The sequence below is a fragment of the Trifolium pratense genome, linkage group LG4 (genome assembly GCF_020283565.1).
Source record: "Trifolium pratense cultivar HEN17-A07 linkage group LG4, ARS_RC_1.1, whole genome shotgun sequence".
NCBI lineage: Eukaryota > Viridiplantae > Streptophyta > Magnoliopsida > Fabales > Fabaceae > Trifolium > Trifolium pratense.
The window spans coordinates 24,658,641-24,724,699 of NC_060062.1; the positions used below are offsets into that span (position 1 = coordinate 24,658,641).

The 66,059-nt window shown below is 35.0% G+C and overlaps 6 protein-coding genes, 1 long non-coding RNA gene, 2 other non-coding genes and 1 pseudogene across 9 annotated transcripts; 6 read left to right on the forward strand and 4 right to left on the reverse strand.

The window, feature by feature from the left end:
- Nucleotides 1-877: 877 nt before the first annotated feature.
- LOC123881714 lies at nt 878-2,574 on the reverse strand. Its single transcript, XR_006799571.1, has 4 exons — nt 2,318-2,574; nt 1,333-1,461; nt 1,155-1,250; nt 878-1,066 (listed from the first exon to the last, which is right to left on the reverse strand). It is a non-coding gene; the product is annotated as an uncharacterized LOC123881714 (long non-coding RNA).
- A 2,452-nt stretch (nt 2,575-5,026) lies between these two features.
- On the reverse strand, nt 5,027-5,098 carry TRNAE-UUC. The gene has a single exon. It is a non-coding gene; the product is annotated as a tRNA-Glu (tRNA).
- A 2,544-nt stretch (nt 5,099-7,642) lies between these two features.
- Nucleotides 7,643-8,904, forward strand: LOC123922339 (pectinesterase 4-like). Its single transcript, XM_045975065.1, has 2 exons — nt 7,643-8,072; nt 8,204-8,904. The coding sequence occupies exons 1-2, from the start codon at nt 7,643-7,645 to the stop codon at nt 8,902-8,904; spliced, it is 1,131 nt and encodes a 376-aa protein (XP_045831021.1).
- Nucleotides 8,905-11,317: 2,413 nt separating this feature from the next.
- LOC123922340 lies at nt 11,318-11,851 on the forward strand. The gene has a single exon (XM_045975066.1). It carries the CDS (start codon nt 11,318-11,320, stop codon nt 11,849-11,851), a length of 534 nt encoding a protein of 177 aa, XP_045831022.1.
- A 7,406-nt stretch (nt 11,852-19,257) lies between these two features.
- LOC123922341 lies at nt 19,258-19,785 on the forward strand. The gene has a single exon (XM_045975067.1). It carries the CDS (start codon nt 19,258-19,260, stop codon nt 19,783-19,785), a length of 528 nt encoding a protein of 175 aa, XP_045831023.1.
- A 1,574-nt stretch (nt 19,786-21,359) lies between these two features.
- LOC123922342 lies at nt 21,360-21,893 on the forward strand. Its single transcript, XM_045975068.1, has one exon. The coding sequence runs from the start codon at nt 21,360-21,362 to the stop codon at nt 21,891-21,893; it is 534 nt and encodes a 177-aa protein (XP_045831024.1).
- Nucleotides 21,894-33,249: 11,356 nt separating this feature from the next.
- On the forward strand, nt 33,250-33,723 carry LOC123922344. Its single transcript, XM_045975069.1, has one exon. The coding sequence runs from the start codon at nt 33,250-33,252 to the stop codon at nt 33,721-33,723; it is 474 nt and encodes a 157-aa protein (XP_045831025.1).
- Nucleotides 33,724-37,687: 3,964 nt separating this feature from the next.
- Nucleotides 37,688-50,240, reverse strand: LOC123922345 (annotated as a pseudogene).
- A 1,124-nt stretch (nt 50,241-51,364) lies between these two features.
- LOC123922348 lies at nt 51,365-53,071 on the reverse strand. Its single transcript, XM_045975073.1, has one exon. It carries the CDS (start codon nt 53,069-53,071, stop codon nt 51,365-51,367), a length of 1,707 nt encoding a protein of 568 aa, XP_045831029.1.
- A 10,712-nt stretch (nt 53,072-63,783) lies between these two features.
- Nucleotides 63,784-63,917, forward strand: LOC123882542. The gene has a single exon (XR_006799867.1). It is a non-coding gene; the product is annotated as a small nucleolar RNA Z247 (small nucleolar RNA).
- The last annotated feature ends 2,142 nt before the right edge of the window (nt 63,918-66,059 follow it).

The following is a 66,059-nucleotide window of genomic DNA, read 5'->3' on the forward strand; positions in this document are numbered from 1 at the left end:
TGATCGTTCTAATTTGTTTTGTTGTTATTTTTGTTACTATAGATTGCTCTGTTTTGTTTCTATTTTTAAGCAGATAATTTTTTTTTTTTGTATTTATGTTATATTTTTTTCTTGTATTTTATCTTATATTCTTTCTATATAAATTCTTTCTTAGAAACAAAAGAGGAATAATCTATCCATAATTTTTTTTTGTATTTATCTTATATCTTATATTCTTTTTTTTAGATGATATGCTTAAAAATAGGAACAAATAGATAGAAACAAAATAGAACATTTTATCCATAAAAATAGGAAAAATTTTATAGAAAGTTTAGTTAATAAAAAAAATTATAGAATAAAAAAAATACTCTATAAAAAAATGTAAACAATATTTTTCATCAAAAAGAGAAAAGAAACATAAACAATTTTTTTTATAAACAAAAAATAAAAGTCAATAGACCCGTGTGAAAGCACGGATATTTAAACTAGTTTTTTAATAAGGATAAATTAGTAAATTTAGTTGTAATCGATATTAATATATTAGTAATAGATGTACAAATAAAATTGTATATTTAAATTAGAGATTTTGTTTTTCCTTTGTTGTTTTTGTTCTCTTATTATTTTTAGTTAAACTAACATTGATATACTTTCTCAAAAAAAAAAATTAACTAACATTGATATATATATATATTTATTTTTTCGAGCTATAACATTGATATTTCTTTTTTTTGACTATTAACATTGATATTTTTATGTACCAAAAAAAAACATTGATATTTTTTTTTTACTCAATAACAATGATATTTTTTGTTTTTGTATTCAATAACATTGATATTTTAGAATCAATATATAACGTATAAAAACAAGCATTCAATGATCAAATTAATCCTAACAAGCATTCAATCAGCAAATTAATTGTAATTATTATTTAATAAATTTGGTATTTGAAATTTGAATGTCAAAATAGGAGCCACAATAACATTGACAGAGTAAAAAACAGCTTGAAATGCATGTAACAATATGATTTCACTTTCTATAACTTGCGACGATTTGCCGAACGCTCCACCTCCTCCAACGCAGACGTAAACTGTTTTAAATATAGGAAAGTAATCAGAATGAAAAATCAACAAATCAAATACAAATAATAAGTTGAACGTAACAATTATAATACCCACCGAGGTATATCTAGGTGCACTTTGTGTTCCCGCATGTAGAACGGTGTTAGAATGTGACGGGTGAATGCCTCCCGGAGAGAATTGTGCAAAAAAGTGCTGTTTTAAATAGAAGAAAATAATCAGAATAAAAATTAACAAATTAAACACAAACAATAAGTTGAACAATTATAATACCCACCGGTGCATAACTAGGTGCACTTTGAACAATTTATATGCTCCTGATGATCAGGTGTACCCTTGTGAAATATATAAATATCAAATGTGTACTACTTGGCCAAATTGTAAATATTTTAGTATTGTATATACCCTGCAAAAACTTGTGATCAGTTGTTGTGTGTGGATTATTGTCATTTTGGTTCAAAACAAACACCTCTATCAAGTCCCCTACAATATACAGTACTAGTAGAACCTTTGGATTTTGTCTTAGATCTAAGGACTGTATAGTCGACGCAACATGTACAGTACACTGATGCATGAGATCCAATTGGGAGAGTGCGGGTTCTTCACCCAAAAACAAAAGAGAGGGTTAAAGGACACAAGCAGAGAATAATGACAAACAGCATCAGATTCCAATTACAATGATTTATATTAGATTTATCAGATTCCAATTACAATAATACTCAAAATCAACCACCAAAAACTATCTAATTCCAACCCACAGAGCAACACAGAGGCCTAAGCGTGTGAGTGTGTGAGTGTTTTTCAACCATAAGTATCTCTCAAACTCAACAAAATTAATCTCTCCCTTCCTTCTCATGAAATGCTCTTATAGATCAATCAAATAACCAAACCAACCATAACATCAAATCATCACTTATCACTTATATATATATACCAACCATAACATAACCCATTAAATATATTACTCATCACTTATATCTATAACAGATCACAAATGCTATGAAAAGTATCACAGCACCTAACAATCACAAATTCCCCAATTTATAACATATCAAAAACCTTAACATTGATTTAATAACACAAATCAATTATTTATAGTTTCAATTGCATTATCAATCAATCAATTAAATATAATTAGATTCAGATGAAAAAACTCCAAATTATTAAGAAACCCTAACTATCGTGCTTCAAAAACAACAAAGAGAAAAGCCAGAGAAGAGAGGGAGAGGGAGAGAGAGAGAGAGAGAGAGAGAGAGAGCTACGTGTTATTGTTCAGTCGGAGAAGAGAAAAGCGTCGCACACGTGAAGAGTTGATCTCACCAGAACAACGACGGCGAGCGTGACTGTCGAAGAGGGAAAACAGAGGAAGAACAAAAAATACGGGTAAATGCAGAAGAAGGACCAAAATCTTTTTTTAGCGGTTTCCCAGAAATCTTTATGATTAATGCAGAAGAAGGACCAAAATCTAAATTAATAGAATATAACACTTAAATTATAATTAATTTAAAAATAAAAGTAGCTAAAATTACTTTGTGGTAAAAAATTAATTATATTTAATTTAAATACATGTGGTTGAATTTAATTGGTGACACCTCATGCCACATCAGCATAGGGCATATGCCCTCAATTTATGTGAGGGTAGAGAAGTAGATTTACTGATGATAATTAATGATATATAGTAATATTCAAAAAGAAGGATGTAAACATTATTAATGTAAACATTCTTAGAAAATTTCCATGTGATCATGCAGCTACCTAGCTAGCTAGCTTAGTATACGTTCACAAGGATGTAATATTAATCCTCAAATCTCATATAATCTTATACATTATCATTTACAAGTTGAGACTCTCCCAAATCTCATATAATCCTATAAAATTCATTCTCTTCATTTAAACTTTACAAGCAACAAAGACTCAGGAATTTTCTCTTCTTCTTTTTCTTCTTCAGGTAATACTTTTTCAGTTAATTACACTTTAATACATTAGGAGTGAAGGCATAAAAGTAAGGGTATAAGCCATACAATTTTATTTTTTAAGACCGTAAGAAATTAATTAGTGTCATGCATTTAAAATATTAATTTTATTTTAATTTAGTTTTTGAAAATATTTCTCTTTAATGGTAAACTAAACATTTTTAAAATTAAATAATTTGTACAGTATAAAAGTAATCATTGAATTTTCACGTTCTAGTTTTTATTCTCTTGTTAATTTAGTTTTCGAAATACTTCTATTTCATACATGTGATATTACTGTATTAGAATTTTATAGTATTTTGTAGATTGTTGCTCTAAATATCAAAATGAATTAAAAAGCACAATACTATTGTGAATAAGAATTAGAAATAAATTAATTTAACTCCCCATATTGATGTTACCTATGACATTACCGTGGATAATACTATCACTTCATGATCATAGATTAATTTTGCATGTAGTTTTAAGTTTGCTCCATTACACACAACACTCACAAATTTTTGCACACTAAATAAGATCCTATATATACCCGTGTCTGTGTGTATAACCTTAGGTGAATTAGAGGTTTAGTGATAACCTTTTTGGACGTACATCCTCTTCGGTTATGGTATAAAATCTCATCTAGAATGTGATTTTTTTGTGAATGTCCATATTTTGGATGTACATCGTATTTATGGTTCATTTCGAATGAGTAATTAACTCTAGAGACAAAAAAAAAAAAAAAAAAACGAAATTGTAGAGAACAAATCACAATGGAGCATATAAATCTTTAATATATAGAATTTCTCCGATTATATTCAAGACCACACAATGGAACATAACTTATCTCTTAATTTCTCTACATCATTTGCAATGCTAATTAATTAATCCTTTTGTTTTCAAACTTGTAAAACATGACAACACATTTTCTTTTCTTCTTGTTACAAACTTGTAAAAATTAATCCTTTTGTTTTCAAAGTTATAAAAATTATTGGGACCAAATTGAGAACCATATAGACTCTTAATTCTTCATTGCTGCAAGAGAATATTGAGCAAAAATAGGATATATTTCATCCTCTCTTTGCTAATTCCATATATCATTGCTGCATAATAATTAATGAGAAATCATGACAAAAAATAATTAATGAGAATATTCCATAAAATACTATTAATGTTAGGGTCTTATGATTAAAAACCCAAAATGGATTAATTACTACAATTAGTTAATGACTAGCTACAAAGACAAAAGGGATTGTAGTACTAGCATGTTTTATTATCTTAAAATTAAAAAAACCCTCACCAGAAGTTACCTCCAAATTATACTCGTTAAGTACATACCCATTAAATAAACAGATGGATATAATACTTGTTGCACCCATAGTCTCCTAAGTAGCTAGCATAGCTATCAAAATATTTTTTTAGAGAAAAAACAAAATGTAATGAAAAAAATTCTTGTAGTGTGGGAAGAGTTTAGAGTGAGAGATAAAAACGGGAATTTTGAAAATTTTATTTGAACAAAGGTATGTAATATTTATTTCTCTACTCCTTAAAAAAAAAAAAAGGAGAAATCGGGCCAAAAAGTTACTTTTTTTTAAAGAACAAAATGTTAATGCAAATAATTTTTCGATAAGGTTTTTATAAGAACTTTTAAAAACACTTGTAACACTTATGAGTGGAGCTCTATACTCAGGCTCTACAAGTAAAGTTTAAGATTAGTTAGAGATTGTATAGTACATGTTAGTCATTTTAGATGTATATCCTTTTGGTTAGGATAAATTATCTCATCTAAAATATAGATTTTTTTTTTAGGTATTGTCAATTTTAATAGTTTACATGTTGTTGGCAATATTTCAAATGGGAATCTGTCTAACTCTAGGAATTTGTTTAGGATTAACTATAGAGCTAATCATATATTGTAATATATTTAAAATTAATATATGTTTTATTTTTTCTTTCTAAAATGTTTAACATTTTTTAATTAAAAAACACATTTTGAATAATAATTCCAATTAAAAATAATTCCATTGCCGGGAATCGAACCCGGGTCTCCTGGGTGAAAGCCAGATATCCTAACCGCTGGACGACAATGGATTCTTACAACATATTAATATTATAATTTATTTAATTTTTGTAAATTTAGATGTTTTATACATTTCATTATTATAAAAAATTTATGGATACTGATATTTTCTTTTAAATGAAGATTCATTTTAGTTTTTAAGTCAAATTTGAAGACTTAATTTAGCCCCTAAAACAAATAAATTAAAATAACTTAGTCCCTCTATATATTTTAGGTCCTTAATAATAATAATCAAAAAATAACAATTAATTCCTGACAAAAAATAAAATAATACAATTATGCATGTTTTCATCCACATAAGAACCAATAATGTATAAGTAAAATAGAGAAAAAGTTACAAAATGGAATATTGAAGATTGTAAGATAAAAATCATATGGAATGTGCAGACCAATTGTTAGGTAAAACTTAAATTTAGCAAACAATTTGAAGCAAACAATAAAATTTTTCTCCTAGGGCCATAGTAAGGACACATCATATAGATAGATTTTTTATCAATTGCATTTATATTATATAATTACAACTATTTCTGAAACTTAGAAAAAAATCTACAACCAACGACAAATAAAACTCTACAACAGCATAATGCAACATGTTAGTATACAAGCAGAAAAAGAAACTTTTAGGCCAAACAAGAGACTAACTTTTACAAATCACAAATGCATATCACAAAAACAAGAGACTATGATGATGTTCCCTTCGAAAACCAGCCAACCACCGATCATCAATCCCTTCGAAAACCAGCCAACCACCAAATAAACAATGCTAGGAATACATACATGGTAAATGCAACTAAGATTGCAGAAATTAAATAAATTTTTATCCGTCATAAAGATGATTACTTAAAAGTTTTTATAAGGTTGAAGTTGTTAGTAGAGAAGTTAAATGATGGAGTTATAGATAAAAGTTGATTTAACGATCATAAGTTGAAAGTTGAAAGTTGAGTTAAATGATCGATTTTAGCTTATACAGATCATAAGTTTTTAAGAACTATTTTCCACCGATCGATTGTTTGGAATATAGTTTCATCACATACTACAATTCAACAAAATCTAAAACTGCAGCAACAGAAACAAGTTGCAAGTTTTCACCTCTGGTTTTGACTGAAGTTGAAAGGTTTCCTTAAGATCCAAGTCATGAGAATGTGAAAGCTTCTGCATTCTCTTATTAATAATTAACAACAAACTACTCAAATATGGGAAACTTTAGATAATATGAAAGCTTCTTCATCACATAATATGTGCACAAATGCATAGCAAAACCTGTTAGGCTCAATATGAGTTCAAAACTAACAGTGAAAATATTAGTCATCACAATCTAAAATAACAAGAGTATCACATAGGCTTATATACACACATGTTTATCCTTGTGAACCTCTAACTAGAAACTAACTAATCTCTAACTGCAGTCAGTTATAACCAACTAATGCCAGCTAACTTGTGTCACAAGAAACTGACTTATTGTCTATGGAATGGAAGGTTCCTTAACAAATAGCCATTTATCCAATGTCAAAATTGAAAACAGATGTCTACTGCATAGTTCAAAACAGATCATTCACATTGCACCTCATGGACCAAAATGAAAACAAATCATTCACATTCACAATGTAGTTCATGGATCAAAATGAAAGCCTAGATCTACTGCATAGTTCAAAACTATCAACAAATATTGACGACTAAGAGAACAAAATGACATTAACACAATAATAAAAATAACGAATACATATAGAACAACCATGAAACCAACACAATAGGAAAAATTAAAATGTGTAACATTGAGAGCTAGGTTGAGCACATACTTATAACCATATATAACATATAATTAGCATCACATAATCTAAAGAATATACAGTTAACACATACCTCATTCAGTACTGAATGCATCTGATTAACAAATTTAGTTTAAGAATTCAGAATTTCCTGCATAATTCATCCAAACGCATCCAACTTCATCCTCCATGCATCTCCTACACAGGTTGCAGATGAGATGTATAGTAATTATATAATTATACCATGGCCTTATAGTTAATCTATCAAATGAAAACATAAAACAATGAATTTGCAAACTTTGTGAAAGAAGTTGCAAACAGGCCTCAAATCCTGGGATTAACAGCACAAAACAAAGAACATATAGATCCCAAGGACAAACGAACACCTAAAAACCAAAGTGAACAGATAATAAATCCAACTACTAAGAACCATATAGCAATTAAAGAATACTCAGGCACCACAATCCCACTTTTTTCCTGACAAATTCATAAGAGCCTAAAACTGAAGCTTAAATCAAAAGACCACAAAGACACCATAATCTATTGACTCCTTGTGACAATAAAATGAATAATCCACTTGAGCTTTATACATAAACTGATATCTATATTTCTTGACAAGCCAATCATCAATTCCTTCGGAAACAAGCCAACCACCGAATAACTAATGCTTCAAAAAACCAGAATCAAATAAACACTAGACTTAAATAAAAATGTTGTAAACTTAACAAAAAAGGCATCAAACATTTTAAATCAAGCTGCTTAATTTGTTTCCCTATAAAATTTTGTAGGATGGAATCCTTGAATGCACGATGCTTCTATATTCAAGTTTTAATTTCTACCATTGCCACCTTTCTCTTAGTGGCTAGTGCCAGGGTGAATCATCACATTGTTGATCGTGATGGATACCCTTCATGGTTATCTACCAGTGATCGGATAGTAGTATCTCAGCTTCAGAGTGGAGGTATGCAACCAAATGCCATTGTGGCTAATGATGGCAGTGGCCAATATACCACGGTCACTGACGGCATCAACTCATACCCTACGAATTTCCAAGGTACATACATTATCTACGTTAAGGCCGGAATCTACCAAGAGTATGTGACCGTTGATCAGAGCAAACATAACATTCTCTTGTATGGCGATGGACCTACCAAAACCATAATCACCGGAAACAAGAACAAGAACCAAGGACTCTCAATGCCGGAAACTGCCACATTCAGTAAGTTAACTGTTAATCCCTCTTTTATTCCTCTGCTTTCCCTTATATTAATAGAGAAGAGAGACACAAATATTATTGGATAGTTATATCTTGAATTACTGTTTTAATTTTTGATTAAAATGTGCATGCAGCCACCTTTGCTGAAAATTTCACCGCCAAGTACATTAAAATTGAGAATACAGCGGATGCAACAGGTGAGCAAGCGGTAGCTATACGAGTTGTAGGTGATCGATCAGCGTTTTATAATTGTGCCTTTCGCAGTCATCAAGATACATTGTTTGTGGACAATGGCCGTCAGTTCTACCGTGACTGTGAGATTTCCGGAACGATTGACTTCATATATGGTCGTTCTAGTACTTTAATACAGAACTCTCAGATTTTGGTGAGAAAGCCCCTTGAAGGACAAAGCAATGTTGTGGTGGCTGATGGCACTTCTGCATACAGCAGGTTCACAACTGGTATAGTCTTGCAAAACTGCTCTATATTGCCAGATAATGAGTTCAAGCCTTATCTGCACACCACAAAAACTTACTTAGCAAGACCATGGGGTCAATTTTCAACCGCAGTTTTCCTTGAAAACTATATTGCTGATTTTATTCAAATGGATGGATATCTGATTTGGAGTAAAGATCAACCAAACATTGAAAACCCTTACTTTGCTGAGTTTGGCAACACTGGACCTGGTGCCAATGCCACAGCAAGAGTTAGTTGGGCTAAAGGTCTAATCAGCAAGAAGGCGGCTTCTATATTCACAGCGGAACAGTTCATTCATGCTAGAACTTGGTTGCCCGCCACCGGCATTCCCTATGATCATGGATTGAAATCAACTTAACTGTTAGGCATATGTTTTTCATTTGAAGAAACTATTAGACATATATATTTCAGTTGTAATGTTTTTCATAATTATCACAAATGCAGTTGCAGTTGTAGATTATGTCTATTAATCGAATTCTTAGTTATCAAATAAAGAAATTATTACTCACATTAATAATCTGTCTCTCTCTCTCCCCCTCTCTCTCTCTCACATTAATTTTATGCTTCTGAATTCTGATGGTTTGTGTTTCATGTTTTGGAATTGTATGGGCTTGTTATCAGATATGCATCTCAAATTCTGGCCTATTCTATTATAAGTTTGGTTTATAATTTGGTACAAATTTGGAATGTAAATGTGGTTAAGTGTTTCATTTTTATGTTTGTTCTGTTTCTGTTCCAGCTACTATGAAGGTTGGACTGTTATTTCCAACAACTTATAATTGCAGGTTCAGGTTGCTACCACATAGTTCGAAGTGAAACGAATACTGAATTGAATTTGATGTTAGATTGTTAGGTATTTATTTATTTATTTATTTTTTGGTGGAGTTAGGTAGTTATTTTAGTTACACACTTTTGTTATGTATTGAAAATATAATTATTTCCCCCTCGTCTTTGTTAATTAATTGAATTAAAGCACTAAGTAAGCTAAAATATTACAGTCACTAAAAAAACTGTAACTTGCTGATTGAATATTACTTGGCTTGCAAGATAACTGACTAGTTAGTGTATTTTAGCTTCTTTGCATTAAGTTAGTGTATTTCAGCTCTTGTATAAGTAGCATACACCAGACATTGTAATCTCGCAGATTTGTGAATGAAACTTGCTAGCTCTTTGGCTTCTGTGCTCATTTTTCTAGTTACTGCGCCTATTTTCTGGTTTTTCTTTGTGTCGCGCCCATTTTCTGTGATCACCAGTGGAGTTTCATCTCTACATTTCACATGAAGGAAAACTTTCAGAAGATGTTCCAAATGACTGAGTGGTTGCTGGACTCATTGGTTGTCAATCAAGGGTACATCACTTTATTGTTGTAATGATTTTTCTTTCAAAATCACACGGTTCAAATAAATTATTCATTGTAGTATTCAATCAAATAGGTAAAGACGACTTTATAAATTTACACTATACAAATTATTCATCGTAGTGTTCTGGTAAGGCTTTTTTTTTTCCGGTTTGTTAATTTTACCGGAACATTTTTCAAAAGTGTTCCGGTGAGAAATTTTCCAGTTTGCAAAAATTTTCAGAATTTTCATCGCTTTTACCGGAACTCTTATAACAAGTGTTCCAATTTATATTTTATTCAGAACCTATTATAATTGGTCACCGGAACATCTTGAAAATGTGTTCCGGTATAGGAAAAATTGCAGAATTTTTTTTGTTGTTACTGGAACCTCCCAAAGTGACATTCCACATGATATTGAAAATTGCTATGTTGGCCCGAAATTAATTAAGTTTGGAACGTGGGATCCGAAATTAATTAATTTTCTGAATTTTAGTGATTGTATTGGTTGATATAGGAATGAGAAACTAACAAATTTGTGATGGGAAAGAATCTGTTTATTCCTTTAGGCAAATGCTAAATATATTACAAGCTAATCACCAAACCTAAAATATTGCTGTCATGCTTATCATTTACAACAGAAAAGGAAACAATATATATAATGCTAGCTGTCTTGTTTGAGAAGAATCCCAAAATATTGGGTCTCTTAATTAAGTGATAATCTGTTGCCAGCTCATCGCATATAATCATTAAGGATAAAAATAAAAGGAATTAAATGGAAAAGCTAACAGAAAGTGTGAAGGTGGTGGTGGAAGATATTGATCAATGAAAACTAAATAATCAGAAGCGATATGAAGAGAAAAAATATTTGGGATAGAATTGAATTAGCAGCTTCTAAGAATCAGATTATCAATCCTCTAAGATGCATATGTCTCCAACTGAACACTGCAAACATTAGCTTCTGTAACTGGTGTTTCAATGCAGATTTTCACCTATATTGCACAGTTTCGGAACGCAAGCTCCGAAGTTTACCGTTTTCGGAATTTACGTTAATATTAGCCAAAGATGTTGAAATTAATTCACCTACTAGACATAAGGAAAACTGATAATTATGCATTAAACACTTTGATATATTTGCCTAATATGTGCAGAATAATATCTCTATAATGGTATTTATGATACGGTGAGTCAACGCATGTTATTAATGATAGTTTTTTTTTTTTTACACTTCGGATTATATGATCCGAATTTAACTTTTTTTAATTTTTTTTAATTTTTTTTTATATTTAGGAACTTACGTTATATGATAGTTTTATGGTACTTTATAAAGCCTGGGAAATAACCTTGTTTGATATAAACACAAAAAAAAACTATATAAAGCCGTTACGGAGTAAACTCAAACAAAATCAGTAATCGAGGCAAAACAAATTATACAATGCTTCGTTTCTCCAGTCTTATGGTGGTCTTTCTTTTTTGTGTTGTGCCCTCATATGCTGTGAAAGTTGTGGAAGCTGATGCCATTTGTAAGAATGTCACCACCAATCCTTCATTTTGTTTAACTCTTCTCAAATCAAAGCATGGTGCAGATCTCGTTACCCTTGCTCAATACACTATTGATGTGGCACGTATTAACGTGACCAACATTGTCAATCTAATCAAAAAACTAATTCCTCAAACTGGTAATGACCGCGAGGCAAAAAATTATTATGAGAATTGTTTGAGTTCATTTGGGTCAAATGGCGGGGCTCTTAGTACACTTGTGAGAGGTGAACAATATTTGAAGAATGGTGACTACGTTGGGTTTGGAGTGAAAGTCAGTGGTCTCTTTGCTGAGTATCTATCCTGTGTTGAAACAGATTCACCAACTGACCCTCCTTATCCTGATAAATCTTTGCTCCCAAAATATGCCGGAGTTTTTCATGATGTTGTTGAAATTATGAATGTTATATCACTTTATTTAACAGAATAGATGCTTAGTTTTGAACTTTGTGTTTCTTGGATAATGTTGCAATAAAATGGTTCAATTTTGACATTAATATATTTTTACCCATAATTGAATTTCATTTTATTTCATATTCACAATAAATACAAACTAAACTGCATAATCAGCATTTTTTATTGTGCATTTCACGGTCATATCAATATACATTGTATGTAGACAAAGTACTGTTCTACCGCAACTGTGAGATTTCCGGAACCATTGACTTCATATATGGTCGTTCTAGTACTTTAATACAGAACTCTCATATTTTGGTGAGAAAAGCCCCTTGAAGGACAAAGCAATGTTGTGGTGGCTGATGGCACTTCTGCATACAGCAGGTTCAGAACTGGTGTAGTCCTGCAAAACTGCTCTATAATGCCAGATAATGAGTTCAAGCCTTATCTGCACACCACAAAAACTTACTTAGCAAGACCATGGGATCGATTCTCAACGGCAGTTTTCCTTGAAAACTATATTGCTGATTTTATTCAAAGGGATGGATATCTGATTTGGAAGAAAGATCGACCAAACATTGAAACCCTTACTTTGCTGAGTTTGGCATCACTGGATCTGGTGCCAATGCTACAGCAAGAATTAGTTGGGCTAAAGGTCTAATCAGCAAGAAGGCGTGCGGCTTCTATATTCACAGCGGAACGGTTCATTCATGCTAGAACTTGGTTGCCCGCCACCGGCATTCCCTATGATCATGGCTTGACATCTACTTAACTGTTAGGCATATATTTTTTATTTTAGGAAACTATTAGACATATATTTCAGTTGTAATGTTTTAACTATTATCACAAATGGTAGTTGAAGTTTTAGATAATGTGTATTAATCGAATCCTTAGCTATCAAATAAATAAATTATTACTCGTAGTTACGATGAATAATCTCTCTGTCTCTCTCACACATTAATTTTATGCTTCTGAATTCTGATGGTTTATGTTTCATGTTTTGGAATTGTATGGGCTTGTTATCCTGATGTGCACCTCAGATTCTGGCCTATTCTTTTATAAGGTTGGTTTATAATTTAGTACAAATTTGGAATGTAAATGTGGTTAACTGCTAAAATTTTATGTTTGTTCTATTCCAGGTACTATGATGGTTGGGCTGTTTATTTCCAACAAGTTATAATTGCAGGTTCAAGTTGCTACCTCATAGTTGTAAGTTAAATGAATATTGAATTTGATGTTAGGTATTTATTTGAGTTACACACTTTTTTTATGCATAGATTCAGGCCATGTATAGAAAATATAATTCTCCATGACTAAGCTATGGTGAACATAATAATATCTGACATTGGTTAAGGTTCATACTGCTTCATGACTAAGCTATTTTATTTTAATAAATCATGAATTAGATGTGAACTTTTGTAATGGTTATGATTTTTTAGAATTTTATGAGTTAATTTTATTGATTTGCAAGTTGTGATTGATAAAAAGTGCTCACAGTTTATGCTGTGCAGGGCCACTTGCTTGACGCTTGACAGGTTCTCCCTTATGTCGCACTCAGTCTCTTGTGAGGTATAGTTTTCAATTTCAATTGTTAATTTCAGATTCTAACTTCTCTTGTTTTTAGTTCACTTATCACTTGTTAATTTCCTATCTTGTTAAATATCAAAGCAAATGCCCTACTGCTCCTACCTGTCCTGTGGCAATACTTGGTGGTTTTCCCTTCTGTGATCATCAATGGAGTTTCATCTCTACATTTCACATGAGGGAAAACTTTCATAACAATGTTCCATACCCTGTCAATTTAAGAGCAGTTGTTGGACTTGGTGGTTGGCTTCCAGCATAATGCTCACTGATGCAAGTAAGTTAAGATACACTCGATCGACATGTTACAAGTCAAAAAAATTAATTAATTTTTTCTAATTATATTCTATAATTAACAAATTTTTTGTTGGTAGATAGACGAATTGACTAGTCATTATAAACTCATACACATAAAATGAAGGGAATGTAGTTCGAACACACCCTTATTAATGTGGTTATTTGTTTTGAGTCAAATAATAACAATAACTAGTATAACTGACCCGTGCAATGCACGGGTTAATTTTCATTGAAAAATATTAAAATATTAATAATAATATTTTGTGATTTATTAATTAACAAAATTTATTTGATATATTCAATGTAATTTATCTAAATATGAAAAATGATACAGATTTTAGAGATTTTAAAGGGGAAGGGCGGAATGGTCTGACGAAGAGTGAAACTCATCCACTCTTCGTTTCCGATCGACGTGTTATTTTCTCCCTTGTAGCCATCTTCACTGGTCTTTACTACAATGCAAGGATCTCATGAACATAACAAATTGAATAAATAAATTCTATATTATTTTTCAGATGAAGATCAACCTCCCCGTGACCATATTTTTAAATGATTCTCTTGTTTAGAAAATAAAATTGAGAAGAGTGTTAATAACATTTTCTTAATATATTCTATATATAGTGGTGAGACTCACATGAGTGTCACTCACTTAAAGAGCGAGCTGAGTAATTGAAAGTGTTAAAAAAAATAGTGTTTCTGGCCTTCTTTATTCATAAACATGTTCATGGTTTTTTTGTCAAGTAACAGATATGGAAACTTTGTACTATATAATAGTAAACACTACAAATAATGTGGATCTACACATATTTTTTTGAACATCAAAAGAAAGAATTCTATAAATTGCAGAAAAAAGCACTAAATTATTTCTTTCTTTTTCTGTTTTCACAGCCAGTTTAATTTGATTCGGGGTTAATTATGGTATCAAGTGATTTATTTGATTGATATACAACATATGAATATTCAAATGCATTTTGACATGTATTAACATCTAATGTATTACAATAATTACTATAATACACTTAAGCATATTCCCTATTTTTATTGCACTAATATTATATGAAATTTGAATTTTAATAGAATGATCTTATTCATAGAAAGTTTAAATATGGTCAATGCATAAATAAGTCATTAAATAAATATAATTGTTAAAAAGTTATTAGAGTAAAGACATAATTTCTTCTGATATAAAAAAAAAGACACAATTCCTTCAATAAAGGATTCAATTTAGTCATCATGAAAAGGTTAAACCATCTTTTTAGTCTATGTCAAGGTTTTAAATTGTGGTTGCGGTTGTTGCGAATGCGGTCATTACGGTCGCTGCAACGCGCAATGCGGCTATTGCGGCGTGAAATCATTTTGACATTTCACAAGCTATATAAAATGAAACTACTATGTAACTATATTATTTATTCATCATTGCATAGTCTTAGTTTATTCCATAAACACTAATTTGAATGTGCTTAAAATACACGGTTGAGAGATGGTTAAAAGTAAGATTTTTCATTAGATTTAACACAAATTATGATTTAAAGGTCATAAATTTTATTTTTTTGTGAGAAAATTTGAACCAACATCGTCGAAAATGTCTGATGCGACTTCTGATGCGGTTGTGGTGCGGTTACGATGCGGCTGTACACGTGAATATTGTGTTGTAATTTTTGTCTCTAACATGCAAAGATCACAAATATTTGCAAGAATCATGAATCTGCAATATACAACGAAAACAATTATAATCAACAAAAAAATTACAATCAACAAAACAAAATTATCTATATTAAGGACATATGCATTGTAAATAGTCTAATCTGCGTAGAAAATAAATTCATAAATAAGTGCTCAATAAATTCATAAATAAGTGCTCATAGTATTTTATTGGTCATAGAGATGTATAAAAACAGTAGTACAAAAATAAGCCAACAATGAAGCAGATGAAAATGAAATATACTACTCACACAAAATAGACGAATAGAGAAACAGAGTACCTTTAAATGTTAGCTGAAACAAAAAAAAAAAGTGTACAAAAATGGTTAGAGTAGAACAATATAAACGTGAAAATAAGTAAGTGAACAGAAAAAAAAAAAGTGTGCTATACCTTTTAAAAAAAATGGAAGAAAAACAAAATGTGATAAATAATGGTGAAACAAAGTAAACAAAGAAATCTGGTTGAGTAAACAAAATGAATTAATGTGGTTATTTGTTTTGAGTCAAATAATAACAATAATAATAGCAGTAAATAATCCAAATCGTTATTATGATACTTAATTAGCCAATTTGAATTCTTGACCAAAAACCAAAAAATTAGTCAATTTGAATTTATTGCATTCAAATTTCAAAAACACCGTGTATTCAAACATTGGGTTGGGTGTAAAATAGTGGGAAAGAGAAAGATGTAGAAAATAATAAGTGAATACTGTTGTGTGTTATTCCTCAGCTCAAGGTTGGTTTAAATAGGAAGAGTACAAACATAAAAGGAAATAATAGATAAGCTTAAAATCTTCTAGAAATAACAAACTAGGAAACTAAATATTTTCCAACACCCTCCCTCAAGTTGGTGCATAGATATCTATCATGCCCAACTTGCCGATCAAATGCTCAAAGGTGGGTCTTGCTAAGCTTTTGATCAAGATATCTGCAGTTTGCTGACTCGAAGTTACAAAAGGTAGACATATGATTCCGGCATCTAACTTCTCTTTTATGAAATGTCGGTCGATCTCAATATGCTTGGTTCTGTCATGTTGAACTGGGTTATGAGTTATGCTAATAGCGGCTTTACTGTCAGAGTATAATTTCAATGGAAGCTCAATTTTCATCTTAAGCTCTTCTAGGACTCTGTGGATCCATGATCCTTCACAAATACCTTGAGCCATAGCTCTAAACTCAGCTTCTGCACTACTTCTTGCTACAACTCCTTGTTTCTTGCTCCTCCATGTCACAAGATTACCCCAAACATAGGTACAATATCCGGAGGTTGATCTTCTGTCAGTGACTGAACCTGCCCAATCAGCATCGGTAAATATAGACACATTTCTTTCACTTGTCTTCTTAAAAAATAATCCCTTTCCCGGATTTGCTTTCAAATATCGCAGTATCCTATAGACTGCCTCAAGATGTTCCTCAAAAGGAGAATGCATAAACTGACTTACTACACTAACCGAGAAAGCAATGTCAGGTCTAGTGTGTGACAAATAAATCAGTTTCCCAACCAATCTCTGGTACCTTCCAGTATCAACAGGAACACTACCTTCTTCCCAAAGTTTTGCATTAGGATCCATTGGAGTATCTGCTGGTCGACATCCACTCATTCCTGTTTCTTTCAATAAATCTAGAATGTATTTTTGCTGGGAAACTACAATACCATCTTTTGATCGAGCAACCTCCATACCAAGAAAATATCTCATGGATCCCAAGTCCTTGATTTCAAAGTCTAATGCTAATTTCTCTTTTACTCTTGCCATTTCAACTATATCATCTCTAGTAAGGACGATATCATCAACATAAACAATTAGGACAACAATTTTTCCATCTTGGGAGAACTTTGTGAACAAGGTGTGCTCAGCTTGTCCTTGAATGTACCCTTGTTTCTTCATGGAATAAGTGAACTTTTCAAACCAAGCTCTAGGAGACTGCTTTAATCCATACAAAGACTTATTTAGTTTGCATACATTTGATCTAAACTTGTCTTCAAAGCCAGGAGGAATGTCCATATATACTTCTTCTTCTAAATCACCATTGAGAAAAACATTCTTAACATCCAACTGATGTAGGGGCCAATCTAAGTTAGCAGCAAGAGACAAGAGAATTCTGACAGTGTTCAATTTTGCAACAGGAGCAAAAGTCTCTGAGTAGTCTATACCATAGGTTTGAGTAAAACCCTTAGCCACCAATCGAGCCTTGTACCTTTCGATTGACCCATCTGAATTATACTTCACAGTAAACACCCATTTGCATCCAACCGTCTTCTTGCCATCCGGTAGTGTCATAACACTCCAGGTTTTGTTCTTTTCAAGAGCTTTCATCTCCTCAAGTACAGCTTCCCTTCACTTTGGAACTTCTAGAGCAACCTGTACATTTTTTGGAATCTCTACACTAGACAATTTTGAGGTAAAGGCAGAAAAAGACGAAGACAAATTTGAATATGATATAAAATTGGACAATGGGTATTTAGTGCAAGATCTAACAGGTTTTCTAACAGCCACAGGATCATCGATATCAGGATACAAAATACGACTCTCAGAAACAGAGATAGACTTACCTTTTGTTTTTTTAGGAAGTTGATCATCCCCCGGTTCAGATTCATGACAGTGTTGAGATGTGGACTCATCACTTTCTTTGTGATTCTTTCTCACAAAAACCTTTCCTTTCCAAGTCTTGTTTCCTGCTTCAAACCTATTATCTTTATATGACTCATTATTTTGTGGCATTTCAATTAGATCATCATTATCATTGTTTTCAAGATTCTCATTGTTTTCTTCATGAGAAAATGTAGGCTCGGATTCACCAAGCTCACTACTCATAACAGGAGTAGGATTAGATAAAGAATCATGGCCATTTTTCGTTGGTGCAGAAGTATAAGTCTTAGAACTTTGTGATACCGGCAAAGATAAATTATTAAAAAAACTCATGTCCTCAGTTTGAAACGAGTTAAAAAAACTCATGTCCTCAGTTTGAGACGAATCTTCATTTAAATTTCCCCCTGAAGATGCGTGTCAAAAAAAGGTTTGTTTTCAAAGAATGTAACATCCATGGTGACAAACATTTTCTGGATTTTTGGATCAAAACATTTATATCCCTTATGGGTTGGAGAATACCCAACAAAAACACATTTTATAGCACGCGGTTCGAGTTTGCTAATATTCTTATGTTCATGAACAAATGCAGTGCAACCAAAGATTTTTAAGGTCAAATCGTTTGAAACACGATCATTAGGAAAACATTCTTTGAAAATATGAATTGAAGTTTTAAAATTAAGAACTTTGGAGGGCACTCTGTTAATTAAGTATGCAGCAGTTAAAACTGCTTCACCCCACAAATAATTTGGTACTTTACTTGCGAAAAGTAAAGCTCTAGCCACCTCCCACAAATAAGTATGCAGTACTTGTGAACAGTATGCACGTAATGAACAGCGCCGCCGGTGAACAGTACCACGTAATGAACAGTGTGTTTGAACAGTACCGCCGATGAACAGTATCAGCGAATGAACAGTGCGCATAAACAGTATCACGGTGAACAGTGCCGCACACAAAATCAGTTGTCGTGGTCAGATTGTAAACACGACGGCGGCTAGGGTTTTGCGGAAGCGAGACCCCCAAAATCGGGAGCTCTCGATACCATGTAGAAAATAATAAGTGAATATTGTTGTGTGTTATTCCTCAGCTCAAGGCTGGTTTAAATAGGAAGAGTACAAACATAAAAGGAAATAATAGATAAGCTTAGAATCTTCTAGAAATAACAAACTAGGAAACTAAATATTTTCCAACAAAAGACATCAATTTTTTTTTTCTTTTTTGGTCAAGATTATATTTTAGATACATTGAATAACTAAGGAAAAATAAACTATACAATATGATTCGTTTCTCGGTGGTTTTTCTTTTATGTGTTGTGTCCTCCTATGCTATAAAAGTTGTGGACGTTGACACCATTTGTAAGAATGTCAATGATAACCCTCCATTTTGTTTGAATCTTCTCAAATCAAAGAATGGTACAGATCTTGTTACCCTTGCTCAATACACAATTACCGTGGCACGTATTGACTTGACAACCACAGTCAATGTAATCAACAAACTAATTTCTCAAAGTGGCAGTGATCTCAAAGCAAAAGACCATTACGAGTATTGTTTGAGTTTATTTGGAACGGGAGGTGGTGGTGCTCTTAGTTTGCTCGGAGATGGCGAACAACATTTGAAGAATGGAGACTACGATTCGTTTAATGTGCAAGTAAATAGTATCATAGCTGATTATTCAGAATGTATTAAGGGAAGGACACCGGGTGTCCCACCTTACGATGATAAATCTGTACTTCCAAAATATGCTGAAGTTGTTCATGATGTTGTTGATATTTTGTCTGCTATAGCACTTTTTTTGGTAGATTAGATGCTTTCAGAGTTTAGTTTTGAACTTTGTGTTTCTTGAATAATGTTGCAATAAATCAGTCAATTTTTACATAATAAATGAGTTTAGTATTGCTCGCTCCAATGGTCGGTAGGATTCATAAAAATTTGTTGTATGTTTTAAGTCTTTATTTTTGCCATTTTTAATCGTTAGATTAATTATGATTTAAGTTGGCGCATCTTTATTTTACCAAGAAAATTTGTGATCCATTTTAGATCTGGGCAATGTTGATTTTTGTAATTCAAACTGTCTTTAGTCGCTTGGCAAGAAGATCTTGGCTTAGCGAGACCCAATCATGCTTTCTAGCTTAGCGAACTTATCTGTTTTCAGTTTTGTTTTTGACAGTTATAGGAGTTAATTAGTTTGTTGTGTTACAGCTGTTAATTTTATGTTAGTATGTTAGAGAGGTTAAGAGTTTGTTAGCTGACTTGTCTTGTCACACAATAGTTAAATGAATGATTTTTTAGATTTTGATGAGTTAATTTTTGTTGATTTGCCTTTTGTGATTGATAAGAAGTACTCACAGTTTATGCTGTGCAGGGCCACTTGCTTGACGCTTTGACAGATTCTCCCTTTGGTCGCACTCAGTCTCTTGTGAGGTATAGTTTTCAATTTCAATTGTTAATTTCAGATTCTAACTTAGTTCACTTATTACTTGATAATTATCTTTTTCTTATCTTGTTAAACTTCCCTGCACTACATGATGTACTATAATATAAGATCATATATCAGAGTATAAGATCAGTTACTTGGCTTGCAAGATAACTGACTAGTTAGTGTATTTTAGCTTCTTTGCATTATAAGTAGCATACACCATAAATACATTAATTTCAGTTACAACTAATAGCTTCTTTCAATTAGTTATCTGTTATGTTTCAGCTCTTGTATAAGTAGCATACACCATACATTGTAATGTCTCAGATTTGTGAATGAAACTTTCTCGCTCTTTGGCTTTTGTGCTCATTTTTCTAGTTACTGCGCCTATTTTCTGGTTTTACTATGTGTTGCGCCCATTTTCTGTGATCATCAATGGAGTTTCATCTCTACATTTCAGATGAGGGAAAACTTTCATAAGATGTTCCAAATGACTGAGTGGTGGCTGGACTCATTGGTTGTCAACCTTCGCCATGTCATCAATTAAGTTTCAATTGCGTCCGGTAACAGATTTGACTAAAATCGATCAAGCCCGTTAGCAAACACTCCTTACTTGTTAACATGCTTAAATAGGCAATTTTAGATCAATCGATCAATTGAATTCACTTTTCAACTTTGACCGATAAGTACAAAGTTACTCAATCAAATAATAATAAATTGAGTGAAATAATAATAGTAATAATAGTATTAAATAATTCAAATCATTATTAAGATACTTAATTAGTAAATTTGGATTCAATGCATTCAAATTTCAAATTCAAACCAATTAACTAATCATTCCTTTAGTAAAAAAAAACAAAGCAAAAATATTATTTTAAAATTATTTAATGATGAAAACTATATAAAGCCGTTACGGAGTAAACTCAAATAAAATCAGTAATAGAGGCAAAACAAATTATACAATGCTTCGTTTCTCCGGTCTTATAGTGGTCTTTCTTTTTTGTGTTGTGCCCTCATATGCTGTGAAAGTTGTGGACGCTGATGCCATTTGTAAGAATGTCACCACCAATCCTTCATTTTGTTTAACTCTTCTCAAATCAAAGCATGGTGCAGATCTCGTTACCCTTGCTCAATACACTATTGATGTGGCACGTATTAACGTGACCAACACCGTCAATCTAATCAAAAAACTAATTTCTCAAAGTGGTAATGACCGCGAGGCCAAAAATTATTATGAGAATTGTTTGAGTTCATTTGGGTCAAATGGCGGGGCTCTTAGTACGCTTGTGAGAGGTGAACAATATTTGAAGAATGGTGACTACGTTGGGTTTGGAGTGAAAGTCAGTGGTCTCTTTGCTGAGTATCTATCCTGTGTTGAAACAGATTCACCAACTGACCCTCCTTATCCTGATAAATCTTTGCTCCCAAAATATGCCGGAGTTTTTCATGATGTTGTTGAAATTATGAATGTCATATCACTTTATTTAACAGAATAGATGCTTAGTTTTGAACTTTGTATTTCTTGGATAATGTTGCAATAAAATGGGTCAATTTTGAAATTAATATATTTTTACCCATAATTAAGTGATGCCTTCTCTTTAAATTTCTCTTCATCTTCTTCAATTGAAAATGGGGATGGTTTTGGATTCTTTTTAATTCAGAATCACTCATGTGCATCTATGAATTTTGCTTCTTAGGACCCCCTATGTTACTTCCAAGCGCCCCGTATTGACCATTTTGCCCATATAAAGGGTTCCGGATCGTACGATCCGAAATCGCTTAATTTCAGAACGTAAAATCCGAAGTGAATTGGTTCCAAACACGCATAGTTTCCGAATGTTACTTTAGAGTTATGAAATCTAGTAAATGTGATTGGGAGATATTATGTTGGTGTTTTTTATATAACTGATGTTTCAAGTTTATGGAAAGATTTATTTCCTGTGTTTGAGCGATGGTTAGCAATTAAGTTTTATATGCACCCTGCAAATTTTGGTGCATGTTATATAGTTTATTCAGGCATCACTCTTAATCCTAAAGGGAGAGAATTTGTGACATGGTTTTTATGCATCAGGGAGGAATATCTATTCCAATGTTTCATCATATTGCATTTATCAAATTTGCAGGAACAGCTTCAACTCATTACAATGTGAAACTTTAACACATTGGGCATTATTAGCTAATATACATTTAGTACTGAAAATGATTAAAAAATAGAGCTATGCTTAGTTGCTTACTTCCTCCTTGATGCATATATGATTTTGATTCGTAGTGATGTTGTGGATGCTTTGTCTTTACAGGTCCTGCAAATATACCAAAAAAACAAATATACTAAAAGCTTAAGAAATGTCAATCTACCGATAAAATCAACTTCGACATTCTTCCAACACTAACACATCACATTTGTTGGAAAATATTAGGAGTAGTACAAAACAGAAAGAGTGTAACACAGATTGGAAGTTTGTTGTGCCGTGAAAAATCACTGCCTTGAAAGCAAAATTCGGCTAGACCTTGATGCAATCTATATTGCCGACTGCCCCCCAAGGTTAACACAACGAGCCTATGAACACGTGCACTCGTGGCCTTAGGCTATGGAAATCACAGAACAATTGCCCAGAATTTTAGTAGTAGAAAACAAGGAAAAATGAGTGAAAATCAAGAGATATTTTTCTGTGTTTTCACAAGACTATGACCGTCCTTTTAATAGCCAAACCAGCAGAAAACGTTTTTCTACTTTCCTTGTCAACAGCTCTTTGTTATTATTAGCTGATAATAAAAATTTGACAGTTAGAAAAATAGCTAATAAAGTGGAGGTTTTGCAATCTGGTTTATAGCTAATCAAGAGCATTAAAAGGAATAATTTGTTATAAGGAATAACAATCAAAACTGATTGAAATCAATTAAGGAAATTTGAGGAATAAAGTAAAAGAATATTTTCTACCAATGTGGGACATCACAATGCAATTCAGTTTGCCATTGTCCAACAATCCCCCACCAATGGTAAAACTGAAGGTAAAAGAAGCAAATTTATGGGCAAAAGAGAGAGTAACACTTAAGTATCAATATCATAATGATTGAATTGAAGCATAGTGAAGTAAGGCAACAATTGTGTCTAGGTAGTGAATTACTCTTGAACTACCAAGTTTTCAAATGAGACCCTTACAACACATGTATTTCTCTAATATCTGTGATTTCCGCGATATTACAAACAAGCGCTTTTAATGGCCATGCGCACACCTTGGATACTAATGAGTGCTCTAGAAAGACAGCCTAATTCTTTCATAGAAGGCGGCCTACCTTCACACTCACGTAGGTGAATCCATCAAGTGCGTCTCAAAAGCACCACCAAAGAGGCTATGGATTTATTAAGAGCAAAAGAATGCTCATCTTTCAAAATAACAAGCGGTGAGTCCATCAAGTCCAATTCACACGGACCACCCAATAATTAGGGCTATGAACTCATTAAGAACTAAAAGTTCAACCTATCAACACTGTATTACCACATGTCATGGAGATGGGAAATGTAATACAATAGAGTAATCATATGGTTTCGTTTGACCATTGATGGGATCCACCATACTTTCCTCAACACAAAGGCTTAAGCCCCATCCCCCTCGACGATTCAAGTACTACTTTCTTTGTTAGACCTTTAGTGAAAGGATCCGCCAAGTTTTTCTCAGATCTAACAAATTGTAAAGAGATCACACCATTTTTCAGCAATTCTCTAACTGAACTGTGTCTAATGCGTATGTGTCTCCTTTTTCCATTATAAACACTGTTCATAGCAACTCCAATAGCTGCTTCAGAGTCACAATGAAGAGAAACTGGTATAGACCGTTTCCCCCACAATGGCACATCTGCCAACAAGTTTCTCAACCATTCAGCTTCTTGACCTGCTAAATCAAGAGCAATAAATTCTGATTCCATAGTGGAACGTGCTATACAAGTTTGCTTCGAAGACTTCCATGATATCGCACCTCCACCTAAAGTAAAAACATATCCACTAGTGGAACTTACTTCATCATTATCAGTAACCCAATTTGCATCACAAAATCCTTCTAACACAGCAGGAAATTTATAAAAATGCAAACACCAATCCATAGTACCTTTAAGATACCTGAGTAAGCGACGAAGTGCAGTCCAATGTTCATTACCTGGATTGTGAGTATATCTGCTTAGTCTACTCACGGCATATGCTATGTCAGGTCTAGTGCAATTCATGAGAAACATAACACTTCCTATGATTTTAGCATATTCAGTTTGTGAAACACTAGAACCATTGTTTTTCTTAAGATGTATGCTAGGATCATAGGGAGTTTTCACAGGTAATTCATCATAACAATTAAACTTTTTAAGTATCTTTTCAATATAATGTGCCTGACACAGGGAAAAACCATTATCACTTTTTCTCATTTTAACTCCAAGAATTACATCAGCTTCTCCTAGATCTTTCATATCAAAATGAGAGGATAAAAATAATTTGGTCTTTTCCACTACAATCACATTAGTACCGAAAATTAACATGTCATCAACATATAAACATATTATCACACATTCTTGTCCAAACAATTTAGAGTAAACACAAGTATCAGATGAATTCACAATATAACCATCACTTACCAAAGTTTGGTCAAATTTTTCATACCATTGTTTGGGAGCCTGTTTAAGGCCATATAATGATTTTCTCAACTTACACACTTTGTTCTCTTGACCTTGAATCACATAGCCCTCAGGTTGTTCCACATAAATTTCTTCTCTCAAGTCACCATTAAGAAAAGCTGTCTTTACATCCATTTGATGCACTATAAGTCCATGAATAGCAGCTAAAGCAACAAGAGAACGGATTGTGGAAATTTTAGTAACAGGAGAATATGTATCAAAATAGTCAATTTCTTTCTTTTGTGTGTAACCCACAACTACTAATCTAGCCTTAAATTTATCAATGGTTCCATCAGTTCTTAATTTCTTTCTAAATATCCATTTACATCTAATTGGCTTACTTCCTTTAGGCAAATCAACCAAATCCCAAGTATGATTAGACATGATAGAATCTAATTCACTATTAATTGCCTCTTTCCAAAAGCTAGCATCAATAGAAGTTACAGCCTCATTATAAGTTTTAGGATCTTCCTCAATGAGAAAAGTGGATACAAATGCATCATTTACTTTATCAACATCATTGTTTTCAATCAAGAAGGCAGTAACAAAATCTGGTCCAAAACTACTTTCTATTCTCTTCCTTTTACTTCTTCTAAGTTCTTTAACTTGTTCATTTGCAACAGAAGAATAAATAGGCAAATGTAAAGGCACTGAAGTAGTATTAGAAGAAAAACTCAATTCATTAACATGTTTAGTTAAAGGAAATTCTTGTTCAAAAAATTCTGCATTTCTAGATTCACAAATAGAATTATCATTCAAACGCAAGAACCTATATGCAGCACTATTTTGAGCATATCCAATAAACACACAATCAAAAGTTTTGGTACCTACATTAGTCCTCTTAAAATCCGGCAAAGCTACCTTAGCTAGACACCCCCATACTTTTAAAAAATTTAAATTTGGCGCAAATCCTTTCCATAATTCATAGGGAGTTTTATCTAGTCGTTTATGGGGAACTCTATTTAGTATATAACAAGCCGACAAAATGGCTTCCCCCCACATTTGGGTAGACATACCAGAACTTAATAACATAGCGTTCATCATTTCTTTAAGTGTTCTATTTTTTCTTTCCGCTATGCCATTTTGTTCAGGAGTATAAGGGGCACTAGTTTCATGGATAATCCCATTCTTTTCACAAAAATTCTTAAGAAAAATAGTTCCATATTCACCACCCCTATCAGACCTAAGTCTTTTAATTTTACGGTCTAATTGGTTTTCAACTTCTGCCTTATATTTTAAAAACATTTCTTCAGCCTCATCTTTTGTCCTTAGAAGATAAACTTTGGCATATCTAGAAAAATCATCTATGAAAGTAATAAAATATGCTTTACCTCCTCTACTAACCGTGTTTTTGAAATCAGCCAAATCCGTGTGAATTAATTCAAGCAGTTCCGTAGTTCTATTTGTGACAGGTTTAAAAGGCTTCTTTGCAAACTTAGCTTCCACGCATATAGGACACTTAGAAAAGTTATGTATATCTAGCACATTAATTAGATTCATATTTCTAAGTTTCTTAATAGAATTCACATTCACATGTCCTAGTCTACCATGCCACAAATTAACATATTCAGCAATATAAACAGAACCAACAGATGATATAGCATTAGATGTTTTAGGAATGGTGTTCAATACAAATAAACCATCAGCTAGATATCCCTTCCCCACAAAGTTTCCATTTTTAGTTATAACTACTTTATCAGCTTCAAAAACTAATTTTAATCCAGCTCTATTTAGACAACTACCAGAAATTAGGTTCCTACGCAGAGAGGGAACATACAAAACATCACTTAAAGATAATGTTTTTCCAGAAGTAAGTTTAAGGAGAATCTTTCCTTTACCAAGCACTCCAGCTGTAGCTGAATTTCCCATGAAAACACATTCTCCATCAACAGCATCCTCAATCTGGTGAAAAAGCTCTTTGTTGGCGCATAAGTGTTTAGAAGCACCGGTATCTAGAATCCAGTCTACCTTGTTGTCGACCAGGTTTGCCTCCACTACCACAGCAGCTATCACTTCTTCATTTTCTGCTAGATGTGCTTGAGGGGCAGAGGGGGCTGCAGACTTCGAGTTATTATATTGTTGTCCCTTCCTCAATTGGCACTGATAAGCTTTATGACCTGTTCTGCCACAAACATAGCAATCAACCTTTCTTTTCTGAATCTTGTTGTCAGCTTTGTTGATATTAGAGTGTGTTTTCTGTTGTCCATTTTTCCGGAACCTTTTTTCTTTTCCTTTTGACCTGTTTTTATCAGCAAACTCAACAACATTAGCATTAACTGAATTTACAGAATGTAAAACATGCTTATCTTTAAGTCGGTTGGCCTCCTCTGTCTTCATATGATTTATTAATTCTTGAAGTGACAAGTCTCTCTTCTTGTGTTTCAGTTGGTTACGGTAGTCACTCCAAGAAGGTGGAAATTTTTCTAAGAGCACATTAGCTTGAAGTATCTCACACATCTTCATTCCTTCATTTAGTATGTCACCAACTAAATTCTCATACTCATGAATTTGCTCCATGATTGGTTTGTCATCTGACATTTGAAAACGCATCCAATTTCCTACAACATATTTCTTTCTTCCAGCATCGTCATCGCCGTAACGTTTCAGCAGAGTGTCCCATATTGCCTTCGCAGACTTTTGATTAATGAAAAGATCAAACAGATTATCTGCCATATGAGTAAGCAGATGACCTCTCGCAGTTTTGTTGTCCTTTTCATATTTCTTCTTAGCTTCTTCGTTAGCTTTCTTGGTTCCTGCAGGAAGCGGTGTGACGACGGGGGTAGCAGGAGTAGATGATTCAACAGCGTTGACAGCAGCGTTGTCATCAGCAGGAGCATCTTCAAATAGCACATAATCAACCTCTAAGGCTTCAAACAAAATCAACAGTTTTTGAGACCATCTCCTATAATTTGAGCCGTCTAAAGGTTCCATTTTCGACATATCCGGAATGATTCTTGATAGACTTCCAGCCATTTCTGTTTAGTACTTAAATTTTGCTTTCAAATTGTTGGAAAATATTAGGAGTAGTACAAAACAGAAAGAGTGTAACACAGATTGGAAGTTTGTTGTGCCGTGAAAAATCACTGCCTTGAAAGCAAAATTCGGCTAGACCTTGATGCAATCTATATTGCCGACTGCCCCCCAAGGTTAACACAACGAGCCTATGAACACGTGCACTCGTGGCCTTAGGCTATGGAAATCACAGAACAATTGCCCAGAATTTTAGTAGTAGAAAACAAGGAAAAATGAGTGAAAATCAAGAGATATTTTTCTGTGTTTTCACAAGACTATGACCGTCCTTTTAATAGCCAAACCAGCAGAAAACGTTTTTCTACTTTCCTTGTCAACAGCTCTTTGTTATTATTAGCTGATAATAAAAATTTGACAGTTAGAAAAATAGCTAATAAAGTGGAGGTTTTGCAATCTGGTTTATAGCTAATCAAGAGCATTAAAAGGAATAATTTGTTATAAGGAATAACAATCAAAACTGATTGAAATCAATTAAGGAAATTTGAGGAATAAAGTAAAAGAATATTTTCTACCAATGTGGGACATCACAATGCAATTCAGTTTGCCATTGTCCAACAACATTAACTTAGGATAGACATACACGAAGAAGACACCTTAAAAAACATATGATTCTTCATTTCATTTATGATCGGTGTCTTTTACATAAAATTTAGTTGAAGCATTTTATCAAACAGAAAACAAGCATTGTACAATAATGCACAACAAAAGCAACATCAAAACAAACCAAAAAATAAACAGTTGAAATGGGGAGACTACTTTGAGTTTAGAGGGCGAGTGAATAGCATTAGCATCGTAGGAGATTACGCATCTTTGCTCCCAAAATATGCTGGAGACTAGGGGTGGCAAAGCGGGCAAGCCCGCCCGGTTTAGGCTCGGTTCGCTTAAGCCCGCCTAAAAGCGGTACGAGCCGAGTCGAGCCAACTTAGGTGGCCGAGTCTAAAATCACAGTCCGTCCTGTTTAATGGCGGACAAGCGAGTTGGCGGGCCGGCCCGTCAAACAATTTTTTTTGTTTTATTATTTTATTTTTTATTTTGACACTTGTGTTGTTATGAAAAACATGTATGTAGCTTATGGGACAAAATCATCAAGGAAGTATGCCATAAGTCCATTGATTATATAATTATAAACATGTATGTAGTCACTCTAATTATCAAGAAAGTATTTGACTATGTGTTTAAGGTAATGAATCGGGAAAAAATGTAAACCACATCGTATGTGATGTTGATTCAAGTAATAGAATAAAAAAAGTAAGTTACACTAGAAATTCGGTGAAAAAGAAGAAGGAGTATGACCGAAGAAACAAAAAGAAGCAATAACGACAATAAGAGAGTAAAGCGGCAACAAGTAATCCTAAATTTGACACCGTCGTATGAATGAATAGAAGAAAAAAAACTAAATTTATTTTATATTTATAGGGTTGGACCATCTTATACTATTCATTACTAGAAAAAATAGATTTTATATTTTTATGTAACTCGCGGGCCGGCCCGCCCCGCCCCGTGTTCGCCCCGCTTTTTAAGTGAGTTCGGCGGGGCGAGCCAACTAAAGGAGTCGAGCTCAAAACTTAGGCTCAGCTCGTCAAAAATGGTGGGGTAAACGGGCCGGCCCGACGGGTGGGATCCGTTTTGCCACCCCTAACTGGAGTTTTTCGTGATGTTGTTGAAATTATGAATGTTATATCAATCTATTTGTCAGAGTAGATGATTAGATTTAAACTTTGTGTTTCCCGAATAATTTTGCAATAAGGAGTCAATTTTGACATTAATAAATTTTTACCAATATTAATTGGATTTCATTTTTTGTTTTTTACAAAGTTTGTAGGATCATTACATTATACATGTAGTGGCCATATAAGGATTGACCTCTCCCAACAAATATTTCTCCATACACACCGGCCAGGAATAGAACCCAGGAACAAATAGTTAAGAGGTCCAAATATCTACTACTTATGCCACACTATGATGGTCATGTAGTGACCATATTAAAGATAAAATTTCTAGAGGCCGTGAAAAAAAACTTTATCTTTAGAGAGAGAAGCTCTCCCCTCTCTCTAAAAATTAGGGTTTAATGGATCTAAAGTACTTAAAGCCGCCGCCTCCTCTTTATTGATCTCCCCTCCGTCATCAGAGCTCCTTCTCTTTGTAATGGAGTTTATCTCCTCCCTTGTAGAGGTTTCTCTCCCATGTATGTGGATTTTTCTTTCTTTTTTTTTTTGAAGAAGCCAAAATGAAATATATTAACACAAACAGCCTCCTTAGCACAAGATGTACCAAGGTAGACTAAAAAAGTTTACAATATAGTCAGCCCAAACTCTTTCCCTTTCCTTTTTCTTTCTATTTTACCATCTCTTTCCCTTTCCTTCGTACCACCACCAATGGACCAAAGAAAAAGTCAGCCCAAACTCCCTTATTCCCTTTATATATTGTTATAGATAATGAAATAAGTGAAATAAGCACACTTAAATTAATTTATTCAATCTTGACCAAGAAAAAAAAATTAATTTATTCAATATTGACCGATACATTAGTAAAAAAAAACATTGACTAATACATTACGTGTAATTTTTTTTAGGATGAGATGGGTAGCTCAACTAGTTAAGCTATTTGAGCTAAGGATAAAGAAGTTTAAGGTCTGGGGCTCAAGTCCTAGTTAATATACTAACAAACAACTAGCAATTTTCCATTCAAAAAAAAAAAATGTACAAATTTTTTTTTTTGTCAAACGTTACATACGAAATTTTTGTTTTTTTATATCAAAAAGGGTCTAAGCCCAAGCGTTAAGTACGAAGTTACTTCAAAGGAAATTTAGTCAAATAACAATAATACTCCCCCCGTCCCATTTTATAAGAGCTAATTTGACTAAATGACATTATTAATATACAATAGTCAACTAATTCTTGAAAAAAAAATTGCTTAATTATCCTATTTGAATTCATTGCATTTAAATTTCAAACCGGGTGAATATACCCCATATGTTATTACCTCTTTCTTTCTTTCTTTTTTTTTTTTTTTTTTATTTTCACCACCAATTTAATCTGGTTCGGAGTCAGTTATAGCATTAAGTGGTTTCAGCCCCCCGATCATAGTTGTGGGGAATCGAACCGTGACCCTCCCTATTAATTAATTTCAGCGTCAATCACCACTGAACCAACTAACGATTGATATATGTTTACCTTCTTTTGTTTTTTTGTTGTTTATATGTTTACTTTTTTTTTGGTTTTCACCACCAGTTGAATCTGGTTCGAGGGGTCAGTTCTGACATCAAGTGGTTCCAGCCCCCTCCCGATCGCAGTTGTGGGGATCGAACCGCGGTCCTCCCTACAAAGTTCAGCACCAATCATCACTGAACCAACTAACGATTGGTATATGTTTACCTTTTTTGTTTTCTATGTATTCATATTTTCGTTGAGTTTCTTAATGGTGTATAGTATTAATTATTTAGTTTGACATTTTTTTAGTAATGATATTTTGACATAAGTTTTTTGACAACATAGTGGACAACTTAATTATGGAGGTGTAATTTTGTAATAAAAGAATTGCTGCAAGAAAAAAGTGTAACCCATTCATTCTTTTGCGAAAAATTCTCAACCCACCACAACATTTCTCCCCTACCCCCTAGCACGCAAAAAAATTCGGAAAATACATTCCGAAGTATTTTTCTAGTGTGAAATTTACACTATAAAAAATTCAGAAAATGTTTTCTGACTTTTTTGGGGGTAGGGGAGAAATGTTGTGGTGGGTTGAGAAATTTTCTTCTTTTGCCACATCATGTTGTCAAAATTGTTGTCCAAAATTTGTTTTTAGTATATCATTACTCTTTTTTTTTTTTGGTTGAGTTTTCTTTGTCATTTTTCTTTTTAATGAATCTTTCCTTTGACAATTTTAATGACATTATTTCCTTCCCAAGAAAAAAATTAGTAATGGATTTGAAAACAAAACATTACAAAAAAGTAGTACAATAATGGTTATTTGACTCAATTATTATTTTTTTTGTTGACTAAAAACAACATTTATTAATTCAAATTCATAGAATAAATAGAATAATACAAATTCAAAATCATTAAAAATTAAAAAGGATGAATGTGTGAATAAACTCATAGTGTCTACGTTAATAACATACAATGACAAAATATCAACAAAGTGTTCATCTTATAAATCAAACTTGGATTACCTAAACAATTTATGCTAAGATAAACTAATTAATGTGTGTTTGATCTGTTAAGGGACCGGACATGACAACTTCTATGGTACTGTGTTTGATTTTAAAATTGTTCTTGGTATTGGACAAACTGCGGGCTAAGGGACAGGACAAAAATTGAAATTCTTGTCCCCACAGAACCACGGGACAACTTTTTGTCCTCAACACAATTTGTCTAAAATATCAAAATAACATTTTGTCCACCAAACATCGTACAACACAAAGTTTGTTCAATATCTTAAACGTTTGTCATGTGTTGTTTTATCTTGTACTGTCATGTACTGTTTTGTACAGTATTTATATTTTGCAGATGAATTGAATCCTCAAATTTAATTTAGATCAATGGAATCAATTGATTTAACTTATTCAACATTGACCATTTTATTAAAAAAAAAACATTGACCATTACGCACAATTAATAATAGTAAATTGAGTCAAATAATAATAATAATATGTAGTAAATAATCTAAATCATTATTAAGATACCTAATTAGTCAATATAGATTCATTGTATTCAAATTTCAAACTAATCAATCACGTCACGCATTCCATTTCACAAGAAATGTCACATTAGATTTATTTCAATTGATAATATCAATATTATTAGGTTGTACGTGTTTTTATCCGGACGAGCTTAAAATCATGACCATAGTTGTGTGTATGAATTTCAATGGTGTTTACCATTTTGTTTGTTGACCAAAAAGATAGTGCCACTTTAGTTGAAACAATATTTTAAAATGAATTTCATTTTCAAAATAATATTATTAGTTAATTAAAATTAATTAAAATTAATATCTTTATATTCTTACTCTTATTATTATTAATTGATAACTATATAAAGACGCTAAGGAGTCACTAAGGAGTAAAACCAAACAAAATCACTAATAGAGGAAAAACAAATTTACAATATGATTCGTTTCTTCTCATTTATGGTGGTCTTTCTTTTATGTGTTGAGTCCTCATATACTATGAAAGTTGTAGATGTTGATACTATTTGTAAAAATGTTGCTGACAACCCTTCGTTTTGTCTCACTCTTCTCAAACCAAAGCAAGGTGCAGATCTCATTACCCTTGGTCAATACACCATTGACGTGGCACGTATTAAATTGACCAACACAATCAATCTAATCAAGAAACTTATTTCTCAAAGTGGCAGTGATCCCAAGGCAAAAGACCATTACGAGTATTGTTTGAGTAGATTTGGGGCAGAAGGTGGTGCTTTTAGTAGGATTTTGGATAGTGAAAAATGTTTAAAGAATGGAGACTACTTTGGATTTGGAGGGGAAGTGGATCGTATCATAGCCGATTATTCATCATGCATTACGGGAGACTCACCAAGTGATCCTCCATACCCTGATAAATCTTTACTCCCAAAATATGCCGGAATTTTTCTTGATGTTGTTGAAATTATGCTGGCTATATCATTTTTTTTACCAACATAGATGCTCGTTTTAAACTTTGTATCTCTTGAATAATGTTGTAATAAATTAGTCAATTTTGACATTCATAAAAATTTATCAATAAGTGAATTTTATTTATTAATGTTGGTTATATCATTTCTTATTTATTTTTATTTTTAGTTTTCACCAGCAGTATCCGGCCACTGGATCCGGGAAGGGGGGGGGTCAGTTATGGCATCATGTGATTCTAGCCCCCTCCCAATCACAGTTGCGGAGATCAGACCGTTATCCTCCCTACCAAATCTAGCGTCAATTACTAATGAATCAACTAACGAACGGTACTCATTACTTATTCACAATAAATAAAAACTGCATAAATCATATCATTGATTAAGAAACATTGATTCATGCTAGAATTCTTCGCTCCAAATAAAAATGGTTGCTGGTATTCACTTATTCGCCTAGCTACGGGTACGGTACCGGTATCCGGTACGGATACCGGTACGCGGTACGATATTTTTAGAAAATTTAAGGTACGGGTACATTAATATAAAATATTTAAAATAAAAAATTTAAGTGAATTATCATCATGCTTTGAAGATTTAATTTTTTTTTCCACCGTCTCAACTATTGTCATAAAAAATGAGAGATAATTGAAATATAATAAAAAAAATATAATATTTTAAGAGATTTTTCAACGGCCAATATGTTTTTTCTGTATTCATCATCATAAATCAACCAAATAAAATGGTTACGGAATCGGTGTGTACCATACGAGTACCATGGAGTATCCGGTAGTGGTACGTAACCGGTACGAGTACTTCACCATTTTAGGAGTATCCATGCTACATGACGGGATGAAATACTAGCTACTAAACTATATGACGAGAAAAAAAAATTGATTGTTATAAGATTTAAATTACTTTTATGATTAAAAGATACCTATAAATAAAAGTTGAAAACAAAAATTAGGATTACCACTCGACACAAAAAAATTAGAAAAGTGCGAGAGAGGGTGAAAAGCTTGAAGTTTAATTTTTTTTGGTTTTCACCATCAGTTTAATCTGGTTCGGGGGTCAGTTCTGGAATCAAGTGGTTCCAGCCCCCTCCTGATCGTAGTTGCGGGATCGAACAGTGGTCCTCCATACCAAGTTCAGCGCCAATCACCACTGAACCAACTAACGATCGGTAAAAAAAAAGTGAAGCTTTAGGGAAAGAAGGAAGACTCAAATTCATCACACTTAGGGAATACACTACAATCACATGTTAGAGGATTTAACTTTTCATCTAAGTTTCTTAAATTCTTATAGTATATATGAGTCTGGTCTTCTTTTTATTGATATGGTTTTTTGTGTTTTTTGGTATCGCGGAATTTGGTGGGATATATTTTTGTGTTTATGCGGAGAAGAAAATATATCGTGACATGGAGAATAGTCTCATGTTTTTGTTTTTCTTTCTCATATATTATTCATAACTATATGGCATTATATATAAAGTTACATAAAAATAAATCATATATTTTAAATAACAAATTAACCCTATAAATTATTAACAAATCCTTAAAATTCTAAAGAGAAATAAAAATGATAAATCATAATATTATTTTATTTTAAATATAAAACTAAAATATATTTAAATCTAAAATCTACAACAATATTTATACATTCTCAACACTGTTTTGTGGTTGTTGTTGTGCTTTCTTCTATTATGGTGTTGAAATTATGTTCTGTTATGTGATTAAAATTCGTGTCTTGTGTTGTTGCTGGATTTGTATGAGTTCTTGTTTCATCAACGGTGGTGATTCTAAAAACTAGATGCTCTTAATTCAGTAAAAAAAATAAAAAAAAATTAGGGATGACAGTATGACTCATACTCAGAGGGTACCCGCAAAAATTACCCATAACGGGTAGGGTAAAAACCCGCATTTTGATACGGGCACAGATATGAATAATTACCCGCAAAAATGAGCGGGTATGGGTACCTTAGTACCCACCCCGCCCCATACCCACATAATATATATATTTATTTATTTATATTATTATATAATAATATATGTAAATCAATTTAAAATAATGCAACACTATTAAACTATTACATATTTTTAATAAAAATATTTATTTATAACAACAAAATTATACAAAAATAATGTGAATATGAACATAAATATGAACTTTAACATAAGGTTGGTAATAATTTTGTTTATAATTTTCATTAGTCAATATTAAAATCTTTGAAATTTTTTAATTTTGTTAAAATGATATGATATTTTATAATTGATCAATTTATTTTTAACGGGTACAGGTACTTAGGTACCCATAGGGTATGAAGGCAAAAGTCGTTACCTACTCGGGTATGAGGATGAGTACGAATATTTTTTTCAATTTGCGGGTAAGAGGATGGGTATCCTATATATGGTAACCCTACCCATCGACATCCCTACTAAAAACACTAATAAAATCATAATTAACAAAGTTTGACTTTTTATGTTAATTAATTTAAGTGTTTTAAGCAGTTTACAAACCGTCTGGGAAGTTTTTTGGATTTAAAATTTTCAAAATTGGAGTTTTGGGTGGTCTCTAATGGTGTTCTCGCGGAGCATTTTTCAATTAAATTACCTTTGTATTGGGCCTGTTTAGGGGAGTTTTATTCGCTGTCCGCAAGTTGTATTGAGTTGAGTGCTTAGTTTTTGAGTTGCTAATTGGGGCATAAAAGACACCAAATAATAAAAGTTAATTTGAATGTTAAATTAAGTCGTCCTCATTGTTGTTAATGATGTTGAAAACATGTTGATGATGATGAATATAAGTTATTATCTTTAAGCTGCTGACTATTGATGTTATTTTTTTAAGCCGTTAATTTTAATAGTTGTCGAATTGATGTTGTCGAGTCGAAATATCATCATGCATTCATTCATGTGTCCAACGAAGTTGAAATGAAATGAAGTTGAATTGATGACGTTCAAATGAAGTCAAAAATGAAGTTGATAAACAATTAATAACACATGCATCTAGAGACTCTAGGTTGCATTGCATAACATTATGTTTTTAATTGATGAGCTTATTTCTTATATATTGAACTGCTTATTTATGTTTTGGTCGTCCAAAGACGACATTATGTTTTGACTATGTATTTTCTTATATTATTTTGAATTTGGAATTGTGAATGTTGACTCTCAATTTTGTAGTCTTTAATGTGGTTTTGTTGATTCTTTATCGCATTTATTTTAGTTTGTGAGGGCTCTCATATGGTGGTGCAGCATGCGGAATTGGTTGGGTATTCAAGGTGCTCTTTTAAATAGTGCTCTTTCTCAAGCTCGATTTTCAATGGCCTATAAGTTTATTTTTTGGAAGATTAAAAATAGCTTTAAAGCAATTTGGTTGACGATAATTTGGAAAGCTAGAAACGATCGAGTGTTTAATCATAAAGCTTTGGACGCAAATTCCATGATTTATAATATAAAACTCCTGGTGTGGTGGTGGTTTAAATCTAAATTCAAGATATTTGATTGTAATTTTTACATGTGAGACACGAACTCTTTAATTTGTTTGGGGGTTACATGAAGTGCTTCTCTTTAATTTGTTTCTCGATCCATTACTTTATGATTTAAAATCCTTCAGCAGGTATACTTAATTTTTAATATATTCTTTCTTGGCCTTTTCCAAAAATAAATTTTGAAATCGCTAAAACTGCTAAGCGTGTCTGAGTCGTCGTTAACAAATATATAAATGTACAATGCCACATTCTAATTTGACAACATAATTTAAACATAAACCATATTTTAGAAGAAAGAAAAAAGTGTCATGCAAAATAGGTCAACTATGTATTGAAAGTCAACAGTCACTTTACTACACTGATGCATTGAAAAACAGAAGCATGGTAATAATGAAAACATTATTCATAACTACTAATAAAGTAATTTCTTCCTTTGATAACTATGAACTTGTTACAACTTACAACTGCAAAGGAAAACAAAAAAAAATAAAAAAAATATTCATAATGGTTGAGGTTATGCCAAGCCTTGATCGTAGGGAATTCCAGTGGCAGGCAACCAAGTCCTAGCATTAATGAACCGTTCAGCCGTGAATATAGAAGCCGCCATTTTACTCTTGTTGTAGTCTTGGCACCAGGTCCAATATTTCCAAACTCCGCAAAATAAGAGTTTTCTGTGTTAGGATGAGTCTCATTCCATATCATATATCCTTCCGGTTGTACAAAACCATCAATGTAATTGTTGATGAAGACTGCCGTTGAAAATGGCTTCCACGGTCTTGCAAGGTAAGTCTTCACTCTTTGTAGATAAGGTTTGAGATCAGCATCGGGTATGATGGAGCAATTCTGAAGGACTATACCAGTTCTGAACTTATTGAATTTGAAAGTACCATCTGCCACCACAACATTTTGTTGTCCTGGAGCTGGATTTCTCACCAAAATTGTAGAGTTTTGGATTAAGGTGCTTGATCGACCATGATCTTAACTGTTGATCAGAACAGGTAGGAGGCCAGTTGGAAGTCCGTTGAGCAGGTGGTAGGAAGCAATCCGAGCAGATGATCCACGGAGGGGGGGGTTGTACCTGCAGGTGCTCCGATGCCAAAGTCAGACAAGGAATATAGAGAGCAAAGAGGTACTTAGAGAGAGGTTAGAGAGAGAGAGTAATTGCAATAATGAATAGTGTCTACCTTGCTCTCCCAAGAGGGAGAGTATTTATAGCCCCCAGCTCTGGGCCAAAGGTCCTCTTAGTGGGTTGGACTAGCCAAGGCCCATTAAGAGGGACTGCCAAGATATTACCCTTAGATAGTGGGTAGAGTAGTAATTTTACCCTATCTTGGTGGAGAGGTTGTGCCATGCTGACATGGAGGTGATTGGGCAAGCCATGTGGACTTGGTGAAGGTCTAGGTGGACTAGCATTAGTCTAGTCCAGAACAGGAGCCCCCCAAGTCGTTGCTTCTAGGCATAGGAGTGATGACTTTAGATGTGTGCCCAAGTGCAGAAGGAAATCTCCTTGCAACCTCTCTTGAACAAAAGTGGACGAGGAAGTTGCTCGTCAAAGACTTGCTCGTAGCAAGTATCTGCAGTGTTTTGCTCGAATCGATATCCTGCTCGTAATTATGGTTACGAGGAAGTATGTGTTGCTCGTATCCCCTGCGAGGAGATATTGCACAAGATGGAACAGTTGCTCGTTGCTATAGCGAAGAGATAACAACGAGAAGTTTTGTTGCTCGCAATGATGACGAGGAGACGATTTTTCAAGAAAGAATTGTTGCTCGTTGCTATGACGAGGAAGTTAGCAACGAGGAGGTTTTCTGCGAAGTGCAGCTTTTTGCTTGAAGACTTGCTCGAGTGAAATTCAAGCATCCTCTTTCATTGGGGACGTGAAAGGGTGCATTTACTGCTTTGATTTTTACGAGGGAGTGTAAGGACCATTGGATCAAAGCGTCTCTTCACTTTCCTGGCTTGATCTATATAATAGAGGAGAGTGAACTTCATTTTTACTTTTCACTCTCTCTCTTCACTTGTGGATTTCTCTGAAGTTTAAACATCCTAGTCAAATCGCTCTTCAGATTTCCCTCATATTCAAGGTAATTCTTCCAAATTTTCTTGCTTAGATCTATCTTTTGTCATTTCTGCCCAGTTTTGGGCGTTTTTTACATGAAGAATGTATGAATTTATGAACATTAGGATGAACGTGCCGGGCACCATATGGATTTAGTGCCGGGGAGCTTTCCTCCCTTTTGAAACTTTAGATTTGACGACTAGTGACGGGGAGCCTATCTCCCCGTTTCAAACTTTGGATAGTTTATTAAGAGCCGGGGAGTCTGTCTCCCCGTTTGAAACTTTGGATAGTTTATTTAGGTGACGGGGAGCCTATCTCCCCGTTTGAAACTTTAGATAGTTTGACTTCGTGACGGGGAGCCTATCTCCCCCCTTTTTAACTTAGAAAATTTTGCATGAAATTTGCTGTCAAAATTTCATGCCGGGGAGCTTACCTCCCCGTTTTTAACTTAGAAATTTTTACATGAAATTTGTTGTCAAAATTTCATGTCGGGGAGCTTACCTCCCCGTCTTTATCTTAGAGAAAACTTCACGAAATTTGTTGTTTAAATTTCATGCCGGGGAGCTTATCTCCCCGTCTTTATTTGCCTTATCCTCCTCGGAAACGATTTTGATTGCCATTTGAAAAGGGCTTTGGTCGGGGACAGCGTCCTCGTCCTATCCTGCGCCCTTTCACTTGAATTGCGGTGAAAGGGTGGATTTGATCATCGAATTCACTTTGTTTTTGCTGCATTTCAGGTTGTAAAATGTCAGAGTCCGAGGAGGTTGTGGAAAGCCAGGGTGCGGAGAAGTACACATTGGTTGACTGCATAACCGATCCTGCGCTGGATTGGGTTGCTCCAGAGCCCCGGGGAATAGCCTCGTCGCTTACTTCCCAGGATCCAAGATTATATATGACCGTCGAGCAGCAGAGAGCAGACGGGCTTCAAAATTGGTCGACCCATATACCCGGGGAGGGTGAACGGGTGTGCTCGTCCTTTGCCGGGCATGGTTTCGCTATGTACGAATTTGTATTTAAGGAGATGGGGCTCAGGCTGCCGTTCAGCCCCTTTGCGGCCAGCGTGCTTAAAGCCTTGCAGGTGGCTCCGTCGCAGCTGCATCCAAATTCATGGTCTTTTATCATGGGGTTCGAGCACCTCTGCACGTATAGGAGTGTTCGTCCCACTCTTCCTCTTTTCTTTAGAATTTTCAAGATTCAACGTAAGCCGACGAGGGAGGTTGGGCGTGCCCCTCGTCAGAATTGGGTTTCCTTAAAGCATCACGAGGATGTCAAATTGTTTAAAATGTTTGTGGATTCTATTAAGGACTTCAAGGAGAGGTATTTCATCATCCGGCCAGAGTCTCCAGCTGCCCGGGAGAGTTTGTTGGAACTGGAAGAAGATAGGGACGAGCAGGGTGTTGCTCGTAAAGATGACAACGGGCAAGTTATCTTCCGAGCAGTTCCTAAGTTCCCCCTTAGTTGGTCGTATGATCACTTCCGGAGGGAACCTAAGGAGTATACTACCGGGGACGCAGACTTGTCTCCCGAGGAGATGGCTGCCTTTGAAAATTTGAAGGCCTTTGTGGCCGGTTTTACTCCGGGCATCTGGACGACTCGTAAGGGAGTTACACTAAGGGACGAGCATGGGAAGGCGAAGGTCTCTCCCCGCTTTATAAATACTAGGAACCTCCTCAAGTGTAAGAATGCCGGGGAGGTTAGGCTGTGCTTGGGTATTGCTTTTTTTTTTTTTTTCTATTTTTAACTTAGAAAAATTTCTGCTATTGTTGTGTGTATTCCTCGTGCTTTACTAACGTGTTCGTCATTTATTTGCAGACGAAATGGAAACCATTGCCGAGCGCATGCTGAAGGCCAAGCAGGATGAGAAGGCGAGCAGGTCTGGCCGAGGAAAAAAGAAGATTGTTGCCAGAGCTTCCCAGGAAGTGAGGCCGGGGACCCCTTCCGTGCAGGTGATTGGGACCTCGGGTGTTGGTTCGGGCACCCCTACCTCAGCTCCCCGGCCTCCTCCAGCGAAGAGGACAAGAGAAGAAGATTCCCCGGTTGAAGATGCGGGCATGGGAGGATGCAGAAATTTTCCAGTTCCTCGGTGCTTTACCGTGGATAGATTTTTTGAGAAGTATCCTCCGGAGGTCTTTGAAACTGAACGGGCTGCTATTCTTGACCAGGAACCAGAGGTTCGCCGGCAGCAGCATGCTCGTGACATGGCTGCTATGGTGCGAATGGTCTCGAGCAGCCTTGTCCTTGGTGAGGAGCGGGAAACGTTAGTCAAGCAGCTGGACACTGCCCGGACCAAGCACGAGCGGGCCAAAGGTCGGATCAACCAGCTCGAACTTGTTGTGGATGACCTCAGGGAGAAGCAAAAACATTGGGGTGACCAGCTGGACGAGCACCGTAAAAGGGGAGAGGATTTGGATGCTGCTCGGGCTGAAATTGAAAGGCTTAATGCTGTCATTGCTCCGGGCGAGAACGAGCATAAGGCTGCCGAGGGGTTGACCACCCGAGCAGACTTGGTCAAGGTGATTGCTCAGCTGTCCCATGACTTTGTAGAGGGTACTGAGTACGCCTTCGAGAATGCCGTGCAGCAAATCAAGTGTCTCAATCCTGATGTGGAGCTGGTGACCCGAGGAATGCATGTGAACGGGCAGGTCCAGGATGGCCAGATTGTTATTCCGGCTGGACTGGCCGACTCTGATGAAGACGAGGAAGATGCTGAAGGGGTGCTCGAGGAAGGTCACGAAGACGAGCAGGAGGATAGATGCGAGGAGTAGATGTTCCCATCTTTTTTATTGTAATTTATTTTTGTCTCTTTGAATTTTTGGGGCCTTTGAGCCATGGTTTGTAATTTTTGGAACAAGTGGGCTTTTGTCCCCGTCTTTCATTTTTATGACAATTCCGGGCAGGTGCCCGTTTATTTATCTATGCTTGTTTATAACTGCTCGTCTATATCTGCTCGCATATATGTTTACCTTTTTCTGCTCGCATGTATGTTTCCTCCTTTTTTAACTTAGAAAATTTTGGGGAAATTTCGTTGTTTAAAATTTCAACCGGGGAGCCTCCCCGTCGTTTTAACTTAGAAAATTTTTTGAAAATTTGTTATCAATCTTGAGCCGGGGAGGTTCTCCTCCCTGTTTCTAACTTGGATAAAATTTTGCCTGAGATTTGAGCCGGGGAATTTTATTCCCCATTTTTAACTTAGCGAAATTTTATGCTAATTTGTTTGCCAACGTTGGGCCGGGGAGGTTTTCTTCCCCGTTATTGACATGACTGAAATTTCGTTGTTCGAACTGGAACCGGGGAGGTTTTCTTCCCCGTTATTGGCATGACTGAAATTTCGTTGTTCGAACTGGAACCGGGGAGTATCCCCTCCCTGTTTTGATCGTTCGAGCACGTCATGTGTTCGTTTGAGCCGGTTGATGTGTTCGTCCGAGTACGTCGGTGTGCTCGTCCGAGCAAGTTAGTGTGTTCGTCCGGGCACGTTAGTGTCCCCGTCCGAGCAAGTTGGTGTGCTAAGTTTTGCCTGTTTATTTTTATGCCAATTTTGTATACTTGTCATATTTTTGCATGTATGAATGCTGCGCTCGTTGTTATTTTGCCGGGGAGGTCTCCCCTGCTTGATACTGAGCATGTTTTATTGAGGGTAGTCTCCTCGGTTTTGACTTAAACAGTTTAGGGAACTGTATAAGCACTTAGAGTTGTTTCTAAGTTACGCGAATACAAGCACGCTAGTGTACCCTTCTTCGCAACCTGAACCTCCCATCGCGAGCTGGGTGCTAGGTCGTGGCACGGGGACGATGGGCTCGTTTCAAGAGTTATCCTCGTCTAGCAGGAGTTCCATCTCCCTTATGGTGAATTAGTTCCCCTGCTATGGTTTTAGATGAGCACGTGTGCCATGGTGCCCTCCGTTGTCTAAGGTGCTCGATTCGTTGTGTTCTGAAGTGCGAGCAGCCTTTTAGTGTGGCAATAACTTAGCTGTAATATTGTTTCAATTTCTGGGCATTCCAAGGTCGAGGAAGTTTCTTTCCTCGAAGGTCCTCGAGATAGTATGCACCATTTTCTGTTTTGTCAATGACGCGGTATGGTCCTTCCCAATTGGGTGCAAGTTTGCCATCCTGGGAGTCTGCATTGCGTCTTAGGACGAGGCTGCCCACCTCGAATTCTCTTTTGATGACTTTGGTGTCATGACGGGCAGCTATTTTCTGCTTCAGGGTGGCCTCTTTTAAGGAAGCTCCCGTTCGGATTTCTTCAACGAGGTCAAGCTCTTCTCGAAGTGCCTCGTCATTTTGCTCCTCGTCTAGAGGTTGCTCAGTTCGACGAGATGGTTCCCCAATCTCTACGGGGATAACTGCCTCTGTTCCGTATACCATTCGGAAGGGGGTCTCTCCGGTTGTGGAGTGTGGGGTTGTTCGATAAGCCCATAGTACATTGTCAAGTTCTTCGACCCATTTCTTTTTGTTTTGGTCGAGTCTTCTTCGTAACCCTCTCAGGATTACTCTGTTGGCTGCTTCAGCTTGCCCGTTGGTTTGGGGGTGCTCGACCGATGTGAAGTGCTGCTTGGTGCCCAGGGCAACAAGGAATGCTTGAAAATCTTTGTCTGTAAACTGTGTTCCGTTGTCTGTGACTACCACCTGTGGTATTCCGAATCTAGCTAGCACGTTTCTTTTGAAGAAGCGCAGGACTCTGAGTGATGTGATGTCGGAGAGGGGTTCGGCTTCTACCCACTTTGTGAAGTAGTCCACTGCTACTATTAGGTAGCGATTTTGATAAAGTCCTTTGGTAAAAGGACCAAGTAAGTCCATGCCCCACCAGGCGAAGGGCCAGGGGGAAGACAAAGATTTTAGTTCTCGAGGGGGAGCTAAGTGCATGTCCCCATGCCTTTGGCATTTGTCACATTTTTTTACGTGGTCTTTGGCGTCCTGTTGCATAGTAGGCCAATAGTACCCTGCTCGTAGAGCTTTCCTGGCAAGTGACCTTCCTCCCAGGTGTTGGGCGTTAATGCCCTCATGGACTTCGCGCAGGATGTAATCTGCTGTGTCCTCGTCCACACATTTTAGGAGAGGAATGGAGAATCCTCTCCTGTATAATTTTCCATCAAGGATGACATAGGAGTAGGCTCTTCGTCTGACTATAGCTGCTTGTTTCTGGTCGTCAGGGAGAGTTCCGTGCTCGAGGAAGTTGTATACTGGAGTCATCCAGCAGTCTTTGTCGCCAATGACGTTTATGTCCACAACCTTGCTTGGTTTTTCTATGCTTGGACGAGGGAGTATCTCTTGGATGACAGATTTGTTTCCGCCCTTCCTTTTTGTGCTTGCCAGCTTGGACAGGATATCTGCCCTTTTGTTGTGTTCGCGGGGAACATGTAATATTTCAACAGAGTTGAACTTTGTGATCTTTTCCTTTACTAGCACCAGGTATTCAGAGAGGTTATCATTCTTGGTCTGATACTCTCCTAGCACCTGTGAGGCGACCAGTTGCGAATCTGTGTATATTTTTATCTCCTTGGCTTGCAAGTCCTCGGCCAAACGTAGTCCAGCGAGGAATGCTTCGTACTCTGCTTGGTTGTTTGAAGTCGGGAAGGATAATGCTAGGGAGACCTCGATTAGTAAGCCATTCTCATTTTCAAGAATGATGTCTGCACCTGCTCCTGTAGCGCTTGACGCTCCGTCTACAAAGATTGTCCATTTATCTGCTCCGTCCACTGTAGGGGAGGAGTTCGTCATCTCTGCAACGAAGTCAGCTAGGACTTGGGCTTTTAGAGCTTTTCTGCTCTCGTAACGAATGTCGAATTCTGAGAGTTCGAGGGACCATTTGAGCATCCTGCCCGCCATATCTGGTCGGCCAAGCAAAGACTTGACTGGTTGGTCTGTTCGGACCACAATTGTATGGGCCAAGAAATAATGTCTTAGTCTCCTCGCAGCATAAACTAGTGCCAGGGCTATTTTTTCAATTTGTTGGTATCTTAGTTCAGGACCCTGCAAGGCTTTACTCGTAAAGTATACTGGTTTCTGCCCTTCGTTTGTCTCGCGAATAAGAGCTGCACTTACAGCCTCTGAGGCGACGGAAAGGTACAGGTATAATACCTCCTCGTCACTTGGTCGTGAGAGGACAGGTGGCTCTGATAAGGCCTTTTTCAGATGTTGGAGAGCTTGCTCGCATTCATCTGTCCATTCGAAGACTGCTTCTTTCTTTAGTAGTTTGAAAAAGGGGAGTGCATGTTGTGCTGATTTGGATACAAATCTGGAAAGCGATGTTAGCATTCCATTAAGAGTTTGTATGGACTTCTTATCGCTCGGAGTGGGGAGCTCGGCAAAAGCTCTGCACTTGTCAGGGTTGGCTTCAATTCCTCGCTCGGTTAGGTAAAATCCCAGGAATTTACCTGCTCGGACCCCGAAGGTGCACTTCTCTGGGTTGAATCTCATGTTGTGTTTCCTGGCCTGCTCGAACACCTTTCGAAGGTGCACGACATGGTCGAGTTCCTCGGGGGATTTTACGATCATGTCGTCCATGTATACCTCGAGCATGTCTCCTATTTGTCCTCGGAAGACTTTGTTCATCATTCGTTGGTATGTAGCTCCTGCATTTTTGAGACCGAAGGGCATTACCTTGTAGTAATAGTTGCCCGACTCGGTCATGAAAGCTGTTTTTTCTCTATCTGCTACTGCCATTGGAATTTGGTTATAACCTGAATAAGCATCCATAAAAGACAATAATTTAAAGCCAGAAGAATTATCAACAAGTCTATCAATGCAAGGTAAGGGATAAGAGTCTTTAGGGCAAGCCCTGTTAAGATCGGTATAGTCGCAACACATCCTCCACTTTCCATTAGATTTTTTGACGAGTACAACGTTGGACAGCCAGGTTGTATACCTGGCCTCCGAAATAAAATTTGCCTCTAGGAGGTCTTTTACACATTTTTCTGCAGCCTCCGATTTCTCAGGAGACTGCCTACGCCTACGTTGTACAACGGGAAGTGCAGTGGGATCAATAGTCAGCTGGTGACATGCTATGTTGGGGTCCAAGCCGGGCATCTCGGAAGCGTGCCAAGCGAACAGATCAGCATTTTCCTTCAAGCAGGCTTCAAATTGCTTCCTAGCAAGTTCGGGGAGCCCGGTCCCAATCTTCACTGCCCTGTTCGGGTCTTCTCCGAAGGGCATCAGCTCGAACTCGCCGTCTGGAACTGGACGACGGTGCTCTTGGCTTGCCTCGTCGTCTTCCTTCTTCTCCTTGCGGAGCTTCTTCTCATCTTTGTTTTCCTGTTTGGAAAAGCGGCTGTCGAGGTCAATGGAGCTGATTTCTGGCAAGGGCAGGGAAGTTGTTGCCTTGGACCTCTTGGACTCGGGGAGCTGCCCGATATACTCATTTCCTTTGGAAGATGCATTGAAGACTCTCCTTGCAGCTTCAATGTCTCCATGCAGTGTCGCAACTTGGCCTTTATGAGTATAATATTTCATCTTGAGGTGGGCGGTTGAAGGGACAGCCATTAAGTCAGCAATAGCTGTTCGGCCCAGGATGCACTGGTAGAGAGAAGGGCAGTCTACTACCAGGAACTTCACTTTGATAGTTTTTGCAGTTTCTTCAGAGCCAACAGTGACTAGCAGGTCTACATAGCCCCATGGCTTGGTTGTTGCTCCATTAAATCCGGAGAGATCAGATCCAAAATAAGGAGTGAGGTAGGTTTCATCTAGTTGCAGAGTCTTGAAAAGTTGGGAATACATGATATCACAGGAGCTTCCTTGGTCGACCAGTACCCTGCGGACGTCCATATTTGCCATGTCCACTCTGATGAGCAGGGGTATCTGGGAGTTTGCAGTTCCACCGGGCAGCTCTTCCATATAGAAGGCTAAGGGCTTTGATTGCCCTCTTGGTTTATCCAAAGTTGCACTCAGGTTGGAGGAGCCATCTATCAAGTCTTCAAACTTTCTCTTGATGGATCCCACAGTCTGTTTGTCAAAACCTCCACAAGAGATAACCATAGCTTGGGCAAGTGCGTCCCATTTGTTCAGTGTAGGAGCAACATAGGTGTCGTCCAAGTAGTCAGGAACAAAGAAGTCTTCAGCTCTGGAGATGGCGAGGGCAACTGGCTTGTGCCCGGATTTTTCTGGTGCAGCTTCTTCAGTGTTGCTGGGCTCAGCAGCTTCTGCCCGGGGAGCATTGCCCCTCTTCACATATTGTTTGATTTGCCCATTTCTAATCAGAATTTCAATGGCATCTTTTAATTGGATGCAGTCGTCAGTCAGATGGCCGTAACCTTTGTGGTACTTGCAGTACCTGCTCTTGTCTTGGCCAGGCTTTGTGGGTTGTTGTCTTGGAAATTTAATTCCTGCTTTAGTGAACTCAGCTGAGTTGCACTCTTTCCAAATTTCTTCCTGGGATTTGCTAAGGGGAGTATAATTGCTGAACGTGCTAGGAGGTCCACGGGATTCTCTAGGCCTTTCGCCTCTTCGTCTTCCTCCTCCTCGGCTGAACTGTTCAGCATTTGATCGAGGAGGAGGTTGACTGTTTCCTGCTCGCCCATAACGGGCAGCATCTGCAGCTTGTTGCTCTTCATATTGGATGTAGGGTTGAGATTTGAGGAGGAGGTCGCTAAAGGTGCGCGGCTTTTCGATTCCAACGGCTTTTGCAAAGTCAGAGTTTGGCCTGAGGCCCCTTTGGAGCAGGTATTTCTTCATGTCATCAGTTGTTTCAACTTGGACGGCTTCTTTGTTGAACCTTTCTATGAAACTGCGGAGAGATTCATTATCAGCTTGGAAGATGGCGTCCAGGACTGCCTCGGTCTTTGGTTGCTTGCGGGAAGCAGTGAAGTGCCTGCGGAATTGGTCGGACAGATCCATCCATGAGGTTATGGAGCGAGGAGCTAGGCTGTGGTACCAAGCCATAGCTCCCTTTCTCAGAGTAGTTGGAAATATTCTGCATCTAATTGCTCCGCTGACCCTCAAGAAGTTCAGGGTAGCATTGACTGATGCAATGTGTTCATCTGGGTCAGAAAGTCCATCATAAGCTGGGAGAGGAGGTGGTCGCTCACATCCCTTGGGAACGGGTGCTTGAAGTATGTCGTGAGATAAAGGGCAGCGGGGATCATCCTCGTCACTCTCATGTGAGTTTAGGGGAGGTGAGCTCTCACGATCAGGAGTTGGGCTCCTGGAGAATTGGTCGGTGTGATGGCTGCGGCTAGCTGGCTGCCCTTGTTTGGTCATCAAGCTGAGTCCCTGGGGAGAATGACGACGAGGAGGTGTTCGGTCCACAATTTTTCCTTTCTTCACATTCGGAGAAGATATACCCTCGCGGGGAGGGGAGACATGATCTCTTTTCCTGCCAGGTTGCTCAATCCTCTCAAGGGCAGGTCGTCGTTGTCTGACAGTTTCCTGACGAGGAGGGGATTGAGAAGTAGGAGTTCTCCTCGGGGGAGAGTTGTTCCTTGAGAGTCGCTGATTCCTTTCCAAGCGATCTAGTCTCAGATTCTGTTCGTCCATTCGGCGATTCTGGCCTTGGAGAGCTTCGGTGGTTTGCTTCAGGGCAGCTATGAGTGCTGCTAGTTCAGCATTGGTAACTGAAGCAGTGGACAAGTCGGTTTCTGCTGATCTGCCCTGCTCGGACTGAGGGCGCTTCCCTGCCTGCTTCTCAGTCAAGACGACCAGGTCGCCGTCCTCAGAAGTCCAGGAAGTTTCCTGCCCGTCTCTAGGGTCAGACTCGGGGAGGGCCTGGAGGTCAGTGATGAGAACAGGAGGCAGACGGGGAGAAGAAGGAGGAGCAGCGTCCTCAACGTCATTGTTGAAATGAGATGCACTGGCCATGATGAAAAAGTGATTGATTGGTTTTGTTCTTTGGTTTACTTGCTCGAAACAAAGAAGGGGAGAACTCAGATCCCCACAGTCGGCGCCACTGATCTTAACTGTTGATCAGAACAGGTAGGAGGCCAGTTGGAAGTCCGTTGAGCAGGTGGTAGGAAGCAATCCGAGCAGATGATCCACGGAGGGGGGGGTTGTACCTGCAGGTGCTCCGATGCCAAAGTCAGACAAGGAATATAGAGAGCAAAGAGGTACTTAGAGAGAGGTTAGAGAGAGAGAGTAATTGCAATAATGAATAGTGTCTACCTTGCTCTCCCAAGAGGGAGAGTATTTATAGCCCCCAGCTCTGGGCCAAAGGTCCTCTTAGTGGGTTGGACTAGCCAAGGCCCATTAAGAGGGACTGCCAAGATATTACCCTTAGATAGTGGGTAGAGTAGTAATTTTACCCTATCTTGGTGGAGAGTTTGTGCCATGCTGACATGGAGGTGATTGGGCAAGCCATGTGGACTTGGTGAAGGTCTAGGTGGACTAGCATTAGTCTAGTCCAGAACAGACCATAAATGAAATCGATGGTTCCAGCTATTTCACTATTACGGTAGAACTGATGGCCCTGGTCAACATACAGTGTGTCTTGATAGCCACGAAATGCACAGTTGAAGAATGCGGAGTAATTACCGGCAACACGGAGTGCTACTGCTTGTGCACCTCCTGGACCAGCAGTATTCTCGAAAGCTATTGACTTGGAAATGAAGTTTTGACCCAAGGTGGCTGCATGCACATTTCATCAATACCAAAATATTAATTCAGACAAGATTAATTATCTAGTTAAAATAATAAAAGAGCTAGGGATAATTAGCAGTTAACTTACTGAACGTGGCAGTTTGTGGCATTCGCAGTCCTTGATTGCAGTTTTTGCTTCCGGTGATGATCGTGTTAGTAGGACCATCACCATACAAGAGAATGTTAGGTTTTCTCTCATCAACAGTTATGTACTCTTTGTAGATGCCGGACTTAACGTAGATAATGTATCTACCTTGGTAATTCGTAGGATAAGAGTTGATGCCGTCAGTAACCGTGGTATATTGGCCACTGCCATCCTTAGCCACTGTGGTATTTGGTTGCATACCTCCACTTTGAAGCTGATAAACTAGTATCCGATCACTGGTAGAGAACCATGAAGGGTATCCATCACGATCAACAATGTGATGAATCACCCTGGCACTAGCCATTAAGTGAAAGATGGCAATGGTTGAAATTAAAACTTGTAAAACGAAGTATCTTACATTCAAGGTTTCCATCCTACAAGATTGTATAGGGGAAACAAATTAAAAGCTTGCTAAATGCATTTGCTGTTATGAAATATAACATAATAAAATATACTTGAGCCATTTTGCTTTATATTGAAGGTGCCTTAGTAGTTGGATTTATTATCTGTTCAGTTTGGTTTGTTCTCAGGATCTTTTTGTTCTTGATTTGGTGTTGTTAATTCCAGGAATTTGAGGCTTGTTTATGTATTCATTTCATGTGATTCTAATTATATGTTATGGTTATAAGTATGTGCTCAACCTAGCTCTACACATTTTATTTTTATTATTTTGTACATGTCAGTGTCATTTTGTTCTCTTAGTCATCAACTTTTGTTTGTAGTTTTTATCTATGCAGTAGATTTAGGCTTTCATTTTGATCCATGAACTGCAACGTGAATAATCTGTTTTGAACTATGCAGTAGACATCTATTTTCAATTTCGACATTTGATAAAGGTTGTTTTTTCATTTCTTCAATTTCAGTATTATATATGTAATTAAGAACCTGTAATTGTGATTTACATAAACATTTATGAGGTTCAAATATCTTTGTTTCATTGAGCATATTGAACTCATTTTACCAATTTAGATTGTGGAAGGCATAAGCATGAGGTGAATGGAGACACGAAAAAAGAAGCCGACAAGTGTAATTCAAGGAATAGTGCAACATTTTTATTTCACAGGTTAAGTTTGAAACATTTTTATTTTAGTCTGGTGTTTATTTGGTTCTGGTTTTTGAAACATTGTTTATTCGACGGTTGGCTGGTTTCCGAAGGGATTGATGATCGGCTTTGAAGAAATATAGATATAACATTTTGTTCAAATTTGTGTTATATTATTTTTTTACATGTATGAAAAATAATGGTGCATGTATGAATTTATTTATGCATTTTATGTCAAGGAACTGTAAGCCGTACTATTTTGTTAATTATAAGCATTTTTGTTTTCATTTTTCGAAAGACATTAAAAATGATATTAGATCAACAAATGCAAAAGCAACAAGTCTTTCAATAATACAAATCGGAAATTACAATATAAAAAACTAAAATCACTCATTTTTCTTCCTAATAGGACAACCCGCCTTTTCCTTCAACTCTTCAATCAAATTTTTACATATTACTTCTACTTTTTCTTGTTGCTTCTCATTTTTTACTTGCTTTTCATACTTAACCACCATCTCCTTCAGTTGTTGTTTCAAATCATTGTGCTCCCTTTGCACATTCCTTTCACCAATATTGGACTCTGACCACAACCCTTTCCACATAAAGGCTTTATCTACAGCATTATTCAACTGTTCATCACGCACCGTCAGTTCTTCATCCGCGCCTCTCAAACACTCTTGTACTCTAAGCTTTTTACTTGTTTCTATTTTCAACCTTTTGTTGCTTGTCTCAATAAATTCCTCCATATTAGTGTTTTTCAACTTCAAGTCTTTGTTCTCTTGATATGATTTCTCTAATGTTTCTTGTAACTCCTTTTTTTCTTCTTCGGACTTTATCAACGCTGCCCTGAGCCCTTCTACCTCTTCTTTTGTTATAGGGGTAGGTTCAGCCATTTCTTGCTCAGTTGAATGAGTACCACTGAAAGGCAATTTGATTTCAAGAACTCTTTGCTTTACCCATTGGCGGTATGAAACATGGGCGTCGGTGCTCCTTTTCCCAAGTTCTCTCCCTTTTAGTACAATTTGATTCCATGCCATTTTGATCCTTCTATGCTCTTGTGTATCCTTTGCATCTATCCCATGTACAATAAATGGGTCTGTCAAACCATCTTGATTAGGTGGGTGCATGATGGGGTAGCACAATTGTCTCAATGCTAAAGAAGGGTTGTAATTTATACAACCTTTTGTTCCCAATAGCGGCACGTTTGGAAAAGTGCCGCATTGGTAAATTACCTTGTTCACCTCCCTCCATTTTGGGTACCACCGAACCGTCCTCTCATTAAGATTTCTTAAATATTTAGCCCAATCTTGTTTGCTCTTGTCTTTCACAAAGCATTCCTTGAAATCAACAATAGGACACGACGATGCACGCCTAACACCGTGAAATATATGGGTGATCAGCCACACATAGAGTGCGGGCAAGCAACATAATATCCTTTTTTTCTTCATCTCATGACAAGAATTAAGGACGTAATACGTGTCAGCAAGAACAGCAGGCACCGGGTTGTGACCTTGGTTTCTTACTGCTAAGAAAACATCAATTGCTGCAAAGTCAACATATTCATCCATATTCGGAAACAAAACGATCCCAAACATGGTTAAAGCCAACACATCTGTAAAGGCAGTCCAATTTTGTTCTTTATGAAACAAATTTAACCTCTCCTTGAGGTATGCTAGCGGGATACCATCGACACAATTTAGATTCTTCGTAACAGCGCTCAATTGACCTTTGTTTACTTTTAAAATTGAAGCTACAGTTGAAAGAGAAGGATAATGTCCTATGTAGTGGTATGGTTTGGAATTCTCTAAGGGGAATCCTAGAATTTGCTCATACTCCTCTAGAGTTGGTGCCATTTGAAAATCTTGAAATGTGAAACACCGGTATGGGGGATCGTAGAATTGGGACAATGCCGTTATGGCTTCCACTTGTACATTAACTTCCATTAAACTAAGAATTTTTCCATATTTATCATCAAAATCTTTGCGCATTTTTCCTTTCAACAATTTACCAAACTCTACCAAACTTTGTACATTAGGCATTTTTGCTTTTACATGTATGAGGTTTTTTGAAAATGATTCATTACTTGATGCCATATTATCTTAATGCAGATACCCACGAAATAGCTTATTCTTACAATTCCTTGGCAAACCTATCCAAAAATAAAATGAATTAATGAATGCAACTTACCGAAATTTAATTACTAATGTCTTATAATCATGCAATTATTGAAATGATATGATGAGATGACTATCTTTTTATTGGAAAAATTCTAATCTTTAGTACATAAGTAAAACTATTTTTTTGTGCTACATATTTTCGCGCAGGTGAGATTGGATTCTCTCAATTTGTTTTTTCTCATGTTCCTCAAATTTACTATCACCACCCTTAAATTCACTTTTTTTTTTCTTTTCTCCTTTCTCTCTCTTTTCAAATCAAGGGTTGAAAATAATATTTATCTTCATGTTAATGTAGGGGTTATCGTAGCCGAACCAATCCAAAAGTAAAACCGCAAACCGAACCAAACCAAACTGAAAACCGCAAAAGCCGCATTTGGTTTGGATGTATTTAGATGACTTTCTTACTGAACCGCAAACTGCAAAACCGCAAACCGCAAAAACCGCGTTAAGTTACTATTATATATTTATATTCTAATATTCGTAAAAAAAAATATTTATATTCCAATATACATGCCCAATTATCAAGTCAGTCGACCAAATTAATGGAACTTCAAGTTGTTTTCATTTTTTGTACTGAAATTTTATTTTGGTGTTGTAATGTTATTTTAAATAAATAAATTTTATCGGTATTGTGATGTTATTTTGGAAATTCAAGTTTTTTTTTATATTTAAAATTGTAAGTTACTATGATGTTATTTTGGATAAACAGTTTTTGTTGATACTACAATGTTATTTTGGAACTTCAATTTTTTTTTTTATGTTTAAAATTGTTCGGTACAAATGTTATGTTGTAAACCGCACCAACCGAATCGATCCAAACCGCATTGGTTTGGTTTGGTTTGAATGACTTTTTAAAAATCAACCGAACCAAATCGAACCGCAAACATTTTTATCTCGCGGTTAGGATAACTTTTATGCTTAAAACCGAACCAAATCGCACCTCAATCACCCCTATGTTAATGTAGAGAATCTCTCTCGGCACAGGCCATCCTCTCTCCCTTCCATTTTTTTTTCTTTCAATTTTGTTAATTACTTTCTCTTAACGGCAAAATGGATTATGTAGTATATATGAAGTCTTCGATCCTCAACTTTATTATAAACAAAATAAAAATAAAAATTATTTGGATTCAAATCATCCTATTTTAAAATCTGAAATTTTAGCACCTCGATTTTGACTGAATAAAAATTTTAACCTTTCTATTTAAAATCAAGTTTTTTAGCTCTCCTATTTAGATTGAATTTGAATTTTAACCCTCTATTAATATAAATAAAAAAAATAACCAATATTTCTTTTGAAGAAAATATGTTGGCAGCAACACGTTTTACCTCCAAAAAAAATTTGGTCTATAATTTTTTTTTACAATTTTTATATTTAATTTTTTTGATTTATTTACAAATCATTTTCTACTAATTTTATGGTAATTTTTTATTTTTTTCATTTTTTTTTATAAAATCTGGGGTTAAAAATTATAAATTCAATTAAATTAGGAGGTTAAAATTCTGAATTTTAACAGATAAAATGGGTGGGGGGTGGGGGGGTGTGATTCAGGGTCCTAAGAGTACCATTGATTATATAACTATCTTCAATTTATTGGATGAAAATTCCATTTTTTGGTAAGTAAAAAAAAGGTAAGCCACATTGTGTCTCCCAAAAATGTAAATCGTTTCTCATATACAAGTTTTTTGTCTAGTGAGTATCTCTCAAGGGTAGTATAGTAATTTTCTCACTAAAGGTCTCTAGAGCCAAGTACCATTTTGGAATGTGTCCACAAACAGAAAGAGGATCCTGCATGGGGATATTCACAAAATAGTCACACTCTAGATGAGGTTCTTGTGATACCCAATTCGAAAGTAGATTCGAAGTGTCTATCACAAACAACCCCCACTCTCTAAGTTGCACTCGGGCTCGGGTATAGAGTCCCACTCAAAAGTATATAATTAAAAAGAAAATAAAAATCACAATATAATGATAATTAGATGAACACAAATGTAATTATATATATACAATACAATAATCACATAAAGTGAATGAGAAATATGAATAGTAAAAAAAAAGTCACAAATATGTTTTGGTTCAAAGGGCAGGGAGAAATTTTAAAATAAAATTACTTTTTATCCTTATAAACCAAATCACTGGTTTATAATAATTTTCTGATTTTGAAGTTCCATCGAATCCAATAAAATATAGTCCCAATAAAATATGACTATATGTTTACACCAATGGTATATGAAACAAAATTACTAATTGAATTCTTTTATATGATATCGATGAATATTAATTTAAATATATATATATATATATATTACTAAACTAAACAAATTAATAAAAGAAATTACTCATAAAAATATCAAACTGATGAAAAAAAATGAAATAGAGGATAGATGTACGTAATTATTTAAATGAAATGCTTTTCCTCTCTTCCAAATTCCCCAATTTGAAGAAAGCAAAAATTGGATTTTATAGAAATTTTTTTTTTGAAACAGCCAAAATGATATATATAAATCAAAAATGATCTACCCAGCACAAGACGTGCCAGGAAAGACTAAGTAAGGTTACAAAGAGCCGAAAAACAAGAACCAAAAAGAGGCTAAACAAAGCCCATACAAAGCATAGGACTAGACCACCAACTATGGCAGTTCAAAGCTAGAATAACATTCGACGCTTTCAACCACCGGTAGGAAAAAGTCTTGATCTTGTCCAACATCTGATGCACTGAATTTGCTGAACCTCGGAACAATCTATGGTTTCTCTCGGTCCATACCACCCACACCACAGCAAGCCAAATCAGCTGCAAGAAAGAACGTCGTGCTCGGAGACCACCTGCTGAATCAGAAAACTGTACAAAATGATCTGAAGGAGTCTGAGATGTCACCAAAGGAGAGCCAATCCAAGAACTAACAAGGGGCCAAAGGGCACCGAAAGTACTGCATGAAAGGAACAAATGCTGAACTGTCTCAATCTCTCTTCCTAAAAATTGAACCAAGAAGATACAATTAAAAATATTTTCTAACCTCCTTTCTCCTCTATTTACTCAAAACCAAACACAAGCTAAGGGTCTGTTTGATTCAACTGGGGGAAAGATTTTAAGGCCTGTTTGATTCAACGAAATGGATGACAGAAATTTTAAATGAAAGGTATGTGAGGAGAAAGGAAGGGAGGAGGACATTTTTTTAATTAAATGCATTTTTGGTTCAGAAGAGGGAAAAGGTGAGAAAAAAGGAGAGGGGAGAGTAGAGATTTTATTATTAATTTACATTTGTATCTTTTTTATGTTTTTGTTTTTGTTTTTGTTTTTGCTTATATATATTTTTATAATCTTACAACCACATCTATTCATAAATATATACAATTTTTCGATCTTAATGAACAATGATCTATATATAATAACACAACATAAATATAAAAAGAATTAAATTGGCCTGAAAAAAATATTGACTGGCAAGTTGGAATATTTATCGATAAATAAAACTACACAACAAAAAATACTAACAAATGTATATTAATTAAACAAAAAAAAAGTTAGAATACGTAACAAACAAACTTTTGAAGGACGCAGCAAAAATACTTTCAAAAATATAATTTCAAGATAGAACCTAAAACTGTAAAAAAAAAATGCAAGTTAGAACCTAGAACCGTAAAATTATGCACACAATTAAGCACATAATTCAGTGTGATTTAATTTTAAATTTTTTCAAAAGGATAATTTTGACATTTTAAAATAAATATGGGTTTGAGAGAATGGTCAGTTAAAGAATGGATGAAGATCTCTACCTTAGATTTTTTTTTTTTTTTTTATAATTGTCGACAGAGGTGGACAGTAGAGCAGAGATTGGAGAGTGAGAATTGTGATATGAAACTTTAGTTTTTCAATGTACTCTCTCCGTCCAAAACTCCAAATTTATAAACAAAAAAATGATTATATTTTTTTTTAAAAAAATAAATGTAAATTTTGTTTTTGCTTATAATTTGCTATTGAGTGAGTTCTTCACAAATATTAACAATCAACGATTTTATGGAAGGATTAATGCTAAATTACGTTAAGTTTTCTATAAACATAAATATTTACCACTTGTAGCTCAAAATTTATTATCCCTACAAACATAAAATAAAAAGGAATAATTCTATATTTCAGAATTTGACAATATTTATGATGAAGCATTTTTTTTCACAATACCCTATCAGCCTATCTTATCATTTCTCTCTATAGACCCCATCTTCAAACAAGGCAAGGATCATTTTAGTTCCTTAATCCTTATAAACTACAAAATATTATTATTTTCTTTAATTCTGTTTTTTCATTCTCTCTAATTTTTCAAGATGTTTTTGTATTCGAACTTATTTTATTTCTTTCATTAATCCATTGTTTTTTATTGATAAATAAAGTGTTGGTTGACTAAAATGTATCTCTTTTAATTTGTTAATAAAAAAATAATATTTACAAAATTTGATTTATTTATTCTTTTGAAATTTTCTGCTGATAATTATTTAAAGGAAAACTTTCATTTAAGAGAAGTTTTTGATAATATGTTAATAAGTTTTTTGATATTTAAAAGTTTGGTTTTATTTTTTTATAAAATATGTTTTTTTACATTATATATGCTGAACCTTTTTTAAATCAAATAATTTTTTATAATACTTTAACAGAATTTCTTGAAATTAATACGTTAATACAAAAACATATTAAACCTATTTTTTACTATTTAATTTTAATTGGAAAATAAAAAGTTTGTAATTCAACTTCAACAAGAAAACAAAGAGGCATAAAATTAATGAAACAAATGAGGCAAAGATGTCCCACCGGAGTCGTCGTACAAAATGAATTGATAAAAATGTCAAGATAAATTAACTATATCTGCGTCAAAACTTGAAGAATGACTCTTATTTGCCAAAAATATTAGCACACCGATTTGTTTCTCGATATACGTGAGTAATTGAAGTTTCTCAGTTAGAATGCTAAAGGAGAGAAATAATTTCACCAAGAAAAGAAGATAGATAAGCATTATTAGTATGTCCTATTAAAAAATTCAAAATTTTAGTAAATAAACTTTATATAATATATTTTAAATATGCCCGTAAAAATTATTCAAAAACTTAATAGTTTAGTACGGTCTAATGTCCAAGAAAATTTTTATGGAGAGTAAAAGTATAATAAAAATTAAATAAAAAACTAAACTTAGAAGTTTTTTTTTATCAATTAAGAGCATTTAGATATTAAGATAGGGATAAACATAAACATCTATAATTTATCTTTCCCCTTACTCCACCTATAGCTCATATTATTATTAATATATATATATATATATATATATATATATATATATATATATATATATATATATATATATATATATTATGAATATTATTAGTGGATGTCCTGACCCATGTAATTGGCCCAATATGTTTACCTATATATAGATACTATGTATCACTATATTGTAACCCTAATCCTAATGGTGAATAATATACACTATTCTTTCTCTTTTTTCTCTCTTCTTCATCTATACTATTGTTTTTATTTACATTAGTTTATAACACGTTATCAGCACGATGCTCTAACCAACTGAGGTACGCAATTCTTATTCTATGAAATCACAAGTAGTTTTTATTTTTGATTATTATATGATTATGAATCGTTTGAACCTTGTATACTTATAAAGATCAAATAATAATAATTAAAATTAAATAAATAAATAAGCATCATTTCTTTATGTATTTAATTGATTCAATGTTGTTTACGCTTCGTGATATCCGACATTTGTATGGTGAAGCATAACACTTTGATCATTAATATTACATAAAATGTTGATCAACTATTTATTTATTTATAATATGTATCTTGGATGTTTGATATTGTTTGAGTTTCGTGACCGACAATAGTCTGGTGAAGCATCATTATGCTTCGTGACCGACACCTGTATGGTGAAACATCGACACTTCGATCATCCAAAAGAACATAAACATATTTAAGAATTCATAATCTTGGTTCCTGAAGAACCTAGAAAGTTAATACATGAATTCCCGAAGAATTCATAATCTTGGTTCCTAAAGAACCTATTCTTAGTTCCTGAAGAACTTAGACATTTAATACATGAATTCCCGAAGAATTCATAATCTTAGTTCCCGAAGAACTTAGAAAAAATTAATTTTGTTCCTGAAGAACTTACGAAATATCACCATTTATCACCATGCATCCCTAATGGATTGCACATCAAAAATATTTTTATGTGTTATATAGTTCCTGAAGAACTAATAAAACAACTTCTTTTTCTCTTCAATGAATTCTAGATGAATTCAATATTCATACATCCTTGAAGGATTGTAAATTGATAGTGATTTATTATATAGTTCCTGAAGAACTCAATGGATAAAATTGTAAAATTCAATTGCTAAGTAAATTTCACAAAAGCATGTATCATGAATCGCACCGTTTTTACGGCCTTACAGATTTAATTTATGAATTCCCGAAGAATTTAAAAGCATAGTTCTTGAAGAACTCAACATTATTCTATGTCAATTCCTGAAGAATTCAAAAGCATAGTTCCTGAAGAACTCATATTATTCTCTATGAATTCCTAAGAATTCAAAAGGGTAGTTCATGAAGAACTCAAGATTATTCCGTGTGAATTCCAGAAGAATTCAATAATTTAGTACACTACTAATACATTCATATGTCATTCATATGCACCGTCAAAAAAAAAATGTCATTCATATGTTAATTTGGTCAATCAATCTCATTGAAAACAATTGAATGCCTTTTATTTCTTTCTTTTATTATTTTCAATTTATTACATTATCGGTTAAGGAAGTATTATGATTGATTCATTTGAAATTAAATGATTTGTTTTGAAAATAAAACTAGTTGATTTGACAAATTTTCAAATATCAATTGAAATATCATATCGTTTAATTTCTTTTGTGATTTCTATTAGTCCCACAATTTGTCAGGTGATACTACCTATTACTTTTGGGATTTTTGCAAGATGAAATCAACTTGACCTTTTAAATCATGAATTAAGGGATTATTTATTTAAATTATTTTTGACAATTGTGATGTTTCCTGTTATTTTCATATACTAAGTTTGAATGTTACTAAAATAAAAGGTGTGCATGACTTAATACTTTATTCATTTTATTTTATACGATAACTTTGTACTCTGTGTTATTATGAATTAATTCAGCTACTACAATGCTTAAGGTATGAATTGTGTCTTATTAAGAAAATATTTTTCTTCCATAATAAATCAATTTAATTGATATTTTTTTCTTTTGGAAATAAAATTATAATTCATACCTTAATCATATCTTTTTTCTTTTGGAAATAAATTTAATTATAATTTATACCTGGAATATTTTTTATATATATATATTCAATTCAAGAATATTTGTTTAATATTAATATCATATCCTTGGTTTATGGGATTTGAATTTATTTTGTGAAATTTTTAAATATTTGGTGTTGATTGAATGTGAGAATTGAGAATCATATATAATTTTAAACTATATAATCTCACGATTTGAGCCTAAAATATTATATGAGAAACTCTCTTTTACTTTAAAAGGTGTAACACTAATGTTAATTACTTTGTTAAAGTGTTCTATTTGGAAATTTATTTTAGGCTCAATTTTGTTAATTATTACACCAAATGTTTTTTTTACGATAATTATTACACCAAATGTTATTTATGTGAATATTTGTAAATATTTTGTAAATTTTATATTGTCATGTTGTTATTTGAATATTCACTTGCAAATTGTTATTGAAATTATTATTTTGAGGAACTATTAAGATAATTGAGTATTAAATTATCCTTGCATTGATTTATTATTAGAGTTTTTTTTATTATTATTATATATTGGTTTGCCGTTGATTTGTGGCTATTTGAGATGACTTGTAAAGTCATCAAAGTTTATTGGCTCCATTTGCAAGGAAGAATTCGAGTGGCAACCTGAAGTTTGCTTGGATCTCATTTATATAAATGTACAAATGATTGGTAAGGGCATTCACTCGCTAATATGATGAAACGTTTTTAAACGGACATAAATGACAATAGTAATAATTCAGCCCAATAATATGGATGTCCCTGTTGGACAATCTTATTTTGCAAATCAGTATTAACCACCCTGAAGTGTGGTAGATCAGTCGGTTCCAACGATAAAAATCCTCAAATAAGAAAAGAAGCTAAAAAGAAAGATGACCCAAGTGAGGATATGAAAACTTCAAAAGAGTATTTGACATAATTGAGTTTTAAGTTCAAGAAAAACTTCTCAGGTACCTGAAATTTATGATAATAAAGAGATCTTGACGAATTATGTCATGAATGAAAATTATGTCATGAATGGAATATGATGGAACCGAAAGGAAGTCAACGTTGATGATATTTTTATATATAATATAGCGCTATTTGTGAAAAGAGTTAATGAGGATCATGAACTAAATTCTATTGAGAATTATAGACAATGATTGTCTAAATGAAAACGCAATTGCTACGTAATTAAAGTCACTTTGCAAAGTGAAGATTTTTGGACCAGCAGTCCATACACCTGAAGATGTAAAACATGATGAGATATGAATTAATTTTCTTGTGAATAGAAAATGTTGCAATACAAACATTAAAAGCTTGATTTTTTTTATTCAAGCATATTGGTAAAATTTTGCTATTGATTGTGAAGAGAAATATTCACCTGAAGTGAAATCAAAATTCTTCTCTTACTTGATTAAGGTTGTTAACACATGGAAGATTCAATTTATTTGAAAAATGTGTTACGCTATGTTTATATGTCACTTGTTAGCGTGGATTATATAAAACTCCATGAAGAATTTAATTTCCACGAGACATACATTTCAAACTATCGAAGAGATGACTTAATGAAATGAATAAGTCACTTTGGAAATGAATTTGTTATATGATGACATAAACTCTCGAAGAGTTCTTGAAATCTATTGATTAAAGAAAAGTTTGAAATGAAATATATTTGATATTAACAAATATAATTTATTGTCACTTGATGTGAACAAAGATCATTTCATGTCTCAAGAAAATGATCACTTACTTGAATTGGTCTTGAAGGACCATATTTTAGTTCAATTGAGAACACTATTGCATTTTGCTAATTATGTATGTGATGGTATCAATAAACTCAAAGATATTGGAGCAAAGTCAAGTATATAATTTGTATCTTAGAGATACAACAATATCATCCGATTATGTGGAAGTTTTAACACTACATTCAGAAAGTTCAGAGTGTGGTTTTGTTGAAGTTTGTGATTCTACACATACAAGAAATTTGAAGAAGATAATACTGCATCAACAGCTAATTCAGAGAAGATTATATTAAAGAAGAAGAATCAAGTCTTTCTACAAAGTCATCATCAAGTAAAGCTTCTGATCAACTATATTGAAGATTAATTGCTCTTATTCGTCTCATATATAATTGTCTTCATGAGGGGGAGATATAATTGTGTTCTGCACTATTTTTCCCTTAACCATGGTTTTGTCCCATTGGGTTTTCCTGGTAAGGTTTTTAATGAGGCAATTCAAACACAAAGGATGTTGTACTCTTTTTCCTTCACTAGAATTTTTTTCCCACCGGGTTTTTTCTAGTAAAGGTTTTAATGAGGCATATCCTCGATGGACATCCAAGGGGGAGTGTTATGAATATTATTAGTGGATGTCCTGACCCATGTAATTGGCCCAATATGTTTACCTATATATAGATACTATGTATCACTATATTGTAACCCTAATCCTAATGGTGAATAATATACACTATTCTTTCTCTTTTTTCTCTCTTCTTCATCTATACTATTGTTCTTATTTACATTAGTTTATAACAATATACACATAATCTGGGAGGACATACACCTAGTTAGAGATATAATTCCCTGATACTTGAATTATATTAATAGCATATGATTATAGTGTACCATGTAAATTAATATGATTTATATGTCAATTATAGACTAGCATATATTGTTACTAAAAATAGTGCACAGCCATCATGATTCACATGATTCTAGGATCGTGCCTTACCACACTGCTGTATATATTTGTATGTTGTGCACTGTATAATTATTATCAAGTAATACAAATACTACTTTTCTATCTTGGCATCAGAGCGCCTACGCCTTGAAGGCTCTAGATCCAACACAAACCATGTCATCTGCTGCAAATGCAAACCATAGAAATGATCTCCCATCCACTGTTTCTGTCAAGTTGGACAGAGACAATTATCCACTATGGCAATCAATGGTGTTGCCTTTAATCAGAGGTGCCAAACTTGATGGCTACATGTTAGGAAAGAAGGAGTGTCCTGAAGAATTCATCATTGCTGCAGATTCAAGCAAAAAATTCAATCCAGAATTTGAAGATTGGCAAGCATATGATCAACAACTCCTTGGATGGTTGAGAAATTCGATGACCATTGGCATAGCAACACAGTTACTACACTGTGAAACCTCAAAGCAACTTTGGGAGGAGGCTCAAAGTTTGGCTGGTGCTCACACAAGGTCACAAATCACTTATCTTAAATCTGAGTTTCATAGCACCAGAAAAGGAGAAATGAAAATGGAAGATTACCTGATCAAGATGAAGAATCTTGCTGATAAACTCAAACTTGCAGGCAATCCAATTTCAAATTCTGATCTGATCATTCAAACTCTAAATGGTTTGGATTCTGAATATAATCCTGTAGTTGTCAAACTGTCCGATCAAATCACACTCAGTTGGGTGGATTTACAAGCTCAATTGCTGACTTTTGAAAGTAGAATTGAGCAATTGAACAACCTCACCAACCTGACTCTCAATGCAACAGCAAACGTTGCAAACAAATCTGATCACCGAGGCAACAAATTCAAATCAAACAATAATTGGAGAGGTTCCAACTTCAGAGGTTGGAGAGGAGGCAGAGGAAGAGGCAGGCCATCCAAGTCATCTTGTCAAGTCTGTGGCTTGAGTATTCATATTGCAATAGATTGCTTTCACAGGTTCGACAAAAGCTACTCAAGGCCAAATTATTCAGCAGACAGTGACAAGCAAGGACCTCACAATGCCTTCCTAGCCTCTCAGAACTCAGTTCAAGACTATGACTGGTACTTTGATAGCGGTGCAAGCAATCATGTGACACATCAAACTGACAAGTTTCAAGAATTGACAGAGCACCATGGTAAGAATTCACTAGTTGTTGGTAATGGTGAAAAATTGAAAATTGTGGGTACAGGTTCTTCAAAACTTAAGTCACTCAATTTACATGATGTCTTATATGTACCTAACATTACCAAAAATCTATTAAGTGTTTCTAAATTGGCTGCTGACAACAACATACTTGTTGAGTTTGATGAAAACTGTTGTTTTGTGAAGGACAAGTTGACAGGGAAGGTAATACTAAAAGGGCTACTTAAAGATGGATTGTACCAGCTCTCAGGAAACAAAAGGAACTCAAGTGCTTATGTATCTGTCAAGGAGAGCTGGCATAGAAGACTTGGTCACCCTAATAATAAAGTCTTAGACAAAGTCTTGAAAAGTTGTAATGTCAAAGTGCCACCTAGTGATAATTTTAGTTTTTGTGAGGCATGCCAATATGGCAAAATGCATTTTTTACCTTTTAAGTCTTCTTCTTCTCATGCTCAGGAACCACTTGAGTTGGTCCACACTGATGTATGGGGTCCTGCACCAATAATGTCATTCTCTGGTTTTAAATATTATGTGCAATTTATTGATGATTTTAGTAGGTTCACCTGGATTTATCCCTTGAAACAAAAGTCTGAGACTGTGCAAGCTTTCACTCAATTTAAAAATTTAACCGAAAATCAATTCAATAAAAGAATCAAAATAATTCAGTGCGATGGAGGTGGCGAATACAAACCTGTGCAAAAACTTGCTTTAGAAGCTGGCATACAATTTAGAATGTCATGTCCATATACCTCTCAACAAAATGGAAGAGCTGAGAGGAAACACAGACATATAGCAGAGTTTGGCTTAACCTTACTTGCACAAGCTCAAATGCCCTTACATTATTGGTGGGAAGCATTCTCAACTGCAGTATACCTCATAAACAGATTGCCATCCCAAATTACTCAAAATGAGAGTCCGTATTCACTCATGTTTCATAAAGAACCTGATTATAAGCTCCTTAAACCCTTTGGTTGTGCGTGTTACCCATGTCTCAAACCTTATAACCAGCACAAGCTACAATTCCACATAACCAGGTGTGTGTTCTTGGGATATAGCAACTCCCACAAAGGGTACAAATGTCTCAACTCTCATGGAAGAACTTTCATATCAAGACATGTCGTTTTCAATGAAGACCATTTTCCATTCCATGATGGATTTCTCAATACAAGAAGTCCTCTAAAAACAACAATTAACAATCCATCTACTTCTTTTCCTTTGTGCACTGCAGGTAATTCCACTAGTGATGCAAGCATACCAATCACTGAAGAAGAAAATCCAGTTGAGATAAATTCAGAAGACTCACAAGATGTTAACAGCGACACAGAACAAACTGACAATGGTTCATTAGAAAATGACACCGCTCATGAAGAGACACTAGACATAGCTCAACAGCAAAGTGTGGGTGAATCAAGTCTGAACACAGATACAAGCAATGCAATACACACAAGGAGTAAGTCAGGCATTCATAAGCCAAAGCTACCTTACATTGGACTCACTGAAACCTACAAAGACACAATGGAACCTACAAATGCCAAGGAAGCTCTCACAAGACCCTTATGGAAAGAAGCAATGCAAAAAGAGTTTGAAGCACTCATGTCCAACAAAACATGGATATTAGTGCCTTACCAAGATCAAACAAATGTAGTTTACTCAAAATGGGTCTTCAAGACCAAATACAAGTCAGATGGCTCCATAGAGAGGAGGAAAGCTAGACTAGTTGCAAAGGGGTTTC

Bases quoted from the DNA above. Each gene is read 5' to 3' on its own strand.
- LOC123922348 (XM_045975073.1), bottom strand. From the start codon at position 53,071: ATGGCATCAAGTAATGAATCATTTTCAAAAAACCTCATACATGTAAAA.
- LOC123922341 (XM_045975067.1), top strand. From the start codon at position 19,258: ATGATTCGTTTCTCGGTGGTTTTTCTTTTATGTGTTGTGTCCTCCTAT.
- LOC123922344 (XM_045975069.1), top strand. From the start codon at position 33,250: ATGAAAGTTGTAGATGTTGATACTATTTGTAAAAATGTTGCTGACAAC.
- LOC123922339 (XM_045975065.1), top strand. From the start codon at position 7,643: ATGGAATCCTTGAATGCACGATGCTTCTATATTCAAGTTTTAATTTCT. The intron at 8,073-8,203 runs GTAAGTTAACTG...ATGTGCATGCAG, and splicing joins GCCGGAAACTGCCACATTCA to CCACCTTTGCTGAAAATTTC.
- LOC123922340 (XM_045975066.1), top strand. From the start codon at position 11,318: ATGCTTCGTTTCTCCAGTCTTATGGTGGTCTTTCTTTTTTGTGTTGTG.
- LOC123922342 (XM_045975068.1), top strand. From the start codon at position 21,360: ATGCTTCGTTTCTCCGGTCTTATAGTGGTCTTTCTTTTTTGTGTTGTG.